Source organism: Rattus rattus, chromosome 7, assembly GCF_011064425.1.
Source record: "Rattus rattus isolate New Zealand chromosome 7, Rrattus_CSIRO_v1, whole genome shotgun sequence".
NCBI lineage: Eukaryota > Metazoa > Chordata > Mammalia > Rodentia > Muridae > Rattus > Rattus rattus.
In genome coordinates this window covers 101019691-101090384 of record NC_046160.1, presented here as the reverse complement: position 1 = coordinate 101090384, position 70694 = coordinate 101019691, and the positions used below count along the sequence as shown (strand labels likewise).

At 47.0% G+C, this 70694-nt stretch overlaps 3 protein-coding genes and 1 pseudogene across 9 annotated transcripts in view; 3 read left to right on the top strand and 1 right to left on the bottom strand.

Annotated features, from left to right (window-relative positions):
- Positions 1 to 10044, top strand: part of Zdhhc22 (zinc finger DHHC-type palmitoyltransferase 22) — a 19414-nt gene extending 9370 nt beyond the window's left edge. The window contains exons 1-3 of one of the 2 annotated variants that reach the window (XM_032908202.1): positions 1818 to 2095; positions 3885 to 4424; positions 8763 to 10044. In XM_032908202.1, the coding sequence (XP_032764093.1) occupies positions 3899 to 4424; positions 8763 to 9028 (792 nt within the window). In that variant the 5' untranslated portion in view covers positions 1818 to 2095; positions 3885 to 3898 and the 3' untranslated portion in view covers positions 9029 to 10044. Of the gene's footprint in view, positions 1 to 1817; positions 2096 to 3884; positions 4425 to 8762 lie in introns of those variants that run through there. The other variant, XM_032908203.1, reaches the window with a different exon arrangement.
- A 28073-nt stretch (positions 10045 to 38117) lies between these two features.
- On the bottom strand, positions 38118 to 55036 carry Cipc (CLOCK interacting pacemaker). 6 transcript variants are annotated; one of them, XM_032908198.1, is made up of 4 exons: positions 54880 to 55036; positions 48059 to 48246; positions 41129 to 41298; positions 38118 to 39666 (listed from the first exon to the last, which is right to left on the bottom strand). In XM_032908198.1, the coding sequence occupies exons 2-4, from the start codon at positions 48234 to 48236 to the stop codon at positions 38779 to 38781; spliced, it is 1236 nt and encodes a 411-aa protein (XP_032764089.1). In that variant the 5' UTR covers positions 48237 to 48246; positions 54880 to 55036; the 3' UTR covers positions 38118 to 38778. The 6 variants fall into 6 exon arrangements, with proteins under 6 accessions (XP_032764089.1, XP_032764087.1, XP_032764091.1 ...); XM_032908196.1 differs by lacking the exon at positions 54880 to 55036 and adding an exon at positions 54786 to 54851; XM_032908200.1 differs by lacking the exon at positions 54880 to 55036 and adding an exon at positions 54827 to 54848.
- A 1528-nt stretch (positions 55037 to 56564) lies between these two features.
- Positions 56565 to 58105, top strand: LOC116906164 (annotated as a pseudogene).
- A 7886-nt stretch (positions 58106 to 65991) lies between these two features.
- Positions 65992 to 66911, top strand: LOC116906163 (26S proteasome complex subunit SEM1-like). Its single transcript, XM_032909142.1, has 2 exons — positions 65992 to 66007; positions 66646 to 66911. The coding sequence occupies exons 1-2, from the start codon at positions 65992 to 65994 to the stop codon at positions 66909 to 66911; spliced, it is 282 nt and encodes a 93-aa protein (XP_032765033.1).
- Positions 66912 to 70694: the final 3783 nt, after the last annotated feature.

Here is a 70694-nt window from a genome sequence, read left to right as displayed (position 1 = left end):
TTCTCTCCCTCTGTTCTTTAAGGGACGGAGGAAGCACTAGGCTTAGACTTCAGCTCTAGTGTCCTTTCCCGTTGGTAAGTTTGGTTTCTAAATAAATAATTACCCTGTCCACTCCTGTCCGATCCTCTCACCTCCTCCCTCCTAGGTGGTTACTCCCTTGCCCCACTGACATCTTCCCACATTTCCTAAGCTTCTTTTTACCCCTCACACACGAATTCAGGCACACACACACACACACACACACACACTCACCTTTCCCCCCCACACCACTATGTAAAGTAAAATTAGAAACACGCCCAAGTCTCAAGGTATTTAAGGAATGGAGATACTTCAGTCAGTATGGCCCAGGCTGAGCCCTTTGAGCCCCCTCCATTCCAGGCCTGTGTGAGAGGCAGGCAGAGCTTCTGTAAGGGGCCAAGCAACTTGTGACGCAAAGCTTCAGTGGAAGGAAAAAAGACCTCTTGTGCTTCCTCGTGTCTGTCCTGGGGCCACCGGATTCTCAGAAGCTGCCTCCCGGTATGCTGTCCTTCCTTTCATGGATAAGATTCTTTTAGAACATGAGAAGGTTTCCTGGCCCCTTTTTTATTTTTATGTATGCTGATAAAATACAGAGAAAACAGTGTCTGATGATTCAAAAATAGAGTCCAAGCCGATCGGCATACGGCCTTCACTTCACAGGATTGCTCGTTTTAACCAACCAGTCGAGACAGCAATAAGCGTTTATTATGTTTGCTCACCCACAAAGGAGTGGAGAAGGCAGTGATGGGAACCATCACAGCTTGGGAAACTGAGGCTGGTAAAGGCATTGATAGTCTCGCAATATTTCGTGGTCTTAGACTTCCCCTACATGGGTGGGTGTGCACGCAAGAGTGAATGATCTCATGCACACACACAGAGAGAGAGAGAGAGAGACAGACAGACAGACAGACAGACAGACAGACGGAGACAGGGAGACAGAGACAGATGTTTGCCGTACACTGATGTCATCACCCTCTTGGTGCCTCACAGCATACACATGAGGAAGCATGAAAAGAAGACAGGGGCAGGAGAAGCTTCCAGTCCCAGCTCTGTGTTTAAACCCTGTAGTCCCCCCCCCTCTCCCAAACCAGCACTCCTACTCGTTCTCAAGTGATGCTGATATGGGCAGAGGCTGATAACAGGAGCATTTACTAGAACCAGGTTCAAATCCAGACCCCCCCATTCACCGGCTGCATGACCTTGGGTATGTGACTTAGTGTCACTTTCTTGCCCCTAGAATGGGGCTCACCTAGCTTCAAGGCTCATACTGGAGGATGGATGCAAGCTGTTGTGTCATGGGTTCAGCGCTGGCCTGTTACTGAGGAAAAGGCCAATCTGTAGTGTCAATGGGACATGAACCGTCCCCATCCCAAGCAAGCTTTATAGCACTAGTCATTCGGTCCTCTGTTCTACAGAACACACTGGAATTCGGCCCAGTAAATGGTAAACGGTGGATACCCACACCCAGGTAGACTGGCTCTCACCCCTCAGCTTACAGCCCTTCTGAGATAATGCTGATCTTCATGGGTGCTATCCTGGTAAACTGAGCTCTTAACATTACTCCCACCCCACACCCCACCTACACACAAGGTTTGGTCCTAGCCGACAGCAGGGAGGGGTCACAAGCAGGAAGAGGGGAGGAAGGGAGGTCAGGATATGGCTGGAGCTTCTGCATCAAGGCTGAATCCCTATCTCCCAGTTGGAACCAGGGTTGCAGTAAGGCAGGGCGCCACAATCCACCCTGGGGCGAGGGGGGGCGAGGAGGGCGGGGGTGTGGGGGGCAAGTCCTCAGCGCTGAGCCAGTGGCCAGAGCACCGCCCCCAGGAGCGGAGGGAGGGGTGGCGGAGCTGGGGGGGGTGCCCAGCTGCCATCCCCGCCGTCTCCTGGCCCCCACTCTCTGGCACCCAAGTAGGAGGGCGGCAGCTGCCCGCTCCCTCCTCCCACACCCCCGCTACCTGCCCAGTCCCCGAAGCGAAGCCTGAGGAGGCTGCGAGCCAGTCGGGCGAGCCCACAACTTTGCAGCCTCGGGGAAGACCAGGGTTGCGTCCGGGGCTCCTCCTGTCGCGACTGGAGCTGGGTGAGTTCGTTCCCCAGCCCTCTGCGGCGCTGCGGCTGCTCCGGGGGGCGGTTGCCCTGGCGTCCAGGAGGCAGTGGCTGAGGGACCGGTGGGTGCCCGCGCTGTTTGGGTCCGCAGGGCTCCGGTGCCGCCCTCGGAGGCCGGTGAGGAGGACTCCGGTGCTGAGCGGACAGCTCCCCACTCTCGCCTCCGCCCGCCACTCTCTGCGGGCCGTTGCAGGACACAGGGCCCGGGCTGCAGCCGCCCACCCGGCGCCCCGCACTCCCCCCAGCCCCTGTCCTTTGCCTTCCCAGAGCCGCGGCGCATCTGGAGGCTGCTCCCGCACACCCCTGGCGACTGGCGCCGGGAAGACACTTGCTTCCCTCGCTGGAGCCCGGTACCTAGGGCTCTGTGGAGTGGGCAGCGCCCCCGTGGCCTCTGGAGAGGCATGGCTACGGGGCGTGGGGGTTAGCCCCAACGATCGCCTCTAGGCTTGCCCTGCGGTGCTCCCCAGTAGTGTAGAGAGGCCGCAGGTCCCCAGATCGGCAGGCACTGTCACCTGCAAAGATTTCAAGGTGACCAGTGGCTCGTCCCGGACAGGACAGTCTGGACCCCAGGCCCTGTGGCATCCATCCATCTTGGGTTCAACCACCTTCCCAGAACTTTTTTCGTGCCTCCTTCTGGCCGATTACTTAGATCACTGGAAAGTTCTTCTCCACGCTCGGAACCTATTTCCCCGTGGTATCCGAAGTTGGGGAGGGGCCCGGGCTTTAGGAGGTGGGGCTGCGTTCGGCTCTGTGTGTGTGTTAGGGGGTGGGGGCGGGCATCCTAGGAGAAGCTGCCAAGCATCCACTAGTCCACCCAGGACGGGCTTCTTGGCATCGAAAGGGTTTCGGCGCCTTGGGGATTGTTTGGGTTTCTCCCGCCAGGAAAGTGAAAGGCGGGTGCGAATGGGGGATTTCAACTTCATCGCCTCAAAGGAAGACACTTTTTGCAAAGATTTTATAGAAACAGGGCAACCAGCGGCTGGAAAATGAACTGACCAGGACCCAGTGGCATAGGCACTCTGGCTACCTCCACCCTACCCAAGCACCTGAACACGAGTGACTGCATCCAGTGTTTTAATTGTTTTTTTTTTTTTTTTAAAGAAAAAGCCAGGTGGCAGGGAGTGGGTGTACACACACACACACACACACACACACACACAGACGCACACAGATAACACGTACAGTCGCACACAAGGAGGCACACATCACGGTCCACAGCACAGCCGCTTCCAGAGAGCCTTGGGTAACCTGTGAGGTCACAGAGTATTGCTCAAGGTAAGAGCAGGGGGAAGGGTGAATCAGGATCTCAAAGAGTTGAACAGTTACCACCACCACCACCACCACCACCACCCCCAACTTCCATTCTTCTCTTTCTCCTAGGGACACCTCAGCCAGAGATCCCCAAAGTAGTTTGTATCCACTACTGTGAAACAGTAGCAGTTTCACCCCTCGGCTCCTAAACCCCTCCCCTCCCTGCCACACAACCACTCCAAACTGCAAACAGGACCTTCCCTCCTTGCACCTCGCCTCCAGACTCCAAGGCAACAAGGACTTAGCCAAATCAGGTCTGGCCAGAGAGCGACTAGCTGTGATCTCGGGGTCTCTAACCTGCTTGGTCCCAAATTAGGGAACCTAGAAAGGCTGATCCAAGGGCAGGGTTTGGGAGATTTGTGTCCAGCCCTGTGGACCTTTGACCAAGGAGAAGAGCTCCACACAGACCCTGGACAACGCTGTAAGGCTGCCTCTCTCCTTGCGCCCCTTAGGAATGTAATCGAGGATGCTGGCCTTGCGGCTGCTCAACGTGGTGGCCCCCGCCTACTTTCTTTGCATTTCCCTGGTGACCTTCGTACTGCAGCTCTTCCTCTTCCTGCCCAGCATGCGTGAGGACCCCGCAGCCACCCCGCTCTTCTCGCCTGCCGTGCTTCACGGGGCGCTCTTCCTGTTCCTCTCAGCCAATGCCCTGGGCAATTACATCCTGGTCATCCAGAACTCCCCAGACGACCTGGGTGCCTGCCAGGGTACCTCGTCCCAGAGACCTCAGTGCCCACCACCCAGCACCCACTTCTGCCGAGTGTGCTCCCGAGTCACGCTGAGGCACGACCATCATTGTTTCTTCACCGGCAACTGCATCGGCAGCAGGAACATGCGCAACTTCATCCTGTTCTGCCTCTACACCTCACTGGCCTGCCTTTACTCCATGGTGGCCGGAGTGGCCTACATCTCAGCTGTCCTTTCCATCTCCTTCGCCCACCCCCTGGCCTTCCTCACGCTCCTGCCCACTTCAATCAGCCAGTTCTTCTCCGGTGAGTGGGCCGTGGCAGGCAGGTTGAGCAAACAAGACCTAACCCCAAGTTTTTTCAAATAAAAGCTCAGGATACTCGGTTCAAACTGTCAGATAAACAGTCTATGGGTATGATTATGCCCCAGTATTCCAGGAGACATACTAAGAGAACAGACTGTAATCTATCAGCAATTAGGATGGACTGGGAATGCATGGGTCAGACACCCCACCCTCCTCGTCTTTCATACTATATATTATTCATAAAATTGTGGTACCCAAGCTATACACTTCTCGGGCCAGGCAAATCCCTTCAGAGCTCATGCTATGTTCTTCATAGATCTGGACCCCAGGCCTACTCACACATTCCTCTAGGAGTTCTTAGCAAACAACCCCACCCAGGCTAAACTTGACTTCAGGCTGGGCTGAGCAGGAGGCTAACCTCCAACCCCCCACCCGCTATGTTAGACTAAACCAGACTCTTGGTGGCTCAGAGCCACCTCGCTGGCTACAAGGTGATGCTCCACAGATCCAGCCTGGTGTGGGTTCTGACCCTCTGGATGGCTCTGACACCTGCATGAGTCCTCACACCAGTGCTCACATGGGCTCCATGTTGACCATTGCATTTAGAATTGTAGGTCTCTAAGAACATTCTGTGGTACCTGACCCTGGGAGATGCCGTTCCTGGTGGCAGTTCTCTCTTACCTTACCCTGTTACTTGTCCCTACTTCCTTGCTTTCCACTCTTTGACCTTGAATTCTGACCAATTTGATCTCTACAATTAGTATGGACACCAAAGTGTGTGTCTTGGGTCCATTTATCAGGTAAACTGAGTCTTAGCTGGGGCTCAATGGCCTGCCTAGTATTGTACTTCCCTAGACTGGCTGTCTCCAGCTTGTAGCCAGGTGTTTAAATCACAATTCTGTGCTCTTCCTCAGGGCCCATATTCCCAAACATATTGACTTGACCTTCCAGGGTCAAAGAAAGGCAGCTACTCCTACAGAGAGCCTGACTGTCCTGGTCTAGCTTGGCCTGACCTGGGTACTTAAAAAAAAATCTGTACCCCAGGGGAACCCTCATTCCAGTTGTATCTTTAGCTCAGCTCTTCACAGACATAGAACTATCGTGCCATTTGGCAGTGGGAATCCAGGAAGGACCAGTCATGAGAAATTCCTGGAGGCATGGTGGCTAAGCTGGGCCCAGAACTTGGAGCTCTGGGGCCTTCTGGATCTTGGTGCTGGCATAGAAGGCTGCCAGGACTGAAATAAGCATGAGGGGGGAGGGTAGGTGGGTGGGCTGGGGGTGGAGTGTGAGAGCAGGCAGGTGGGGCGATGGGAGAGCCAGGGAACCTGACTGCACATCCCTTTCCAAGTAGTCTCTCCAACCATAAAAATGGGTGGTTCCAGAAGGAGGACCTCGAAATGGTTTGATTTAAGTCTGGGCGTGAGGCCTGTCCATATGTGCTAGGTTTGGGAAATGTGTAAGGGAGGGAGTTTTTTGCTTTGATCTGATGGGAGGGAAAAGCCAGCCCATGCCCACCTCAGGGCCCAAGCATCTGTGCCGGCTTTAGAATGAGCCTCACCATCTATCACCGTACCCACAGGCAAAAGGCTTCTCATCACCAGATCCACCTCATCTTTCTCCTTTGCTCACCCCTCACATCCCTCCCTGGCCCTGTCCATACACATGCCTCCTCGTTTAAGACTCTTCTTCCCCAGTTCCCAGTCCAAATGGTCCAGAGCGTACCCTCTCAGCTGCTCAGGAGAATGGGAGGGCAGGGGGCTGCCCAAAAGCAGTTGTTCAACCCAGAAATTATCCCTGCAGTCGGGATCTGACACTAGTACCTGAGAGGTTCTGAACAGGACCTTGAAAACCTCCTACCTTTATTTGGTGTTGTGTGTGGGTTCTTCCAAAATGCTACTGGCCACTGACTCCAGCCAGACCCTCAGATGATGCCATAGAGGGGTCTGTTGAAGAATCTTGAAAAGGTTTCCTTGCTTTTGGCATTGTGTCACCTCTGTCAGCCTCATTCTTATCTAGAGAATGGAAGTGACACCGTTTGGCATGCACCATGGCTTTTGGATTAGTATCGGTTGGGAGATACCATTAGGAGGCCCCAGCAGAGAAAGGGGAGACTAGAATTTATTGAATACCTATTTTGTGCCCCACTAGTCATGTCTCATTGCATCCAACCCTTAGGGCAGATCTAGGAGACAGGTGTTGGGTTATTTTTTTTTAGGCTGGGAGCCAAAGGTTAAGTTGCTTCTGAGCCATCCAGTTTTGGACTCCAGGTTCATTCTTTTCTGCTCTGCCACCCTGTCTAGTCTTGCTTCACGCTGAGTGAGCCTCTTTGGGAGGAGGGGGGACTGCCTATGCCCAGATGTATTACAGAATATGCTGGGGGATGGTTTGGCAGAAGTGTTAGAGATGGTTGTCGGGGAGAGCAAGGAGAGAGAAAATTAGATGATGTAATCTTTCAGATCGTTTAAGAAACTTGTGTGGTATTCTGAAAGAGGAACTAGTATTACCTAGGTTGGAGGCACTGAAACAGCCAGAACAGGTAACTTCAAACGCTCTGAAAGAAAGCAGGTCCCCAGAATAGCCTTTTGTAGCCGCTACATGAGGCCAGCAAAAGGCCAAAAGGTCTTTGCCTCATGCCTTGATTTAGAAACTTGTGGTAAATGGCTTCTGTCTGCCTGGGGCTGAGTTGCAAGACAGGCCTAAGCTTGACAGCTCTGAGTCTCTCACATCCTAGCTTGAGGGATGTGAAGCTTGCACATCAGTATTCCTCAAGCTGGAAAAAGCACCAGGGCCCCAGAATCTCTGTCCTGCACACAGCTGCCCAAGCTAATTTGTACTGACAAGGAAAAAGTGGGTCAGGGGATGGCCCAGCTCTTCTTAAGTTTGTCTCTCTGCTGCCCCCAACAATAATGGAGGGGCTTCTCTAAATGCCTGCTGGAACAAGAGTTCTGTCCTCTGGGCAGCTGGACCTATTTGTCTCTAACTTTGCAAAGAAAAGCATGCTACCCAACCCTGGGGTTGAGGGAAATGCTTCCAGTGAGCAAGCCAGCAGATCGATTCGTCTTGGCTGCTGAACCCATCGTGAATGAGACTGACAGGTGTTAAAGTCTACTTCTCAGGAGTCTGGAAACTGGAGCTTGGGAAGAGGTGGGCTGGGGCAAGTAGGTGCCGGGGGCTGGGGGAAAAATGATAGTTTTTGTAGGTAGCTTGTATATTGAAATCCCTGCACAGGCACCCAAGCCTCTCCAGAGAAGGTGGTGGTGCCCAAGGAGATAAGAAAGGCCCCCAGGTTCTATTCTCAACTCACAGCTCTGGCTCCTAGACATGCCAAGGTAGATGTGCTTACTATAGCTACTAAAGCTACAGCCCAGACAAGGCTCCAGGCCCTGGGAAGGTGGGGGAAGGCCCGAGGGTCTTGGGATTTAATCCCAAAAATCCATAAAGCGTTATAGCCACGGTGCTGATGAGCAACTCAGAGAGGTTAAGGGACCTGTGCAAGTCCACATTCAAACCCAGCATGGACCAATCCCACCTTAAACTCTGAAGACAGGCGAGGTCTCTTTACAAAGTGGACCTTGAAAACAGTCACAGGAAGCGCTCGGTTGAGCGTGTAGAACGGGTGCTGTCCAGCATCAGGGTGCTGAAGTGATGCCCTGAAGGCTTTCTTTGAACCTTAGCCGCTGACTTGACTGGCCGGACTGCTTTGGCTGAGTGTTCCAGTGTCTCCTTCTCTTATTAACATTAATGAGTGAATTGTTCTCTAAGTCGGCTCCGTGTGCTGCCCTTGAGGCTGAGCTCGTGACTTGTTCCCATGACTAGGTTCTGTTCTCCATCATGCTGTCACTTTCCCAGATCCTCCCAGACAGTGCTCCCAGCCTCACAGGGAGAACTGGCTGCAGTCTAGACAGCTGCCCGGGTGCCAGCTCCCTCTTTAGGTTCTTAAACTCGCTCCTCTTTCCTCCTGTGACCTACCCCCACCTCGCTCCCAGTCCAGAAAGCGGAAATGAGGGGCACTGTGCAGGCAACTGTGCACAGTCTAGGCTGTGAGGAAATGCTGAGGGCTCTTTTCACTGAGCTCTTTTAGCTTGTTCTCCATCTCCCCAGGCACCCCGTTCTCCCCCCACCCCCTCTCTCCTCAGGAGCCATCAGCACTAAGGAAAACTTGGGCCAAGGAGCTCAGTCACAATCTTCCCAGACTGCAGAGCTGAGATTGCTACAAATCACAACTTTCAACTCGTGAGCCTCTCTGCCTGCCTCAGCAGCGGAAAGCGCCAGAGCGCGGAGTGCGCCTGGGTACGTGGCCTGGGTGTAAAGCGGTCTGGTGTTTCCCCCTCCCCCGCAGGAGCTGTCCTCGGTTCTGACATGTTCGTCATCCTCATGCTCTACCTCTGGTTTGCTGTCGGCCTGGCCTGCGCCGGTTTCTGCTGCCACCAACTGCTGTTGATCCTCCGGGGGCAAACCCGCTACCAGGTTCGAAAGGGGGTGGCTGTGAGAGCCCGGCCTTGGCGCAAGAACTTACAGGAGGTCTTCGGAAAGAGGTGGCTGCTTGGCTTGCTGGTTCCCATGTTCAATGTCGGCACTGAGAGCTCGAAGCAGCAGGACAAATAGCTGGCAAGCACTCCAGCCATTTCTGTGTCTCAGTTTCTCCTGAACGTAAGCCCACAGCACCCTTGTCTCCACCTGTGACACACCACACCCTCGCCTAGGAAGGGCCTCATATCCGCCCCAGGTCTTAGTCCTCAGAGGATATATTAACAGGTGCATCCAGATACGGAAGGGAAATGACTACCTGGGCACCACTAGGCTGCTCAAGGGCCAGCCAGGAAGGGAGCTGCTAAACTGTTAAGGTGTTTCTACTTCAAGTTTTTTCTTTTCTGGGAAGCCCTTCCCTGCCTTCTGCCTGGCCCATCCACTCTTATGTCTCAGGTCATTGATGCTTTTGCTAAAGCCCTTCTCCTTGTGTTGATAGTGGAGACTACGTTCTTGTAGCTGGCAGGAGATTCCACAGAACCTAAAGGCTGGTAAAAGGTAGTTGCCATGCATGAGAGACAGTCGAGTAAGCTTTGCCAACTGCTGGTGAGAATAGGAAGAGGTGGGGATCCACCCTCATCCCTGTGAGGGGTAGTCAGTAGTATTTGCGTTGGAGAGGAGAGGAGCATAGGCACTTGCTGCTCAGCCCAAATGCAAGGCCCTTTCCCCAGAGACAGCAATCAATGGCCTGGTGTTCTTAAATGCTGTTCTTTGCTCAACCTGAGCCCATCTAACCTGGCCAGCCCAGCCCAGGAGTTAGCTGGATAGTTCTTTTCTCTGGAATTCCTCTGGCCTTTCCCTTTTATCTCTAGTCTCAAGATTTTTTGCTAGATATTAGGAAGGGAAGAAGGGAGAGAGAAGAGGGAATTACTTACCCATAAGTAATAAGAGGAGTGTGTTTCTTATATAGCCTTATATAATTGTGTGTGTGTGTGTGTGTGTGTGTGTGTGTGTGTGTGTGTGTAAGAGGGGGTGGAGGTGAGGAGTGTTGTTATGATCATGGACAGAGAGTGAGTATTGGAGGGGAAGGCGGGAGGGGCAAATGGGTTAACTCTTTTGTAACCAAAGCCAGCCAGTGTTTAAATGTTACCTGGAGTGAGTGCTGGCCACTGGAGGTATTTTGACAGGATTTATCCACTTATCTACCAGAAGAGATTTTTTTTGGTAGTAGTTTGTTCTAGATGAATTTAGAGATCCTTTCCCACTCCTTGCTTCCAATGTCTTCTTTGAGCCCAGGGACAAGATCTTTAGAAACAAGATCTTGGGCTGGAGAGATGGCTCAGTGGTTAAGAGCACTGACTGCTCTTCTAGAGGTCCTGATTTCAATCCTCAATAACCACATGGTGGCTCACAACCATCTGCAATGGGGTCTGGTGCCCTCTTCTGGTGTGTCTGAAGAGAGTAAAGTGTATCCACATACATAAAATAAATAAACCTTTAGAAGAAAAAGAAAGGAACAAGATCTTTAGAGAAAAGATCTTTTACCTGCTGTCATGGGGCAGGAGGTATGGTAACCATGGAAAGGGTCTAAAAATCATAAGACTGGCTTTCTGCACACAACCCAGCCATCCGGGAGACTTCCTCATGTTAGCAGTAGCTGAGAGGGGCCCGCAGTGGAGGACAGGGAGGTATAACTCTGTTAGAACCAGGTTGGTGCAGTTAGCTGTAGGGAGAGAAAAGCCTGGAGGTCACACTGACTCTGAAGAGGTTGTGGGAGTGACAGAATATTAGGTGCAATCGCCAGTCCATTCCTGCCAGTCTGGCTAGCTCTAGATAGGGATGCTGCCTTGTATCCAGAGACCCAGAGGACCAGACAGACCCCTGGGCCATATGAAGGAGTGGGAGCCACATAAAAACCTTCTCCTGACTTGGTCCCAGGTCCAATACAACATCCACACAGGCACTGAGGCTGAAGCCTATGATCCAGTGGGTGGCCACAGTGACCCCAGCCTCTGCCCAAGAAGATCATGAATTGTTGAACGGAACAGGTTGGAGGGTGGGGATATTACTCGGGCCTGACTTTGACGCCCTCCAGAGGGCGCCATTGGGCTTTTCTGCTCACACTTCTCCCTTGAGCAGTTATTGTGTTGGGCCTTCTTTTGTTCGTGCTCTATCTGCTCATCCTAGCTGTGTGTACCAAGCACCAACCGTGGGCTGCATCCCGGTCACTGGCAATCCAGATGCCCACCATCGGAGGCAGATGACTCCTGCCATGGCGCTCTGCTTCCTTGGCAGTCACTGTGGCTGACCCCTTGGAGAAGAATGATGTGGCAGGGGGCTGAAGGGGATCCCCCTTCAGTGGAAGAGTCATCTGAGGTATCTCCCCTCACAGTTCTGGGCACCCTTTGGCAGCACAAAGAAACAATGGAGGGGCAATGTCTGGATGGTTCAGGCCCTGGAGCTCTCTTGACCCTAGGGTTCAAACTTGAAAACCAGTCCTACATTGTCCAGGCTCAGTACCACGGAGCCTGACATTCCGGAGGGAAAGGGGAGTACTTCTGGTGGCCAGCTCTTTAAACGTTGGGCAGGGACGAGTGGCTGTGGGGAGATTGCCAGATGTGGTACTTGAGTAGCATTTGAACACATGGCCCTCTGTTCTTAATGAAGAATAACAATAAAACATGTGGTTTTCAAACTGTATTTGGTGTGTCTGTGTGGTGGGTATCACGGCATGCACCGATACAGATTTACAGTGATTAGGAATACTTCTGTTCCAGTAAGTAAGTAACTACAGCGGGCTTCCCTGAGCAATGCCCTTCTGGTACCCCTGCTCCTCCCTACGACCTCAGGTTTACTGAACAATGTGGCACCAATCCAGGACTCTGCTCCAAACTCCTCTCACTGTCCACACACCCATGCTCCCTGTGTCTGATCAAGGCCATGCTGTGTGGTGTGGTAGTGCGACTCTTAGCCCTTGAGGGTAGTAATTCTATGGCACCACAAAGACTAGGAATAAAAGACCTCATCTGAGAATTTTCCTCCCCATCCTCCTCTTCCTCCTCCTCCTCCTCCTTGACACAGAGGGGGAGGTAGGGAAGAGGATGGGAGGCCATCAGCTTCCTCATCTCAGTTAGCAGATTGACTTGAGAACAGGTCAGGGGCCTCCTGAGCTCTCAGGCTCACTGCCTTTGGGGCAGCCAGGAGGCTACCAGGATCTTGGGGGTACAGCATCTGAAACACCCTGAAGAGACGCAGCCTGGACAAAGGGGACACAAAAGGCAGACGTTGGTTTTGTGTGACCTATCAGAGCTCCAGCCGACACACAGCCAGCGAGCCGACTCCTGATAGACCAGGCAGCCCACTGTCAGCTGCTCTAGAGAACACGGCCTGTCCGCCCACAGGCCAGCACCACAGCTGCCCTTGTCAGCCCTGCATCCTTATGCTTAGCTGTGGTGAGGTATCTGGTCACTGCTCAATAATTACGACTGAGGGCTTGTTTCCCCTTGCATATTGCAGGCTCAGTAACGTCCGAGGCTGTGGAGAGGCTCCCAGAAGTACTGAGAGAGGCAGAGAGTGCATATCCAGGTGTCAGGAAGGGGTAGGGTTTTCATCTGCGGAGGTCTGGGAGGATGAATGAGATTTTAGCAGCTTGAGACAGAGAAGGAGTTTCTGGGTTAAGGTACATGCTGGGAGCCTGGAAGGCAGAGGCCATCACGGGGTTGGGGAGGGAAAGCCGAGAGCTGCTATATGAGCACGAAAGGCATTGAACGCCAAGCCAAGATGTCTGTGATGAGTTTGAAGGACGACAGGGAACCACAGACATTTCGGCATGGTAGGATTATACTAGACTGCAAAGAAAAAGAAAAATGAGAGTCTCGGAGGATAGGGGACGAGGGGGAGATGAGGTGGAATTATGACCGTATCATCTGGGTGAGGTGGCGTTGTGGGCTGGGAAAGAGGAATGGTGGGTGAGAGGCGCTTCTCAGACACACATGACTGGAGGGGCCACAGAGAGAGGATCCAAGGTGGCCCGCAGGTTGAAACAGAGTAAATCGGGTGACTTCGAAGGACAGGTTGAGTGGGACACGGGGGTGGGAGGGCAGAGTGCTGAGGCTCTGGGCCCCAGGAGCGTTTGCCTACAGTTACCTAGCCACTCTGCCACTCGGTGGAGGAAGGAATTTGGGGGAGGGCATCTACGAGTACACTTCGTATCACAACTCTCGGCCCCCAAAGCAGGGTAAAGGCCATGTGCCTATTTCAGAAAGAAGCCATAGGTCCTCTGACTTCACATTCAGTAATGGAGGAGGGGCCTGCCTCTTTGCCCCAGTGCCTAGGTATCCCCTCAGACATGTGCGTACTCTGTCCTGACTCATGTCCTAGAGCTGGTCAAGCGAGGTATAAGCAGCCTCACTCTTAGGTCCAGGAACACACAAAACTCTGGGAAAGGGACAAACCTAAGGAACTTTACGTGTGGCCCCTTTGCTGCAACAAGCTGGCCCTTAGCTCCCAGGAAATTACCTCCATCCTTAGGACCTCCATGGTCTTCCCATTGCCTGTGTGTTTGCCTGCTCCTCAAGAGCCCTGGATCCTCTGTGTGCCCTACCTCGAGTTACAGTCACAGGGACACTTGCGATATGCCCACCATATGGAGAAGGAGGAGGAAGAGGGGCTGAGGAGATGGCTCAACGATTAAGAACACATACCGCTCTTCCAGAGGGTCTGAGTTCAAGTCCCAGCTCCCACATCAGGTGGTTCTCACAGTCACCTGTGACTCCTGCTCCACGGGGCTCCGCTACCTCTTCAGGAATCTGCACTCATGTGCACAGATACAGAGACTATACATTTATAGACACACTCGCACAATTAAAAATAATTTTAAAATAACTTTAAAGAAAGGATGTGCAGGAACTGAGAATCCGACTGCTTGGGTGAGGAGGCAGAGCCTAGATCTCTTCTGTAGCCCTGAGAGCCTGCTGTGTGGGGCAGGCGATGCCTGGAAACAGCTCCTCTCCTCCTACCTTCCCTGTATACAGTGCAGGCCCAGCTACTCCACTCATTCCTCAAACATTCACCGAGGCTGACTCTGTGCCAGGCGCAGTGCCAAGAACCAGAAAAGCAAAGATGAATGAGACTTCAGGGAGCTTACGGGGAGGAAGACAAATTGCAGACCGCTGTGATTCAGCAGTCGGTGCAGGCTGAAGGGAAGACAAGGTGCTACGGAAACCCGGAGGACAGTGCAGCACCCCCTCAAACGGGGGTGGGCTGGAAGGCTTCCCAGAGGAGGCAGCATGTAGATGAGGCAGGATGCATAGAAGCACGCCAGGCATGGAGAGAGGAAGGCCGTGCGTGCGTAGACAGAGGGCCCTGTGATTTCTGGGAATTACAAGTCAGGGCTTGGAAGTGATCGTGCTACATCCTGAAGCCACAGTTAGGGATCCTGCCCTTAGGCCACACTCTCTAAGGACCCTGACTCAACTGTAGTAATTTCTTATGAAGCCATGACTCACCTCAACTCACGGGAGAAGAAGGGGCCAACTGATGTGTGAAAGGCCTCCGTAGTGGAGACCATTTCTGAAGGGTCTGTCCAAAGCGGCTGAGGAATTCAGGTGTCTTCCTCATAGTCTCCGCAAACAGGGTAAAGGGAACCCTTCCTACCGCAATGACTCACAGAAAGATCAGAACCCTGAAGTGTGGGGGCTGACCCTTCCTTGTGTCCATCACCCTTATCCTACCTGCCAAGGTGTTCCCTTGTGGCTATGTCTGGTGACCTAGTGCCTTCTTATAGTTCTTCCTCTTGCCCAATTATCTTTAGCCAACATGGCTCCAGCCTGTCCACATCTCATTCCTCTACAGGGCTTCGCCTTACCTGAACCAGACTAGTCTGGAACCATCTGCCTACATTCCCATGGTTCTCTGTTGGTGTTATTACCTCCTCCTGGGGGTTTGTCTCCTGCCTGCACTGCACACCTCACAGACCAGGAATGGAGAGGGGGTGGTTTTGCGCTAACTCCGTGATGACATATATATATATTTTTTTTTAAGATTTAATTATTTATTACGTATACAATGTTCTCCCTGCATGTATGCCTGAACGCCAGAAGAGGGCGCCAGATCTCATTATAGATGAGATGGTTGCTGGGAATTGAACTCAGGACCTCTGGAAATCAGGCTCCTCTCTGGCCTGCGTGTGATGCCTTCACTCCTGAGCTTTCATCCTCTCCAGCCCTCCATGCTGACATCTTTCTATTAATAGGATTAATAAAGACTAGCATTAGCGGGCTTTCCCCCATTGCCTGGGCCGTGTCATTCATAAACTTCACCTGTATTAAGTCATTTATCCCCTGTAGCAAGCTTGTGAGGTCAGCTCTGCTATAACCCTATTTCCCAAGATTAAAAAGGAAAAAGACCGGGGGAGGGGCACGGAGAAGTTATTCGCCCAAGGCTCCCAGTTAGTAAGTGGCAGAGCCTAGCTTCTCAGCCATGTGGCCTGATCCAGAGTGTAGCCTCTGCCTCCAAGCACCCTCTGCACAGCGAATTGTTGTAAACACTCAACGAGTTCTCTGCTGAAAAGAACACGGAATCAAATTTTCCCTCGGTAATTCTTGGGTTCATTCCTACAGTGTATGAGAGGAACAGCTAGAATGTCACAGGAAGTAGCGGTTCGGAAGAGCCGGGCTCCTCCTCTGCCTGGAGACTCATGACGAGTCCGTCTGCTGGTGGTGTGGCAGGCTTCCCCAGACTGGGGAGAGTGACCACTTTGCACTGGGGAAAATGCAGCTTTCTAGATTCTAGGATGACACCTCTCTAAGGAAAGGCCCAGGTTCCTCCTGGCTACACCCCTATAGGGACTAAACGTGGTCAAAAGGTCAACATAACCCCAGCTTCTGGAGAGTCAGGGAGAGGAAGCATTGGAGTGTGGGGGTCGGGTATCCGGCAGTAGGCTCCCGAGCCTCTACACAAGCTCTTCTACTACGCTGGGAAAGAGAGCTCCGGCAGAACCGTGGCTGGTGCTGTGTGGCTCACAAGCTAAGTCCTCTAGACTGAGGGAAGCAAAGGAGCAAAGATCTGCAGTGGGGCCTGGCACTTCCTCACACCGGAACCTCCGAGGGGGTCTCACCACTGAGAGGTAGGCCTTCAGGGTAAAAAGCAGTCCCGAATGCAAACTCTCTCCCTGTGCCTGAATGCCCCACCTCTGGCCTGCTTGTAATGCCTTTACGAACCTACCCCGCAAAGTATTTTCAAGTTCCTGGCGGCATTTGCCACTATTGATCATGAAACGAGATGCGTCCTCAGGTAGGGAGCTAGAGGAGAGGTGAGTCAGAGTCTAGGGAAGGGAGAACTGGGAGGGGAGAGTGTGCTGGCAGGGGTGCACGGGGAAGGAGCCCTGGGACGGTGCTCAGTACTGGGATGCAGTACTGGAAGAGCGGGCGAGACACCTGGGCAGGGGACAGTGAATGAATAGAGCAGTGGCCTCACAGGTCCTCAGGCAGTCAGTGCCCTCTGCCTTACCCCATAGGATCACTACACTGAGTACTGCAGGCCTGGTGATTCTGAGTTCTTGGCCCAAGCGTCAGGAAAGCTGAGTCCTACTCCTGTTTGTGCGGCGGATGTGCTGCGTGACCTGGTCCACTCTGCCCTGTAGCAAACCTTCCACTTAGTGTGTTGTGCTGTGGACGCTGTGTAAGACAGCAGGAATCGAACCTCAGAGGAGAAGCAGTAGGGTGTATATAGTTTGAGAGCTGGAAAGACAGGAGATAAAAATCACATAAACTTGATTTTGATGGATACAAGCTGCAGAGGTCGCACGAACAAGAGAACACTGTTCTTGCGTTTAGTCCAAGATTGTAGAGATTGCTCACAGGGCCCAGGCATGGCGATGGAAGAGGGAGGCCCGCCCTAGGCTGCGAGGCCCATCCACGGAGCCCGCCGAGGCTAAGAAATCCCTCACCAGCACAGCGTAATTAATCCACAACAGCAGGGGAGAGAGTGTGGCGGCTCTCAGAGAAAGGAGTTAATTAGCAACGCTTTCGGGAGAGACAATTAAATTACAGGAGACAACAGAACGGTTGGAGGACCCTGGAGCCCCCTACGCGGAGCACTTAGACCACGCGTAGGGGTGGTGTTTCCACCTAGCCACCAGCCCCGCAGGGAAGATGCAGTACTCGCATCGGCCAGCAGGGGGCGCGCCTGTGTCACAGCCTGCGGGGACCATCCGCGCGAGACCCACCCCAAGGCCAGAGAGCTTGCCGGGTGTTTGCCTCCCGAGCCACAAAGGGTTTTAGCCAGGAAAGAGTGCATTCTGAGGCTCAGATCCCTGGTACCAAAAATAGGCTGACCCGAGAGCCATCTCTGCATTGGTCAGGGAACAGACAGCCTGCCTAGAGGGGCGGGGACCCAGCAGCCTGGTCCACAGCACCCAGGCTGTGCTTCTGCGGGTTCCCAATAGAGCACGTTCCTGGGCTGAGCCCTCCTCGCTCTTCAGCCTCTAGTCTCCTCCCTCACTGCCACCCTGTGGCTTTGTTATAATCGTGTCCTTACTTGCTTTAGCCTAGTCCCAGAGTTGGTGAGTACTTGACTTAGAGAAGTTCCCCCAATCATGGCAGTGCGATTATTAATAGCCTTGTTCTGAAGAAGAAACCCGGGCTCAAAGAGACTGAGGAAGTTGCCCAGAAACACACGGTCGGTGAGTGAAGAGGTTGATATCTACATTCCATTAGCCTCGAGACCTTCCCCAGCCTCCGCCTAGCCTGATTTTAGCCCAAGCTCTAGCACAGAGCCTCTCATAGGTGCTAATTAAATAAGAACTCCCGGATGAATAAGGTTTGTTTCCTTGTTTGTTTGAGAGGGATGTGAGAATTGCATGAGATGGTGTCGTGTGTGCCGCGTGTGTGTGTGTGTGTGTGTGTGTGTGTGTCTGTGTGTGTCTGTATGTGTCTGTGTGTGTAAAATCCCCGGCAGTGCACTTGGACCAGCAAGGGTGTCCCTGCCCCTTGACAGTTCAGGAAATCCCTGGAGATCTTATTAAAACGCAGCAGGGCTCTGAATTTCTCACAAGCTGCTTCTGCTCACACTACCCTGTGGAGCCGGGAACGCTGGTCCCCACCTCCCACTTGGTCTGCACATTGGCAGTCATCCAAGGAGTTTCAGAAATTACTGATGGGTGTGGAACAGGGTGCCCTCCCTCCCAGAGAGGCTGATAAAACTGGTCTGGGTACGACCTGGCACGGATCTTTTTTTTTTTTTTAAAAAAAAAAGAGGTCCCAAGGATATTGCTCTGAAGCCCAGCCTACAGCTCAGTGGGTGTATCTGAAGGTCTAGGTGCGAGCAGAAGGGGTTATCACAGGTGTGAAGGACAGACTGCACTGCAGACTTGAAGGTTGAGTCATCAGAGGTGGGGCCTAGCTAAGGTGGGGCTGACAACCTTGGTCCTGTTCCTTAGCTCCCACCCAGCCTGGATGGTTATAAAGAGGGGTGAGGCCTGGGGCAGGCAGGGAAGCACAGAGCCATTTGGCAGGTGTACTCTAGGATCTACCCCAGGAAGGGCTGCATTTTGGGTGTCTGGGCCTAGTGCCAGAGGCAGGCAGGGAGCTGGTGGATTTGCTGACTAACTTGACTGTAAGTACAAAGCAGAAAGCTGGCCTTGGACTAAGGCCAGCGCAGCCCGCCCAGCCCTCAGTTCCTTACCCGGCACAGTTCACCTGCAGGGATCACTGGAACTGAACATGCACCACACAGGGTCACACTGAACTCCTTCACATCAAGGCCCATCAATCCATTAGTGCTGATAGAAGCAACCCAACACACAAGCAGCTAGCTAGGCTCTGAGAGGCAGGGTGGAGGCCTGGCCCCACATTCTCTCCCATTCATGCTTCCTTTCCTGCTCTTCCCGTGACTAAAACACGATTCCAGCCAGTCAAGTCTTCAGTGCCGTCTGTCCTGAAAACAACTCTTCAGAGGTTGAGGCAGGAGGACTGGTGAGAACTAGAGGCCAGCATCATGGCCTACAGAGAGAAACCTTGTCTCAAAGAGAAGAAAAAAAAAATTAAGGTTGGGGTCGCTGAGTTGCTCTTCTGGTAAAGACACAGACACCCAGTGAAATGAGCCAAGTTTGATTTCCCAGACCTACCTGGTAGAAGAAGAAAAGCAACTCCTAAAAGTTGTCCCCTGAGCCTCCACACAGACAGACACACAGACAGACACACAGACACACACACACAAAATCAAAATTAAGGTGGGCATGGAATCATATGCCTTTCCCAGCATTTGAAGACTTATTTATTTATTGTATATAAGTACACTGTAGCTGTCTTCAGATACACCGGAAAAGGGCATCAGATCTCATTACAGATGGTTGTGAGCCACCATGTGGTTGCTGGGATTTGAACTCAGGACCTCAGGAAGAGCTGTCAGTGCTCTTAACCACTGAGCCATCTCTCCAGCCCCTAAAGTTTTTTTAAATTAAGATTTATTTATTTATTTGTTTGTTTGTTTGTTTATTTATTATGTCTTCAGACACACCAGAAGAAGGCATCAGATCCCATTACAGATGGTTATGAACCGCCATGTGGTTGCTGGGATTTGAACTCAGGACCACTGAGCCATCTCTCCAGCCCTCTTTCCCAGCATTTGAAAGGCAGAGGAAGGCAGATCTCTGAGTTCAAGGCCAGTCTGCTGTACAGAGAGAGTTTGATGACAACCAGGGTGAAAGAGAGAAAGGAAGGAAGGAAGGAAGGAAGGAAGGAAGGAAAGAAAGAAGGAAGGAAGGAAAGGAAGGAAGGAAAGGAAGGAAGGAAGGAAGGAAGGAAGGAAGAAGGGAGGAAGGAAGGAAGGAAGGAAGGAAGGAAGGAAGGAAGAAAGAGAGAGAAAGAAAGGAAGGGAGGGAGGGAGGGAGGGGCTGGAGAGATGACTGAGTGGTTAAGAGCACTGACAGATACATATACAGCCACCAAACTAGATAAGATGGATGAAGCAAAGAAGTGCAGGCCGACAGGAACCGGATGTAGATCTCTCCTGAGAGACACAGCCAGAATACAGCAAATACATAGGCAAATGCCAGCAGCAAACCACTGAACTGAGAATAGGACCCCCGTTGAAGGAATTAGAGAAAGAACTGGAAGAGCTTGAAGGGGCTCGAGACCCCATATGTACAACAATGCCAACCAACCAGGGCTTCCAGGGACTAAGCCACTACCTAAAGACTATACATGGACTGACCCTGGGCTCCAACCTCATAGGTAGCAATGAATATCCTAGTAAGAGCACCAGTGGAAAGGGAAGCCCTGGGTCCTGCTAAGACTGAACCCCCAGTGAACTAGACTGTTGGGGGGAGGGCGGCAATGGGGGGAGGGGTGGGAGAGGAACACCCATAAAGAAGGGAGGGGATGTTGGTCGGAAACCGGAAAGGAATAACAATCGAAATGTCAATAAGAAATACCGTTAATAAAAGATGAAAAAAAAAAAAAAAATTATTAAAAGGGGGGGAAAAAGAGCACTGACAGTGCTTCCAGAGGTCTGAGTTCAAATCCCAGCAACATGGTGGCTCACAACCATCCGTAATGGGATCTGATGACCTCTTCTGGTGTGTCTGAAAACAGTGACAGTGTATTCATATACATTAAATAAATAAATAAATAAATAAATAAATAAATAAATACTTTTAAAAAAAGAAAACAAAAACAAAACAACAAAATTAAAATAAAACCGAATCCTACTCCCTAGTATCTATTTGTCAGAGCTTTACCCTATGCCTGAGCTTAAACCTCACTTGCCTGAGTTCCCTCTCTCCAGGCTTTGCAGAACTGCAGCTCTAGAATGAACTGCCCTGAACAACAGGCACTACCTCACGTCACTACCTCACGTCACTGTCTTCCCCACAGGCTCCTGGCTCGGGTGTCAGGGCTCCCAGGGCGGGTCGACAGTGCCTCCCGAGTGTTTGGTGCTGCTGGATGCGAGCCGGGATGTGTGGGTGTCCTTGCTGGCAGCTGCTGAGGCCAGACAGGGCTGTGGTTTAGGGGAAAGCAGGAGACTAGAGAGTCACCCAGCAGGATCGTCTACCTGAGAACTCTCCCAGTGTAGGGCGTGAGGGTGAGTTAATCAGCCAACCTCAGCTTGTGCCTGTTGTTGTTGTCGTAAATAAATAAAAAATAAAAGTAAAAAAGTAAAAATGTATAAACGAAAACCGGGGTGGAATGTTTTCCCTCAGGGTGTTTTTTCCCTGCTAGGGTTCCACACCTCGCTTCCCCAGATATCTTCTGGATATCTTGGCAGAAACACAACCCAGCCACACACTTTCTTATACTGAGACTCTTACACAAAGAGCATACAACTGGTGTTTTTACCTGCTAGGGTTCCACCTCAGTGCCCCAGATATCTGCTGGATATCTTGGCATAAACTCAGCCCAGCCACACTTACTTAAATTGAGACTCTTTCTTACAAAAAAACACACTCATTTAGCATTAAAGCAATCCAGCGTCTAGATTTGGCAGATTCACATTACACTGTCCTAATCCCAGTTCCCAAATTACTCATCCCTGCACCTTTTATTTACCAAGTCTCCAGCTTCTTCTCCCCCCTGGTACCTCTAACTCCTCTCAGTTCCCCATCGTCTCTCCACCTCCCCCTCTTCTTCCTCCTGGCTTCCTTCTCTAACCCCTCCTCCCTCAACTGTCAATCCTCACCCCCCCCTCCTCAGGTTCCACTCGCTCAACTGTCTCCAACTGTCAACTGTCAACCTAACCTCTGAATCTAATCCCCCTCTCACTCCCAACTCCTACCTCTGCCCAAATCTCACGCTCTTGCCTTTATTTAACAAATTCAGAGAAAACCCCAAGGCAAACCACAACATTTCCCCCTTTTTGTCCAGTTAAAAAACATTTTCCCTATACATAGGTGAACTAAGCATCATTATTACCATTCTGCAATTTACAAAACCAACAATATGCTGATCACCCAGTCCACCAACTCTGTTCACCAACCATGTTATCCACACCACATCTTGGCAAGGCAAACCACAACATTTCCCCCTTTTTGTCCAGTTAAAAAACTTTTTCCTATACATAGGTGAACTAAGCATCATTATTACCATTCTGCAATTTATAAAACCAACAATACGCTGATCACCCAGTCCATCAATTTTTTTCATTAACCATGTCATCTATACTAAAAACTATACTTGACTATATCCTGGTTCTAGATCCCTATGCCACCCTAAAACTACTCTAAACAGATTTATCATCTTTCTCAATACTAAACCATTCGGGTTGTCTGAGACTACTAGTCTCCAACCACATCAGAAATCCAAGAATGATTAATATTACCTGAAAAAACATAGGAAGCACAAAACATGGCTTCCAAGCTTAGTTAATTTTATAAAGACTGCTGATCACCTGGACAGTCCCTATTCCTTAATATGCTGGAGCATCAGTCTTCAGCCTTCTGGCCCAGGATCATCTGACAGACCTTATCAATGCAGATTTTGAAGGGTTGATCACCCTCGCAGAGATTATCAGTCGACTATTCTGCATAATTTGTCCCTTTCTGGACAGTGTCTTGTCTGTAGATGAATTGAAGCAATTTGCTCAGTGGCTGCGTTACCACGATTTGAGCAACTCCATTGATGCTCAAGTTCTTCTTCGAGTCTAAGGGGGCCCTGTCAGGGCAGACAAGTCTCTAGTAAAATGATCTAGATGAAGAAATGTCCATAAACAGGTTATTCTTTGGACTTCTGATGCCCTTGAAGATTTCCTATCTACATAGGCGTTTCTGAACTGTTAAGCATAGAGTACCGTTGGCCCTCTCTAATCGAAGTATTTACAAAACCCATCTAAACTGACTTAGAACCATAACCTTGCCATCTGACCCTTAGCTGGTACTGGTTAATCAACTAAAAATAATCTATAACAGCAGTTATAGGACCGGGTCTAAGACTTGTATTCTTAGATGCATAGTGGAGCACAATGCCCATGTTAAAGTAGCAATATTAATCTCAATTATAAATCAACAAGAAAGTATACCATTGAAAACCTCGATTTGTGTAAAATGCATTCTATACCAATGAAAAGATTACAGCTTCAACTTTGTATCAATTACAAACATTTCTATCAATGTAAAATATAGCTGTAAAATTTTGTTTAAAGTAAGTTTGCCAATCTATCTGTTTGTCTATTTCTCTAATTTCTATGTATTACTATATCTAAGAAGGATACAAAAGGAAAGGAAAAGTAGCAATCCCTGAGTTTACATTCTCTAGTTTCCCTGCCCAAAGCTACATTTGTATTGTATCCTTAAAAGAAAAACTTATCCACAGTTCTTAAAATAAACAGAACCATCCACCCCAACATAAGGAAATGGGGACGACGATCTTCCTTGTCTGCTTCCAGCTGGATTGGGCGAAGAATTCCCTTCTGGGGCCCAAGGGGTATTAGGAAAAGTTGACTTTGTCGAAAGTAGAGCTAGCCGGGGATTTGCCTGCCAGTCTTCTGTGCTGAGAAAGTTCATAGCTTAGCTGACATCTTGACTATGACAGTCTGAAGGGCTGGATAAGTAAGATGTCCATTCTGGGAAAGTTAAAGCAGGCCTTTAAATCAAGCATCTTCAGTGTAATTAAGGGAGAATCAAACACGAAGTTGGACTGGAAAGTCCGGAATCTCAGCATCCCAGAGTGTGTATCATTTTCAGAGGCACACAAAACTTTACAAGCATTATATAGTTCTATAAGCATTTTCAAATGGGATAAGCAGGGTGCACAGTTTAGTAAATAAAAATCAAAAAAAAAAATGACTACCTTTTTTCAGGTTAGGTTAATCATATAATCAAACCGTAACATAATTTTGTAATACATACGTATTACAAGTTATGAGGAATTTGCACTCAAAATATCACTGGCTGTTTATAGACATTTCAGTCTCAGCCAGTTCATACACGGAGACCTAAACAACCTCATATATACATCACCTATTTGTTGATCGTCTTAGTCTCCTTTTTCTTCTGTGTTGCCAAGGACTTCAGGAGGTCTCCCCTGTCATTTCTGATTTTTTATCAGCTTGGAAGGAACCCACAGCTTTTTCTTCTCCTGTAAAACATAGGCATAACCCCTTCCCCAGCGTAACACATTTCCCATTTTCCATTCTGACGTCAGAATATCTTAATATAAACAGGCTGGTTTAGTTCAGTAGTCTTTTCCACAATCCAATGTCTTTCAGCAGCTGTGCTGTTTTTGTTTCATCAGCATTTAAAAATTTAAGGTTAATAAAAGCACTATGTATCCTATCTCTGGGAGTTTTTGTTGACCCCTTTTGCCTGTTAAGCATCTCTTTAGACTTAGATTAGATCTCTCCACAATCGCTTGTCCTGTAGGATTGTGTGGTATACCTGTAACATGTTTTATATTATAATAGTCAAAAAAGCGCTTAATCTTGTTAGAGATATATGCTGGACCATTGTCCGTTTTAATTTGTATGGGTATTCCATTATAGCCATAACTTCTAACAAATGTGTAATTACAGAATCGGCCTTTTTCTGACATTAAGGCAGTTGCCCATTGAAATCCTGAATATGTATCTATAGTATGATGTATGTATTTCAGCTTACAAACTCTGTAAAATGGAGAACATCCATTTGCCAAATTTCATTTTCTTTAAATTTTAGGGTTAGTTCCTGTAGGCAATGGAGTTTGATTATATAATGAGCAAGTAGGACATTGCCTCACAATCTCTTTGGCTTGTTGCCAAGTGATAGAAAATTCTTTTTTAAGCCTTTGCTGTTTGGTGTTTTTTATGAAATTCTGAAGCATCTAGTACACTTCCTATCAGTAGCTGGTCAATTTCATTATTACCTTGGTAATCAGAGGGCCTGGCAGACCTGTATGGGATCTTATGTGTTATATATAATTGGTAACTCCTATTTCTGATTTTTTTGTTGTAGCTGAATAAATAGTGATGTCAATTGAATCATCCTGAATAAGTTCAGCAGTCTCTATAAAAAAACAACCCCTTTCTGCATATTGAGAGGTTACTATATTAAGAGGCTCAAAATCTGACAACACCATGAGTATTGCATAGTTCAGATTTTGAACTGACTTATAGGGACTCTCAATCACCTTGTTTTACATTTTCCGATTTATATCCTGCCTTCCCTGACTTACTGGCATCAGTGTAAAATGTAGGGCTCCAGATGTTGGAGTTCCTTTACTATCTGAGGGAGGATCCAGTTAGTTCGTTTATGAACTGAAGTCTTTTTGCTTTTAGGGTATTTGTTGTTAATGTCTCCTAAGTTACTGCATGCTCTTTGCCAATGTTCATTTTGTACCCACAAAGAGTTAATTTCTGCATTAGTAAAAGGTACCACAATTTCAGCCGGATCCATTCCAACTAACGAAGTCTCAATTTTCCTTTTAAGTATCAATTCAGAGACCTTCTCAATGTAGGTTTTCAGTTTCTTACTCTGTTTATGTGCTAAAATATCCATTCTAAGATATAATCTTCCCTTTGCATGAGAATTCCTGGGGAGGAAATGAGTAGAGGGCAAGATGACAATACAGGCCATCTTTGGATCAATCGATCAGATAAATCCTGCAGTTTCCTTTCTACCAAAGCTAGCTCTTTCTCAGCCTCAGCTGATAGTTTCCTTGGGCTATTTAATTCTTTATCGCCTTGTAGTGTTTGAAATAAATTTTCAACTCTTGAGTGGTCAAGCCAATCAGCCCTCAACCAGTTAATGTCTCCAAGTAGTTTTCTGAAAATCATTAAGTGTCCTTAAAACCCTTTTTGTGGCCTAATTCTTTGTACACTTATTTTATACCCTAGATAATTAATAGAATCCCTCTTTGAAAAAAGAATCCCCAACATGGTAATGTTTTTTTTTACTTCATCAAACATTTTCCAGGATATTTATATCTGAATCAGACAATAAAATGTCATCCATGTAATGATAAATAATAGATTGGGGAAATTTTTGAATTATATCTAATGGCTGCTGTACAAAATATTGACACAAGGTTGGCTATTTAACATTCCTTGTGGAAGGACTTTCCATTGATATCTTTTATGGAATGCACCTCTATTAAGGGTAGGCAACCGAAAAGGCAAACCTTTCATATCGCCTTCATGTAGAGGAATAGTGAAAAGCAATCTTTTAAGTCAATCACTATAATAGGCCCTCCTAGGCAACAAAGGCAGTGGGATCCCAGGCTGCATGGAACCCATCGGCTGAATAATCTTATTAATTGCTCTGAGATCTGTCAATACCCTCCATTTGCCAGACTGTTTTTTAATGACAAATACTGGAGAATTCCAAGGGCTGGTGGACTCCTCTATATGCTGAGCCTCCAGCTGCTCCTGGATTCAGCTGCTCTCTAATGCCTGTAGTTTTTCTTTTGTCATGGACCACTGATCAATCCAGATGGGTTGGTCAGTCAGCCACCTTTGGCAAGCTGTTGTTATTTTAACAGCAAAACACTAAATTGTCAGCCTCTGCTGTATCTTGCTTATGGACAGCTTGGACAGTCTCTAACTGTCCTTGATAACATTCTGACTAATTTAAAGTTTTTATTAGGAGTCTGATGAATTTTAGGGCCAGAACCTGAAACTGAGGGGATATTAATTTGAGGTTTCCACTGCTGTAGTAGATCTCTTCCCCATAAAATAATGGCTATATCAACCACGTATGGCCTTAATTTTCCTACCTGACCTTCTGGTCCTATACATTTAAGCCCCCTGAAGCTTTTTTTTATTTGGGATAAAGTGCCAACACCTTGAAACTGCATATCCACTCCTTGAAGTGGCCAACTAATGGGCCAAGATTTTGGAGAGATGATGGTAACATCTGCTCCAGTGTCAACCATTCCTTCAATTTCGATATTATCTACCAGTATTTTTAGTTTTGGCCTTTGGTCCTCTATAGACGTTAGCCAAAATATTCGTTTTGAAGTCTTGTTGTTTAATCGTTCTGAGGAGAACTCTCCCTGCCTGGTATTGGAGCCTGCATAGAGGCCCCTTGGGAGTTTTTTTGTCAGGATGCGGTCCCATCTGTCTGTTGTTGCTGTACCTTCCTAGTCAAATGTCCATATCTGCCACATCTTTGACACATTCTAGGAGGCACAGTCCCTTTTTTGTATCACTTTGGTTTTATTACAGTAATATCTGAGATGGCCCTGCTCACCACAATTAAAACATTTGAAATCTTGGGTCATCTCTAGCTGTCCAGTGGCAGCTTCTCCTATCAAAAGTAGTATCAGGAGAACAAGATCCAACATCAGCTGTATATCTAATCCACTCCTCTATCGGTGCATACCTTGCCTTCAGTGGTATGATTCCTTCCCTGCATTTGGTATTTGCATTTTCCAAGGCTAAAGACTCAATTATCGCCTTGCTTGCCGCTGAATCTCATACACTCCTTTCCACAGCTGAGGTAAGCCTTTGTAAAAAGTCAGGGAAGGTTTCTTTAGGACCTTGTATGACTTGAGTGAATGTTTCAAAGTCTTTTCCTGATTCTGCGACTTTGTCCCCCAGGCCTTTAAGGCTGACAATCGACACCATGACAGAGTTTCTTCGTCATATATAGCCTGCACCTCTACTTCAACAAAGCGGCCTTCACCAACAGTTGATCTGTGGAAATCTCTCTGCCCCTAGCTCTATTTTGTCTTGCTATCTCCTCACTTCTTCTCCACCATGAAATCCATTGCAAATTTTCAGCAGGCTCTAGAATTGCTCTTACCATATCTTTCCAGTCTTGGGGATTACTCTATTTTAATAGCCCAAGAAATTAAGATTTGTTTTACAAATGGCGAATGCATTCAAAATTAGTTACACTTTCCTTAAATTTCCTTAATTCTAATACATCCATGGGTTGCCATTCAAATTCTTCATAACCCTGTGGATGATCATCGTTTGGAGGCCTTTGTTGCACACTAACTGGATAGACTAAGTTTGTTTCCTAAAAACCTTAGGTTGGCTTTCCTTAATTTTATCTTTCTGTCTCTACCTGAGTTTTTTCTTTAGTTGTAATTTTAAATTCCTCTCTTAAAGTCTGTATCCGTGCTTCATATTTCTCTTTCTGTCTTTCCCCCTGTTCTTTGAGTTCCTGAATTCTCTGTTCAAGGTTTTGCTTCCACTTTGAATTTTTCTTTATATTGTACTTCTAATAATTTGTTATCCATTATCTTTTGATTGATTAATTTTAAAAAGTTATTCTCTAAGTCTTGCTTCCAAACCTCATTACTTTCTCTCTGCTGTTCAGTATGATCTGTGAGCTGTTGTATGTTCTGTTCTAACATCCTTTCTAGTTTCTGTCTATCACTTTCATTTTCATCTTTCTGTCTCTTATTCTGATCTATAATTTTCTGTGTCTTCAATTCTAGTGTTCCTTCTAGGCTACATTGCCAAGATTTAATTTTCTTTTCTGTTGTTCATGTTGTTCCATAATTACCTGTATCTTCTGTTCTAAGGCTAGAAATTTGCTATTTAGGGCTGTGCTGTTGTATGTTCTGTTCTAACATCCTTCCTAGTTTCTGTCTATCCTTTCATTTTCATCTTTCTGTCTCTTATTCTGATCTATAATTTTCTGTGTCTTCAATTCTAGTGTTCCTTCTAGGCTATATTGCCAATATTTAATTTTCTCTTTCTGTCGTTCATGTTGTTCCATAATTACCTGTATCTTCTGTTCTAAAGCTAGAAATTTGTTATTTAGGGCCCTGTCTTTTGAGAAGATATAGTAAATCAGAAGAATGAATATTGCAATACTGGTAAATGATAAAGTGTCTTTTTCCTCAAAATTCTCAACTGTCAGACCATTCAAAATATCATTCCATAAGGCCCAAAAGATATTCATTATGTTTCTCATCTTTAAGTATTATAAAGTTATATATCTCTCTTACATCAAAGTAGTATCTGATCTGAAGCCCCTTGTACCTTTTTCTCCCTCTGCTTCAGAATACGTGCAGTCCTCTCGATTCTTCGTAGACCCTCCAGACCCAGTCAATTCCCAATCCACTAGTACTCCTGCCTATTCTGGGGTTGAGAGGGAAGTAAACTTTTATCTCAGGTTAGTTGAGTTCTAATGGTTTAGTTGGGCGCCATATGTTGTCGTAAATAAATAAAAATAAAGTAAAAGTAAAAATGTATAAACGAAAACCGGGGGTGGAATGTTTTCCCTCACTGTGTTTTCCCCTCCTAGTGTTCCACTCCTCGCTTCCCCAGATATCTTCTGGATATCTTGGCAGAAACACAACCCAGCCACACACTTTCTTATACTGAGACTCTTACACAAAAGAGCATACAACTGGTGTTTTTACCCTGCTAGGGTTCCACACCTCAGTGCCCCCAGATATCTGGCTGGATATCTTGGCATAAACTCAGCCCAACCACACTTACTTAAATTGAGACTCTTTCTTAAAAAAAACACACACTCATTTAGCATTAAAAGCAATCAGCGTCTAGATTTGGCAGATCCACATTACACTGTCCCTAATCCCAGTTCCCAAATTACTCATCCCTGCACCTTTTATTTACCAAGTCTCCAGCTTCTTCTCCCCCCTGGTACCTCTCCCTCCCCTCCGTCCCCCATCGTCTCTCCAACTCCTCTCTTCTTCCTCCTGGCTTCCTTCTCTAACCCCTCCTCCCTCAACTGTCAATACTCACCCCCCCCTGCTCAGGTTCCACTCGATCAACTGTCTCCAACTGTCAACTGTCAACCTAACCTCTGAATCTAATCCCCCTCTCACTCCCAACTCCTAACTCTGCCCAAATCTCACGCTCTTTGCCTTTATTTAACAAATTCAGAGAAAACCCCAGGCAAACCACAACATTTCCCCCGTTTTGTCCAGTTAAAACACTTTTTCCTATCCATAGGTGAACTAAGCATCATTATTACCATTCTGCAATTTACAAAACCAACAATATGCTGATCACCCAGTCCACCAACTCTGTTCACCAACCATGTTATCCACACCACATCTTGGCAAGGCAAACCACAACATGTTGTAGCACCTGCCTTCTGGTCTCAGCTTAGGAGTTTGAGCCGAGGATTCTGGCCCTCATCATGGGGTGTTGTTACCCCAAGGTTATCAAAGCCAGGTCTTTGAAATAAAAGAGGCAAGTAGAAGGCATCACCAACCAAAGGCACACTGTTAGTTTTTATTGTAAACTTGGCATAACACGTTGTTACCTGGGAAGAGGAAACCTCAATTGCAGAACTGTCTCCATCAGATTGGCTTGGTCACGTGTGTAAGAGACTGATGGAGGGCACAGCCCACTGTGGGCGGCGCCATCCCTAGGCAGGTGTGTCTGGGCTGTATAAGAAAGATGGCGGGGCAGGCAACATTCCTCTACGGTTTCCACTTCAGTTCTGAGTTTCTGAGACTAACTGGAAGTGTAAACAAGTAAACCTGTTCCTCTTCTGAGTTGCTTTTGGTCGTGATGGTTATCACAGCTACAGAAAGCTAAATAGTCATCCTTTATACCACACAGCTAGGCCGGCACCGGAAACACAAACCACACTGACAACTTAGGGACTCTATTGTCCTGAAATAACAATGTCATTGCTTTGGTCATGTGAGGTTGAGAGACCATGAAAACTTTCAGAAGTGAAAATGATCAAGATTTGAGAACACGCACACACATTATGTTGTTTTATTTTGGGGTCTATGTGGGGGATCTTGAGACGGGGTCGAATGTAACCCAGGTTGGCCTAGAACTCCTGGCTCTCTTATCCCCACCTCTAAGTACCAAGATTAGGTCTTGTAGCCCCACTCTTGGTACTAAGCTCAGTGTGACTTACTCCAGCCAAGCTTCCCAAGGGCCAGACAACAGAACGCCTTGTTTTCAGTTCCTGAAGCTCAGACCCAGAGCCTTGCAGCCCTAGAGAATACAAGTCTTTGGGGGCAGGGATGGGGCAATACGAAACTTTTGGGAGGGGAGGGGATGGACCTCTGAAGGACAGGGACCACATTTGAGGCTATTTAAGGTTCCGCAGCGTGGACTCTATCTGGGACTGACATGTCCTGCTGGGGCCTGCTCGCCTGAGTCAATGGCCTTTTCCTTTCTCCTTTGAATCAAAATAATAGCAACCTTAAAAGCAGTGCCTGAGTCACGTCCCACTCATCCTAATTCTCCTGTAGTTGGAGGTCAAGGAGCCCCATCCTGGTTATAAGTAAAAATGGCACCCTCACTGTGACCTGACCTGACGAGGCTAATCGGCAGTGTTAGTAATGTGGGCTTCCCTGTAAACTGCCTTGTGAAAGAATCACGAACCAGTGCAAGGTTGAAACGCTTTTACCAACCAACACCTTGTCTGGATGAACTTCTGCTGGGAAAGCCTTGAAGGAAGGAAGCTTCTGCCTTGGGTCACGGTGACCTAGTGTGGAGGTCAGGGGACAATTGCTTGGGCCAGGTCTCCTGCTGTGTCGTCAGGCTGAGCATGTGGCTGTTGATTGGCTGTGGTGTCTGCAGCCCTTCCAGTTTGTTTAGGTTGTGAGCATTCCCTCAAGAAAGAGAGGCACAGAGGCTTGCTTAAAACCAGAGGTTTAACAAGACACTCACAAGAGGACCCCAGGCTTTGCTTCTCTGAATGTGAAAAATGGCGGCTCTCTGAGACTGCTGTGTGTCTCTGTGTGTCTCCTTCCTCACGTTGAAATCAACAAGCCCAGGGAATTTTACCGAAATATGGGTGGGTCAGAGAGCTTGCTCTACACACATGAGTACCCAGGTTTGAATCCTAAGCTCTCAGGTAAAAGTCAAGATGGCCGAGGCCTGGGATCCCAGCCCTGGGGGAGCAGAGACAGGTAGATCCTGTCTATGAGCTTGTTCACCAGTGAGCCTCACCAACCATCAAGGTTCTTGTCCTGTGAGAGACCCCGTACTAAGGCCGTAAGGTCAATAGAGGAAGATTTCAGTATTCTGCACAAGCCTCCTCACTCGCACATCTGTATGCAAGCAGTACTGACTAAATTAAAGGCTCTCAGCTAACAGCAGGCACTAGAAGAGACTTTATTCCATTATTCCATTCTGTTGAAAGCCCAGACTTGTTAGAGGTCCCTCCTGGAAAGGGAGGCTGGGGAATGTCACCTTTTGATAGAAGCTACATTCTTCTTCTTCTTTTTTTAATTTTTTTTAATGATTTATTATATATAAGTACACTGTCACTGTCTTCAGACACACCAGTAGAGGGCATCAGATCTCATTTACAGATGGTTGGGAGCCACCATGTGGTTGCTGGGAATTGAACTCAGGACCTCTGAAAGAGCAGTCAGTGCTCTTAACCGCTGAGCCATCTCTCCAGCCCTACATTCTTCTTAAATATCATTACTCCTCGACTTGCCTGCATCTTCCCTCTCCCTGCTACTCTGTACGAAAGCGCAGAGACACCCGTGCCTAGCTAGGTTACCCACTGAGCCACTGCTCTTCGGAGATTCCCCAATAATAAACTGAATGGCCTTTCTCCTCATGGGCTGCTCTCAGCTCATTCCAGAGAATCTTGAGGGAAGCACTCCTGTGGCTCCAGGGACCATTTATTCACTTTAGGAGAAGTGAGTGGAGATGCTCCCTTTAATACAGTTCTCTGTGATGATATGGTTTGCCATCCGTAGGTCAGGGGGGTCCCGGTTTTTGGGGGCTTCTGATTTTTCGCTATTACCCCCATATAAAGGGTGTCAGGAGCTCCCTGTGCTTCCCTAGTGGGCAAGGCTTCTGCACTGTTTGCAGAGGCAGAGGCTGCAGCTCAGCTGTTACAGGGCCTCTATCAGGATGAAGGGCCCCTTCCAGGACCACTACAGATCCTGAGATTAAAAACTCTAGGAAAATTAAAAGCATCTATTTTTATTCTGAGGCCCTCAAGCCACTCCTGAAAGCCATGCAGAGAACACAGGCCCCCAGAAGAGCAGGTCTCAGATCCAACTTTCATTTTTTATTTAATTCCCTCCCCGATTCTCCTACCAGTTTCCACCCACTTGCTGTGTTCACTTGGTAAGCCATGGGCTTTTCTCACATTCTTGCTCATCTCCAGCTGCTGAAATGTGCGGCAGGAATCGTGCAGGCTTTTTTCAAGCAATTCTCTAATGTCTTGCATAACCAGCCCTCAGAAATACAGGGAAGCCACGTGTTCTGAAAAAGAGGGGGGATTCTGAGAAAAGCCCAAGTAGTCACGTGTGGGCCCACAGAACACATCCTTCCAGGAGGCCAGGCAGAATAACCATCCTGAGTTGCCATTCTCTCTCTCTCTTGGGGTTAACTATACATTTTGGCTGTAGAATCTTAATTACCCCCAAGCAAGTGACAGCCTTTCCGAGGCTAAATTCCATCACAGGATTTATGGACGAAGGCAGCCTTGCTCTGCAGTTTTAAAACCTAAGATGACATTCTTCACTCTGCGATCTCAGCCCTGTTCTCAACTAAAAGTACCAGAGATGAAAGCCGCCAGGGCAGGACACTCGGTGCTTCTTTCTCAACCGTTCTGCCTGTGCCAGGCCACAGAAGCTCTTCTCATCTCCCTTCTCTTTCCAAGCAGACAAAAGGCGACACCTGAAGGCAGGGACCAGAATAAAGGACCTCACGAAGCGCAGTAGCATCTGTGTAGCCCTGACTATTGGCAGGGAAAATGTTCCCTCGGTCCGCAGCTCCTGACAATGCATGGAGAAGCATCATCCCTGATTGTGGGAAGAGAAGTCTAAAAGGAAATAAAAGCCAGCTGACACACTCTAAAAAGATTTAAAAGAAAAACCCTAAAACTCACTCTCTTTCATCTCAGATGAAAGGCCCGTTTGCAGATAACTGACCAGCAATGGACACGATGTGAGTTAATCCCCAAATGCCCTTACTTTCAGCTAATAAGAATTTGAGCCGGCAGTGGCGGTGCACACCTTTGATCCTAGCACTCAGGAGACAGAGGCAGGCGGAGCTCGGAGTTTGAGGCCAGCCTTTTTTATGGAGTGAGTTCCAGGGCAGCCCTGTCTTGGAAAAGGGGAAAGAGAGCATCTGAGGCTGCAGAAGTGACTCCGTGGGTAAGAGTGCTTCTGCACAAGCACGAGGACCTGAGTTCAGACCCCAGCATCCACGTTAGAAGCTATGTGTGGCCATGAGCACCTGCGACCCCAGCACCAGAGGGTGGTAGAGGCAGAACTACTGAGACTTGCTGGCCACCAGTCCAGCCAAAACCATGGGGCTCCAGGCTCACTGAGTGACCCTGTGTTAAGGGAATAATGCAGACATCTACATACATGTATACATACAATATATAGACCACATATACACAAATAATTCCTTGTTTGAAGGCCTAGGCATGTAGCTCAATGCGGCAAAGCCCTAATATGCAAGGCCCTAGGCTTAATTGTTCAGTGATAGATGGATGGATGGATGGATGGATGGATGGATAGATAGATAGATAGATAGATAGATAGATAGATAGATAGATAAATAGATAGATAGATAGACAGACAGATAGATAGATGTCTCACTTAGGAAGCAGAGGCAAGGGGGTCATAAGTTCAAGACCGGTCTGGGCTATATATAGCAAGACATTGCCCCAAAACAAGAAAGAAAAAAATCTGAATGCCCTGTTTTGTTGCTGTTCAGACAGCTGTGTAGCCCTGGCTGTCCTGAATTCTGTTTTCCAGGCTGGTCTCAAATTCACAAAGACCTACTTGTTTCTGCTTTCCTGAGTGCCGGGATTAAAGGCCTGGACAACCACATCTGGATGAAGGCAGTTTTATATGGGAATATGGGGATATGCAAGTTGCAATCAGATATTTAGGAGAAAAGCAAAAGTAGCAACACGCGTGTCTAGAGTCACCTATGAGAAGACCAGACACTAATGTATATAAAGTCGCCTCTCTAGAACACAGCTGACCCATTTCCTAAGGTCCTCGCATTAGTTCTTGTGAGTCTGTTGGTTTTATTTACGCCATCTAATACGGCTACAGATCTTTTCTAAAAGCAAAACCTTTTAAAATTACATTTCATTTACTTGTGTGTTTGGGCCAGGGGAGTGTGTGCCATGGTGCACTTTCAGGGGCCAGTTCTCTCCTTCCATCACCTGAGGCTCGGTGGGCACCTCGGGTCAACAGGCTTGGCAGTAAATACCTGTACTCACGGAGCTGTCCTGCTGACCCCCTGCTACCGATCTCACACGAGGTAATGCTGGGAAGGGCCCTAGAGGGGATTAGTTCTTTATTACTCCGCTCACAGACTAAGGCAGTTAGCAGGTATGGAGGGGGCTTACCCAGCACCGTGCCAGAGGCTCCAGGTTCATTTTCAGCAGCATGGAAAAACAAAATGAAATAGAAACAGCACACAAATACCAGGCTCTCGTCTCCTTTGCACCAGGCCTTGAACTGTGGGAGCTTCCAAGGTCTGTGCCACAGGCATGTTCCCAAGCAGGCAGCACTAGAAGCTGGGCTGCATCCTCACGTGGTGGGTGGGTGGGTGGGTGGATACACATCAAGGACAGAGCTGTCCCAAGCCCCTCGGGGTCACCGTTCCTGCTCTCTTTTCTGAACACCACTTCTGGAGGATGGTGTGTCTTTCAGACGGCCCTTCTTGAATCATCTTTATCCATTTTAAATTCATTCTAGTGGCCTTGCAACCATATTGTAAAGTCACTGAGACCACTGTGTGGGCCAGAAATACTTCTCCGGGATTTCACACTGCCAACCCTGCAAGTCTTTTAATGAGAGCAAGCTTGTTACACTCCCAGTGTCAAACATGCCAGGAAGCAGTTCTCGGATGGATAGGGAAGCAGGGAAAACATCTCCCTGAAGGAAGCAGAGGAAGGCTGAGACATTCTTCCTAAGGATCCCTCTGTTGTAGAAAGAACTTCAGTTAATGTGGACTTATTCATCCCAGTATGCAACCATAGCCATTTTGCCATGTCAGAGTTCTCTCTGTGACATGTCAGATGGAGGAAGCCACCGGAGGGCCTTCTTGCTCCTCCACCTCCCATTAAAAACCTGCAAGCTTGGCCAGCTATTCAGGCCACTCTACACAGCACTCAAAGTCTGCGTGGTCCCCAATAGTCAGCATCCACCTCCATATCCCAGACAACACAAGACGATGTTTGAAACCTGGCGGGTTTTGGAGGAAGTGGGAGTGAGGGCATTGGTTCTATAGCGCCGAGGGCCTCACACACCCTAGGCAAGCACTCTACTCATGGCTACATGCCCACGCCTTAGAATGTTTAAGCAGTTACAGAGGAAATAGACCAAATAGCTTTCAAGTACATGACTTTTATTTATTTATTTATTTATTTTGACATTTCACAGTCAATTTCTACATGACTTCACACTTTCTTAGAAGAACTCACATTTGGTAGTCTCTACCCTAAGGAGTCGCTTCAGTATATGGGCAGGAGCAACATGTCTGCTGAAGGAGTCATACCAGAAAAGAAAAGGGCTGGGGATTTAGCTCAGTGGTAGAGCGACAGTACCATGTCCGGGTCCCCAGCTCGAAAAAAAAAAAAAAAAAAAAACCAAAAAAAAAAAAAAAAAAAAAAAAGACAGTACCATAATCAAAAAAACAGTGTAGTACATTACAAATGACAGTGCATTCTATAACCAATTTCAGTCGGGAACCTTTCTACTGTGTCCGATATTGCCAATACAACTGACAAGGGTTCTCCTGTGGGGTGGTCTGAGTTAAAATTGACTCCTCACCTTGAGAAAACAACGGCCCTACATAATGCTTCAGAAGAGCTCATAGCATGCACTAAGGCCATTGCTACTCACAGCCTTGGACAACCAATGAAGATTCTTCTGGTCCACTCCGGACTTCCTCTAAGTGCTGGTCTGCTCTCGGGCCTCAAAGGATTCTCTACTGGAGTCTGTCTGCTTCCAGCTGCTCCAGGAACAGAGCACTATGCTAGCAGCCTAGAGATGTGCAGCTGTGCCTCTAGGATCACAGAGGAGCAGTGACAGGGCCAACCCTCCCACTACTCAGCAGTGAGGATCCACGGTGGCTCTCATCATCTCTTATGGGGATAGGACAGGAAATGAAACCCGAATGTGGGAAGAGAGCCCCATGACTTACAGCACCACAGAGGGCTTTTCCAGTGCAGTGGAACACTTGGCCCCCAGCAAGTGCCCCCAGCCTTCTGACACACGGGAAGGCACGGCTGTGCAGGCTGCTCTGAATGCTCCTGTCTCTGCAGCCTTCCTGCCAAACATTCTGCCAGGAAGGATGCTTCCCAGTGGAGTGCAGAACGGCCACAATACCACGGAATCAGGGGAAGCATATCACGAGGAGCTGAGTCTACCCAGAAACACTGACTCTGATTTTGGAAACTTTCAGAAAGCAAACAGCAAGTAATAATTCTAGGTTGACCAAAGAACAGAGATTTTACCAAGTTGATCATTTTTAAACCAGTCGCATCTAAATCATATATCTTTATGAGCACAGTGGAGCCAACCTGAGTCTTATACTTCTTAAACTATGTTAGAATTACAACCAGCTATGTAATAAATATGAACCTTAACTGGACCTAGTAAAGCCCCAAGAGCACTCTCTGCAGAAAAAGATGAGGCTGGTCATAAAACCCAAGTTAATTTGTAAAGAACAAAGATTTCCAGGAGGATGAAAATTTTAACAGGCAGGATACAAGCCTTGGGATCGTTACCATTTAGACACAGGGAAGCTGAAGACAATGGGAACTCCTTACACTCTCCACCCTAAGACCAGCCTCAGAGAGGGACATCACACTTCAGCCCTGCTGCCCACATCAAACAAAGGTGCAAGACTGTTCCACGGTGTCCCCATCATGACAGGGTATGAGTGAGAACCCAGATGTGAAAATGGATGTTTTCTGATTGCTGTGGCCTTGGGGTTTACTTAACTTAAATTTATAAGCATGATCATTTTTCCCTCAGACACAGCTGGGTGAGGTACAGACAAGAGACAGCCGAGGGTGGACTTACACTAGACCCTGAGGACCCACTGAAGCCATCTCAAGCTTGTGATTGTTTTACCTTGTTTTGACGTTGACTTCTATTTTTAATTTTATATCCATTTATCATGGTGTGTGTGCATGTACAGTAGTAGGTTCCCTCGTTCTATCATGGGGTTCAGGGGTCAGACTCAGGTCATTGGCAGTAAGCACCTTTACTCACGGAGCCATCCTACAGGCCCATCTCAAGCCTCTGATGGGTTGTTCTATTTCCAGCATAAATTACTAAAACCTTCCAGCTAGTGACCAAAATGCTGCCTTCTTTGACCCTTAAATCAAAAAAGCAATTCATCAAATACAATTCCAGACAGTATTAAATCCATTCTATATTTTAAAAATCTGAAGTATTTGCCTACTGGTATAAGTGAGATCAGGTGTGTGATCGGTGTGAGTCAGATGGCTTTGCCCTTTCTCCCTTACCTTTCAAGTGTAAGGAACAAAGCCTCATGTGGTAAATGCTTGCCCCCAGGCACCTGGCCCAAAGCATTCTGGGTTTCACTCAACAGACCACACCTGGTAAAATGAAAACACATCCTCTTCTTTTTCTCCATGACTAACACACTTGAAGGAGGACAGTGAAGGGATCCTTAGGTCACCTACTCCTTGGCTGTTGGACAAGTGTCACTGTGTGCACTCATCCATGTCACTGCACCATGGTCCTGGACAGTGAGGAGGAGGATGGGAAGTAACAGCTAGAAGAGACACAGCCATCTCTCCTTTGTCCCAAGATCCAGCTAAGTGCTTGCAGGCTAAGGAAAAGGGACTCACAGATACTTCCAGCTGGAGGTGCTCAGACCAACTTAACGCACTTAACCTGTGCATGGACCACAGATTAAGACAGCAGCCAGGGACTGGCACGTGGCTTTGTGGGTGACTTTAGAAAGAAAAGCTCTTAAATAGGCTGTGGAGAACAAGTGTAGTTGTGAACGCAAAGGAGTTAACTCAAACAACTGGAAATGCTTCTGTGCTATATGTCTGGGGGGTCAGACAATGTGTCTAGGTCACTGCCTGAATGACTGGACCCAGATGTGAGTGATGCCTGCAACTTGGCCCACGCCTGAGGAGCCCTGCTCTTGGTGGCCTCTATAAACATCTGGGTTTGCTCCTTCAGCTGGTCCAGTTCCACCTGAGTTGCTTGGTTCTGACGAATCAACTCCTTGGCTTTCAGAGTGATTCCCAGCAAACCAGACTTCCGGAGGACGGCTAGGGTATTCTGAAAGCGCCTATGCTTGTTCTGCCTCTGCTCAGGGAAGATGTCTGGGCTGCGGCAGAGGTGCTCCGCAGCCCACAGAGGTGAACTGTAACTGGCTGACAGTGGGGAGAGAGGGGAGCTGCTCTCTAAGCCATGCAGAGTGCTGTCTGACGCACATACAGGACTGGCGGGCGAAGCAAAGGTCAGACTGGGGGCTTTGGCTACATGACTGCTGGACACAGGCTGAAGAGTCTGTGGGCTTCCGCCGGCCCCAAGGGAGGGCACTCCTTGCAGAGCCGAGTCCTCGGTGAGCTTGGAGCTGGGTAGGGCTGGAGTGGAAGGACTGGATAGCACACGGCCAGGCTTGGCTGGCTCACTGGAAGACAGGCTTGGCCCCAGTCTCTCTACGCAGATTTTCTTCGGTGCCCCACTTGCTCCTCTTTCTTCGGAGCTGAGGCCCCTTTTGCCTGGGTGCGGGGCTATTTTGGTATAAGAATTTAGAATGGGCAAGTAGTTTCTGGACTCTGACTTTTTCTCACCAGTGTGGCATGGGCTGACAGGAGATGGCACAGGTGGATGAAGGACAAAGAGCTGTGGCTGCGCTGAGATCACTTCAAAGGACGGCTGGACAGTCCAGGACTGGAGCTGGGATGAGCTGCTGCCCTGTGAACAAAGGGAGAGAGCGGCTGCATCCACAATAGACGAGTGAGGCAGAGGAGGAGGACGCTGAGCTGTGCTTATGTCTCCCTCATAGACGGGGAGCCCTTGCTGAGAACGGGGGGAAGGGGTGTGTGTGTGTGGACTGAAATCCACTTAGATCTGCATCATACTTTAAAACAAAAGAAAGCAAAAGCAAACACAAAGCTTTTTCCTGAGGGAAAACTTGAGGTACTATCTGGGGAGTTTCTCTTTAACCCCACTCTGTGCGTGTGATGAACCTGAGAACAGGCACGTGCACGAGCTCAGGCGCCCATGTCAGATCCCCTGGAGACGGAGTTATTGGTGGTTGTGAGCAGTCAACATGGGTGCTGGGACACAACTTGGGTCCCCTGGAAGAACAAGTGCTCCTGACCACTGAGCCTATCCTCAGCCTGAAATACCTGTTTTTAATCGAGAGCTATCAACTCAGAAAAAGAAACAGGAGGCAGGTGAAATAGTGGCACAGGTAAGGTCCGACTGAGGCAGTAAGACCAGAGAGATTTCCCGGCAAGGTTACAAGGTGCTAAGTTCAGGCTGGGCTGGGACTCGTCTGGTGGACTCCTGGCCTGGCGTGCTTGGAGTTCTTTACAGACCCAGCCCCACACGATCCTAGCACAGCGGCAGATGCCTATCATCTTGGCACCCAGGAAATAGAAGGAGGGACATCAAGAGCTCAAATTCGGGGTTGGGGATTTAGCTCAGTGGTAGAGCGCTTGCCTACCAAGCGCAAGGCCCTGGGTTCGGTCCCCAGCTCCAAAAAGAAAAAAAAAAGAAAAAAAAAAAAAAAGAGCTCAAATTCATGCTCAGCTACACAAGGATTTCAAGATCAGCCTGGGCTACTGGAGACCCTGTCTCAAAACAAAAAGTAAGAAACTCCAAAACTAAATGAAACCAGCAGTGACTCCATGAGGGTAGCTTGTCACTGAGTCTCCTATCTCCTGACCAGCCTAGCAGTCTGACCAGCTATCCTTATGTCCCTCTGCTGGAGAGGCTACCTCACTCCTCCTGAGTGTGGCTTCATGTTTTCCGTTCTCTCTCTTCTCTCCCCGCCACCCCCCCCCCATGTGTGCATGTGTGCATATGCACATGTGCGTGTTGTATATAAGAGAATGTATGGATTTCAGTATAAGTGTGTGTACATGTGAGCTCAGGTGCCCTCAGGTCAGAGGAAGGCATGGTACATCACTTCCATAACACACACACACTTAAAAAAAATTAGCTCAAAGAAAAATTTTAAGTCAGAAAACAAGACCAAACACCACCAGTAGTGGAAAGGCAACACCGTCTCTCCCTGGACAGAAGGCCACATCACTGGCTCTAGCACGTTCTGAAATCCCTCCCTCACAGAGGGCATGTTTGCGCGTGAGCACATGGGAAGCTCAGAAGCTTTCACCTGCAAAGGCTTTGGATGCACGTGTCTCCTCACCTGCTTGACCAGCACGTTCTTCATGACAACCATAGGGGACAGTGTGGGGAAGGCGTGGTTTGCCGCTCTGGCGTTCTGCCTCGGCTTGTCCTCTCTGCTCCAGCCCAGGGCGCTCAGCGCGTCCTCTGACTCCATCTGCTCGGCAGAGCTCAGACATTCTGAGCTCCCATCTGATGGGCAGAAAAACGGTCAGTTCACTGGGGCTACTGGCTCATACCCCAGCTCCTGAGGAGCCACGGACTCCTTGACACAGAAAGGGACATCTTTCACAGGGTTCCCGTGAATGCTCTAAGGCTGGAAATTCACTGGTGTTCAGTAACTGTCTTTCTGCTCCACAGGGTTAACTACTCTGCTTGACTTTCTTCAAAACTCTTAGAAAGCCCTGTGTCAATCACAGTTTGTATGAAAGCAATCATAACCAGATCACAAGAGCAATTAGTCGAGGACTGCAAAGTTAAATTGTTACTTTTAATTTCTTATTTTAACAACCTTTTGGTTACATTCTGTATGGATGGATGGGGTGGGGTGCACATGTAGGGACAGAGGACAGCCTGTGGGAGTCAATGCTCTGCTACTAGGTTGTCAGCCCTGGTGATAGGCGGTTACCAGCTGAGCCATTTCACCAGAGCCAGGCCAGTACTTTAAAACTGCTTTTGAGAAGTGGGGAGAAAGCCTAACATTCTCAAGATCCTCAGAAACTCTGGAACCATAAGGTACAAAATATAAAAAGCAATAACAATTTTACCCATGTTAAAATGAAAATGCTGTGCCCTGAACGTGAATGATGTGTCTGTGTCTGGTGTGAATGGCCAGTGATAACTGTTAGTGCTCTAGGATCACCTAGGAGACAGCTCCAGGCACACCTGTAAAGGATTAGCTAGATCAAGCTTAGCCTCCGAGACTGTCTGTGAGGGATTCTCAGTTAGGTTAGTTGATGTGGGAAGGCCTGACTATAGGCAGGAGCACGCCCAGGGCAGGGACTCTGTGGTGACTGCACACACAGAAGGAAGTGAGCAGAGCACCTGCATTCACTGCTCCCTGCTCCTGGCTGCGGGTGTGCGTGAGAAACTGTGTCCAGCTCCTGCTGCTTTGACTTCCCTGCCATGAGGAACTACAGCTTTGACCCGTGAATAAACCTTTTTTCCCTTAAGATGCTTTTGTCAGCGTATTTTATCACAGTGGCAGGGAAAGAGACTTACGTCAGTTGTCAAAGTTGAGGCTAAACTGTTCCTCTCTGTTGTCCCAGCCACCTTGTTAAGTCCCTATTTTGCTGAAGTCCTGAACACATGAGAGCTTACTGGACTCCTGTACAACAGGGCATAACAGGGTGCTGCTATGGTTTGCATGTGAAGTGTCTCCCTCAGGCCCATATGGAATGCTTGACCCCCAGCGTGCGGCTCTAGTGTGAAGGCACAGAGGTTTCAGGAGCGGGACTTGGCTGGTAGATGGCTGGGAGCAGCCTCTGCTGTTACACCAGGCTCTGGCTCTGGCCTGCTTCCTCTGCTCCTGGCCCACTGCTGCACACCTCTACCTCCACAGACAGAGCCGCTCCACTGTTGCTTCCACCTCAAAGGATTGCATCATCTGAAACTACGAGCGACATAAACCTTTCTGTCAGATGTCATGGTTATAGTGATGGCAGACAGTACAGATATTCTCCCCAGGTAAATTCCATAGAAAAGGAATGCAACCAAGTTCCTGCTAAAACAAACCCAGAGACCGTGTACCTCCTACAGAAGTATCAGGAACCACTCTAAATGCTCTTCCACATGTAGCTCTGTTGACAGAGAGCTTTCCTGGCAAGTATGCAGCCCTGGGTTCCGTCTTAAGCACCACGTAAGCTAGGTCTGATGCTTACTTATAATGTCAGCACTCAAAAGGTAGAGGCAGGAGGATCAGGAGTCCAAGATCATCTTTGACTACATAGTGAGTTTGAGACCAGGCATACATGAGGCAACTGTAAATGTATTTTGTGCAGCTTGGCAAAGACCATGATCAGAAAGGTATTTATCAATAGATATGTAATTCAGAATGTTTAGTGACACTTGTCAAAAATCATGGCTGTTGGAGTCCTCCCCTTGATCAGCCAGTTAATGCAAATGTAAACTTCTGATTAAGAACTACTAGACTACAAACAAGCGTGATTCCTGGACTTTGAAGTTGAAATGCATTCTACACATAATGAAACTAGGTTTCGAGATGGCTCAGCAGTAAAGAGCACTGACTGCTCCTCCAGAGGTCTGAGTTCAATTCCCAGCAACCACATGGTGGCTCACAACCATCTGTAATGGGATCAGATCTCTTCTGGTCTCTCTGAAGACAACTGCACAGTACTCATACTCATAAAATAAGTAAATCCTAAAAAAGAAAAGAAACCAGGTGTCGTGGAGAAGGAGTTACTGCAGGTCTTTTGCTAAAAAGGCCTAAGATGAACCTAGACAGCTCATTCCTTTCACTCAAACACTGAGGGAGAAGGTGTCCCATGAGACAATGTACATAACAGAAAATGGTGCTGATGGACAGACTGACAAATAATTACTGAAGAATTCCATAAATCCATGATGATATCAAAAGTGAAACAGAAGAAGGAAACTATTTTCTCACAAAGGTGTTCAGTTGGCAAAATGACAGCATTAAAAGATTACAACCTTAAAGTCACTGGGGTGGTAACAAGTTCAAGCAAAGACACCAACAGACAGAGGATAAACACTGGCCAGGCAGGCTTGCTAGAAGGCGGTATAATGATGCTTGCCTATGACCCTAGCACTCAGGAGGTCAGGCATGTCATGACCAAGTAATTCACTGCTTCAACCTCCCCAGAACCTAGGATTCTAGACATGTGCCACCAGGCTTGACTGAAAGGTTATCTTTACACTAAAGAAATCTGGTACAAGGTACTGTTTAACCAAGTGACCAGAGTATCATCAAAAATGAAAATGGGAGCTGGAAATGGCTCAGCAGTTAAGAGCACTTACAGAAGACCCAGGCTCAGTTCCCAGTCCCCACATCAGGTGACTCAAAACCTCTGGTAACTGCAGTTCCAGGGGATACCGGCCCCTACAGGCACCTGCACGAGCTCATAAAGAGACACATGCATACAAATAGATAAATCTAAAAACAAACAAACAAAAATGGAATAAGACTAACTTAACACTTTCCCTGTGTTTTGCAATAGGAAGGACACAACATCAACAATGTAGTTCTCTAACAATTCTAAACATGAGGAAGCCATCAGAAAATCCAGAATGTGGGACATTCTATCAAACTACAGTCCTGCTAGTTCAAAGATATCAGTGTCACAAAGAAAAGGAGGGAAAAGATGGACAGCTACTCTGGATTAAATAAGATTACAAAGAGGGCTATCTTCATACAATGCACACTCAACTGGATGCGGGATCCAAAAGCCAGAGACAGTGACAAACGCTACAGGGACCTCATTAGGATAACAGGGAAATTTAGACGCACTGTGGTTAGAGTGTTCTACACGGGTTGATGTCTTGGGTGTGATGATGGCATTATAATTCTATAGAAAAATGTCTTTGCTTCTGAGATTTAGACTAAAGATTTAGCAATGAAATGCTAATTGTTTGAAGTTTACTTTTCAAACAGTAAAGCAATGTACACAGGGGAGGGATGTAAACTAGGCAAAAATAATAATTCCCAGTGGATCTGAAGAAAGTATCTTTCTGGTGTGGGGACTCAATCATTTTTCTTTAGATTTGAAATTTCTCGAAATAAATTTGGGGAAATAATTAAAATAGAAAACACACTCCATCTTGGTTTTGCGATTGTTTTTTAAATTTAGTTTTATTTTACGTGCACTGGTATGAAGGGGTCAGATCTGTTGGAACTGGAATTACCGACAGTTGTGAGCTGCCATGTGGGTGCTGGGGATTGAACCTGGGTCCTTTGGAAGAGCAGACAGTGCCCTTTAACCACTGAGCCATCTTTCTAGCCTTGTTCTGCACATCTTACTGAAGTGCCTCTCAGTCTTTTGGCTATGATCAGTACACCTATCCAAGGTGACTGGACTAACTCAGGTAGTGACCAACTCCCTGGAGCCTGCCCCAAGAACAACCAGTAGCTTTCACTGGAGCCACTTCTGAAACTGGAGTGGGGTGTCTGTGTCTGAACAGCACAGTACTTACTAAAACAAAGGAGGAACTGAATGTCAACAGTCCTTGGAATTACAAACAAAAGGACTGTGGGTAAAGTTTGTTTTCTTCTTTGACTCGCCCATGCATTACCTGTTTGATCTAGAAACAGAGCAAAAGCAAGTGTGATACTGAAAGAGAAAAAAGCCCTTAGTGTTTCCGACTTTCGATCTTGTTTCATAGACCCCACTTTCCAGGCCCTTCCTCGGTTTCAGCACCAGACTCTCTAGGAGGGCCTGGGGATCTAAACCTTCAATAGGTGCTTCAGGTGGGCTCCATGACGGGGCAAGCCTGGTAAGCAACAGCATTCAGGGAAGGGAACCCACCGTGCTGCAGGCTGGCGCACCCTTCCCTGCACTGTCCTGGCCCTGGGGAGGACACTAATTCCTCTGTTCTAATCCCTGGGTCAGTGCTGTCCCTCTCTGAGTAACAGTCTATTTATAACCTAGCCTCTCATTCAGCATGCCTCTGAGACATAGTACACCAACCTAAGAAGGGAGGAGTCCTAGATTTCCTAACAGCAGCATTTCCGACCATAAATTAGTAAATCAGTAACACGGGTGGAACCCGGGTAACACCTGGACACATGTGACGCCCAAGTGTAAATCTTTCTCTACAAAAAGCTCCATTCCCACAATAGTGAGCCTGAATGTCCCCATCGCCTGAGAATGTACTGGGACAATGCTGTTGGCTTTACTTGCACAGTAAGGGTAGTTCAAGCCACTGACTAGCCTCAGACCTAGAACAAAAGAAGATCGATCGTCAGCATAAAATTCAGAGGCTTGCGGAGGGATGCAGGCAGGCAGTCTGGGTAAGGCTCAGGACAGCTAGCAATGAAAGCTGCTCTACTATCAATGTTTTCTTTTTTTTTTTTTTTTAATTTTTTTTCAAAGATTTTTTTTGAGACCACATGAGATGGTACTTCTGCCATCTACCTGTCATGGCGGAGGAAGGAGGATCACTATGAGTTCAAGGCCCAGCTGGTCTACATATTAAGTTCCAGGATAGCCAGGACTACATAGTGAGATGCTGTCTCAATTTTTTTTTTTATTTAAATTTTTTTCAAGAAAGAAAGAAGGGGTGAAGAGATGTCTCAGTGGCTAAGAGCACTAATTGCTCTTCCAGAGGTCCTGAGTTCAATTCCCAGCAACCACACGGCAGCTCACAACCATCTGTAATAGAATCTGATGCCCTCTTCTGGTGTCTGAAGACATCGACAGTTACTCATACTTAAATAAGTCTTAGAAAGAAGGAAAGAAAGGAAGGAAGGAAAGGAAAGGAAAGGAAAGGAAAGGAAAGGAAAGGAAAGGAAAGAGGTAGTAATAATTATGAATTTGTTTTGGGAGGTTTGTTTGGTTAGTTTCTATTTTTTGAGTCATGTAGCCCTGAATGACCTGGAAGTCACTATGTAGACAATGATAGCTTCACACTCAGAGATCCACCTGTCTCTGCATCCCAAGTCCTGGGATTAAAGGAGTGTGCCGGCATACCCAGCTCAAAGATTTGTTTATTTTCTTTTGTGTGTGTGTGTGCATGCCCTTGCTAGTCTGTCTGTATACACACGCACCATGTACATGCAAGAGCCCTCAGAGACTATAGGAGGTGACAGATCTCCTGGAACTAGAGCTACAAGTGGCTGTGAACTCTCTGATGTGTTAGACACCGAACCCATGTCCTCTACAAGAGCAGCAAGGCTCCCACCTGCCGAGCCATCTCTTTAGCCCCCTGTTCTACTTTCTTATCTCTAACATCGTTTACAATTGGGTCAGGTAGCTCACAGTCTAATCACAAAATGCAGTTATTGGGGTTGGGGATTTAGCTCAGTGGTAGGGCGCTTGCCTAGCAAGTGCAAGGCCCTGGGTTCGGTCCCCAACTCCGGAAAAAAAAAAAAAAAAAAAGAAAAAATATGGAAGGAAGGGACTTTTTTTTAATTATAGCAAAATTACTTCCTAAGCCAGTGTTATCTTAACAAATGACAATCACTTATCACATAAAGAAGGTTCAGCCAATGACAGGCCACATATGTGATAATGACTATACCATATAGCTTGTAACAGACTTTATCAGTCTAGGTTCAGGAAAGCACACCCTAGAGTTCACACAAGGATCAGCTTCTTAACATAATACACGACTGCATTACTTTTAACTGACCTTCACACTGTTATGTGGCAATGAGATGCAGTAGTATTTTTCTTTTTTCCTGTCATATAAAAGAAATTAAACTAACAGAATTCTGAGTATTTTAAAAACACTTGTCTTTGAGACAGGATCTCCTATAAGTCAAACAGACCTTGAACTTGTATGTAGCTAAGGATGACATCAAACTTCTGGTCCTCCTGTTCCCACCTTCTAGTAATGGGATTACAGGCACAGCGAGCTAGCACACTCAGTTTTATAAAGTGCGGGGATCCAACCCAGGGCTTCCTGAATACTAGGCAAGCACTCCACAACTGAACTCTATTCCCCGTCCACGTTTATTTTTTTTCTAGTAGCTACAGTTTGAAATGTAGGGTTAAAAGTTGAAAGTCTAATTGAAAAAGGAAATCAAATTATTTTTTCAGAATTAACTCCATGGTGCTGAGATAGACAGATCATAAGATACCACAGAACTGCCTCCACGACCAGCCCCGTCCTCGGAATTACTATCTGTGAGAGCTCAGATGTTAGCTATCCTGTGTTTGAAAGCTTCTTGTTTTTCTTACACTAATGAGTTTCAGGGAGGGAGTTTTTCATGCAAATCATTCAGTCAAAGGCACAAGTGTAAGATATGGCTAACCTGAAAAGCCAGAGTCCTTGTCTGAGTCAGCAGCCACCACACCAAGTGGTCGGGCTAGTTTTTTCATCTCCGTGCCTCGGCCTGGCTTGGCAGAGAGTCTTCTGGGGCTCTCTCTGGATGGGACTTTCCTCTCCATGTCTAAGAGGGCTGGAAGCTGGATCACAGGTAGTCTTTGCATATGGATTACTCTATGAAAAACAATAATTACGTAAGAAGTCATTACCTGGAGCGTGAACGGGGTGAGCCAAATGGTGAGGAAAGTAAGGGCAAAGAACGCTAGCCTCACCCACTTCACCACAACTTCTCTGTGGGCTCAGCTGACCAAGCTTCAAGTTTACTAAACAGAACGGTTTCCACTCAAAAGGAGGTTCACTATCCCCTCGCTGCCCTCTAATTCCATTGTGAATTCAAAGCACGAATTCAAGGCACGCAACCACATTCAGTGGAAGCTTTGTGAACTGCTAACAAAGGGACATTTGATTAGGCTTTTGAAATGGGTAACCAAATAAACTCACCCTCCTCCCTGAGGAGAGGAGAGGTAACATCAACCAGCAAGGCGTGCTTTCCCAGTAGACGTATGTGGCTTGTGACCTAGTGCCACCGCTCAACCGTACAGGATTTCTCAAATAAACCTGTCAGTTCTTAGAATAAAGTACTGAGCAGAGTACAACCAAATACCACACATACATAATGCACACAGATACATATACCCCCCACATACACACAGATACATACAACACACACACACAGATACATACAACACACACAGATACATACACACACATACATAACACACACACAGAGATACATACAACACACACAGAGATACATACAACACACACAGATACATACAACACACACACACAGATACATACACACACATGCAACACACACACACACAGATACATACACACACATACATAACACACAGATACATATATACACACACACACATACACACACACAGATACACACACACATACACACACGCATACACATAGGCATACACACACATACATACACACACACACACACACACACACTACTTCATAAGCTTTTACATGTATTTTATTGATTTTTGTATACACGTATACATTTGTGTGAACACAGATGTGCCGTGATTCATGTGTAGAGGTCAGAGGACATCTGAGGACACCTGATAGAAGTTGGTCGTATCCTTCCACCTCATGAGTCCTGTCAGGTGGCAAGCTCCTTTACCTGCTGAACTATCTCACTGGCCCCACTGCCACTTTTTTTAATGGTTTATTTTTATTTTATGTGCATTGATGTTTCCCCTATATGGATGTCTGAGGATCCCAGGTCCTCTGGAAGAGCAGCCACTACTCTTAACACCTGAGCCATCTCTCTATCCCTCTATATACTACTTCTTGACTTAAGTTTAAAAAAAAAAAAAAAACACAAAACTTTTTAGGTCTCAAGTTTAGCTCAGTGGTAGAGCACTTACTTGGTATGCTTAAAGCCTAAGTTTGATCCCCAGTATCACCACATAAAAGCAAGGACTTTTATGTGCACACAACGTATTTTAAAAATGTTTACTCAGGAAGAACTGTGAGAGGTGAGTGGGAGGGGCAGTAAGCAGGCTGTAAAGTGAAAAATTAAAATAATAAAAAAAATTGTAATGTTAAAAAGTGCTTGTGGTTGGGGATTTAGCTCAGTGGTAGAGCGCTTGCCTAGCAAGCGCAAGGCCCTGGGTTCGGTCCCCAGCTCCGAAAATAAAAGAAAAAAAAAAAAAATAGTGCTTGCAAGGGGTAGGCTAGAAAGATGGCTCAAGAGTTAGGAGCACTTGCCAATCTTCCAGAAGACTCAGGGTGAGTCCTAGCATACACATGGTGGCTCACAATAACAACTAGAGCCCTAGAGGATACGATGCCCTCTCCGGCCTCTGTGTGCACAAGGCACACAAGTGATATACAGACATACATGCAAACAAAGCACCCCCACCCATAAAATACATAAAAAATAAGGTGTAAGTGCTTACATTACACCTAGGTAACATTTTCTGCTTTAATGTTACTCTTGAGCTTTACAATACTCTCCTCGGCTGTGATCCTATTTTGCAATGGAGGAGGTAAGACTCAGATACATTATATCTAATCATTTAGAAACATGTATTTAAAAATGCATCAAGTGCTCCCTATAAATTGGCCACTGTGCTAGACTGAAGATTCAGAGAATAGAGTAACTTGTGTTTGTATGCTTGTTGGAGCTTGTGGTCTAGAGAGAAAACAACAGATACAAACCAAGTAGTCATACAACTCATAACTGCTTTGGCAGGCACTATGAAGGTGTGAGGCTAATTGTCTGGAGCAGCAGAAAGGGCTGGGCTGGAATCTGGAGGATGGAGAGTTAGCACACCTCAGTGAGGTCAAAGGCCATAGGCAGACTGTACAGCGTGTTCCAAGCCAATGTAAGGGCTGAAGAGAGAAAGAACTCGATATACTCAGAAGTAAGATGGCCAGGGAGGTCAGAGCAGAATGCTGTGCACTGACAGTGGGGGTGGGGAAGAGACGGGAGAGTAGATGCACAGGACAGACGGGCAGTGCCTTGGAATCATGCACTCTGGAAAAGACTGGATATTAACTAAGGAGCAATGGGAGTGGCGAACTCGTCCAGCACTCAGGAGCAGATCACTGAGTTTGAGGTTAACCTGGTCTATATAGTGAGTTTTATGCCAGCCAGGGCTACCTTGTGAGATCATGTCTTTAAAAAGGGGGGGGGGGCACTTCAGGGGTAAAGAAAGGAGGGTACCACCGAGGCAAACAATGATGAGACTGGGTAGGAGTACAAACAGCCCAGAAACTACTGAATCCACAATCCACTCCTGACCCCATGCAGCTGTCCTGAATAAAAACACGCACCTCAGCCAAGAGGCACTGTCCCTGGAATACCTTCAAGTGCCACACATGAGGTGTTCTGCTAGTTCAGGACCTCTGAGAAACACTAGAGCAAAGACTCATGGTACCATGAGCAGGAGACAAGTGAGTCCATCACTCGTGAGCAACCTCCTGCTGACAGGCTTATAGACACTTGCAGTAGACTAACAGGACACAAATGGTCTGAATGGAAGGAAATTCTAAATACTCCAAGTAAAGGTCATTTGGCCCCATATCTAACTCATCCAGTTCGTATCATGTGGCTTTCCCACCAGTCACATGCTTACCCCTCCACAGGCAAGGGTAAACAATAGCAATGTCAAATCTTCACAGAGCACCATGCAAAGCACCGTCCGTGGTTGACAGTATGGTGTTTGATAGCCTGGACAAACCCATTTAAAAAGCAGATGGAAATATGACGCTGTATCTCTAATTACAGTAGGATCCTTTTGTATGAAACTTAACGAATGTGCACTGGGTAATTTTCCTAAAAGAATACTGTTTGAAAGTGAATGGAGCCTTCTTTAAAATGAAACTAGAAGTGGCTTCTGTATGGTATTCAGACTAAGGAGGGTCTGACCAGCGTTGATCCAGATTAGAAGGGCAGGTCAAAGCAGTTAGTTGCGACTAAGAATCTGAGAAAAACACCACAATCTCTTACTAAACAGAATATTTTACAGGCATTTTGGAGGAAGCATTCCAATTTGGTCCCTATGATCCTGTCACAAGACTATGAAGAGTTATTAAGATGTTAGCTATTAAAATGCAGCCAGTGGAGCTACCAAAAATCATTTAGGAATTTACTCTGCTTCACAGGGAGTTTATAGAATATTGACTGCAGAGTCAAAATGCTAAAACTTTGACAAATCTATTAAATTCTAAAACTTTATATCATAAGGAATTGGTGGCATTTTAGAAGAAAAACAAAATCCACACAACTGACTTTAAAATGGTAAAGTGTCTACTTTAGATGCAAAAAGGTTAAAAAATATGAGTTTCTGTTTTTGATAAAGCTCTGCTCAAGCAGACAAAAAGCTTTAGTGTTCCAGTCAAGGAGGCTCAGGTGAGAACAGAAAACTACACCTCTCTTCTTTTGGAGGAAGTGAGCTCACATGCAGCACACCAGAGGAAGCCTGGGCAGAAAAACAGAGGTAGTATTTCCCACCAGCACCCCTTAAGGCAGTGCGTAGTAAGACTCTGTGGAAAATTAGTCAGCGCTCAAATAGACTGGTAGACGATGACATTCTCAGAAGTGTGCTTCATGGCACTTGATGCTCACTTCCGTTTTTCACTTCTTACATTAGAGCCAATATTTGTCTATAGAGCAGTGTGGTTCTCAATCTGTGAGTCCCAAACCCTTTGTGGGACAAAAGCCCTTTTCATAGGAGTCACATAAGAGAAAACACAGATATTTACAATTCATAACGGTAGCAAAATTACAGTTATAAAAGTAGCAACAAAAAATAATTTTGTGGTTGGGGGTCACCACAACATGAGGAACTGTATTAAAAGGGTCACAGTGTTAGGAAGATTGAAGACCACCACTCTAGAACCTCAGAGTCCATGGTTCCATCTCTATTTTGTTAAGAAGGATGAGGGCCACTGCTCTAGAACCTCAGGGTCCTTGGTTCCATCTCTATTTTGTTAGGAAGGATGAGGGCCACTGCTCTAGAACCTCAGAATCTTTGGTTCCATCTCTGTTTTGTTAGGAAGGATGAGGGCCACCGCTCTAGAACCTCAGAATCCTTGGTCCCATCTCTGTTTTGTTAGGAAGGTTAAGAACCACCGCTCTAGAACCTCAGGGTCCTTGGTTCCATCTCTATTTTGTTAAGAAGGATGAGGGCCACTGCTCTAGAACCTCAGGGTCCTTGGTTCCATCTCTATTTTGTTAGGAAGGATGCGGGCCACTGCTCTAGAACCTCAGAATCTTTGGTTCCATCTGTTTTGTTAGGAAAGTTAAGAACCACTGCTCTAGAACCTCAGGGTCCTTGGTCCCATCTCTGTTTTGTTAGGAAAGAACCACTGCTCTGGAACCTCAGGGTCCTTGGTTCCATCTCTGTTTGTTAGGAAGGTTAAGAACCACTGTTCTAGAACCTCAGGGTCCTTGGTTCCATCTCTATTTTGTTAGGAAGGATGAGGGCCACTGCTCTAGATCCTCAGGGTCCTTGGTTCCATCTGTTTTGTTAGGTTGAGGGCCACTGCTCTAGAACCTCAGAGTCCTTGGTTCCATCTCCTTTTTTTTTTCCAACTCTGTAACAGACTTGTGAGGTATTCTAGAAAATAATAAATTTTAACAAACCTCAGTCCAGCAGAGTCTCTGGCAACCCAAGCAGTGTAGAATTCACCAAAATACCTGAAGAACTCGAAGGTCAAGACTACATTTTCAAACACTGTGATCACCTCAAGGTCTAATTATCAGGTGTAGTCTAATATAGTCCTTATTCCAAGATGAAACCATAGGGACAAGTATACCCACCAAGCTAAAAGCTGATGTGACCCACAATCTCGGGAGTTTTGAGTTTGGGATGAAAGGCAATCAAAGGGTTAAGAGGAAAAGCTCTGACACGCAGCTTTTAGCACTCTCCTTTTATAGCTACTTGGCATCCTTCCCGAGAGCTCACATTCCCTTTAAGTGTGTCACGTGTATGACATGCGTGCAGAGAGGTGTGAGGTGAAAACCCAAGCAAAGGCTTACATATAATAAAGTGATAAGGCCACAGAAAAGTGAATTTATCAGCCATAAACCCATGAGGAACCCCACTTAGAACCACAAATGTATTACTAGGTTTCCTCTGAGGTCGTTTTTTTCTTTTGATCTGCATTTTCAGAAATGCCATTCTGGGAGAATGTGTATTTTAGTGGTGGGAAGTCGCACCTACCTACGTGTCCATTATTCATATACTCCTTCACACTCCTTCCCATTCTCAAAACTGGCTGAAAAAGTCATGTCAAAGACCCTGCTTCGTTCCCTACAGTTTCCCAGGGCTCTCTCCATCCTCACCTTTCGAAGGGGGCCATGTGATTAGAGAACGTTCTCAGATCGCTTCAGAAAGGGGGCTCGCAGTAACAGTGCCCACCTATTCATTCTCACCAGCCCACAGGACATCTGTGCCAGGCAGCATGCGCACCCTCTTGCCAACTCAGCAGGGCAGAACTGGGCAGACCCCAGGACTATGCTGCGACTGGCATACCACCAGTATCCAGAGCAAATGCCCAGGCGATGCCGAACGCCAGAACTTGGGCAATACCCAGAGAGATGGGCTCTGGCTCTGGGTCCAGATCAAAACTGTCCTGCCTACCCACTAACCACTGACTTCTTTCTTGGCACAAGCCACCTTCTTCCTCACGTCCCTATCCTTGGCACAATGCCTGGCGAGTCGACCACCCAGGAGAAATAACCAGGAAAAGTAGGAGACCGCAGGCCTCTGAAATAGACAGTGCACCTGTGTCTGAGGCATAGCTCCTAGACGAAGGTCCTGGACACTCGCTCGGTAAGCAGCCCTCATGCCCACCCACTAGCCCATTCATAGACCCCTCAGGCCTTCAGGTTCGCCCCTAGCGAGAGCAATGGTATCCAGGACCAGGCCAAGGCACACATGCTCTATGGGACTCACACCACTTGCCCCTCACGCAAACCCTGTCCCTACACACCGTCTGTGCCTCACCCCAGATTCCCTTTCCCACGCCGGGTCTGACCCTCATCGCAAACCAACTAAAAGGAAGCCAGGAATGGTGCGTCCCTCTGCTCCCAATTTTTGGCGCCCCCGTCCCCAAAAATCCCTGGTTCCCCCTCGGGCCCACTTCGCTCTCCTTCCTCTTCCACCTGCTCCCACCTGCTTTCTCGGTGCTCCCAGTCCCAACCTCTCAGTCTCACCCCCATCGCAGCTCTCCCTGTGCCCGGAGCCTAGCGAACCCTGCCTTTCTCACCTAGGGCCAGGGTCGCCGCTCCATGACCAGCCCGGCGGGTTAGCTGGCGCATGCGCGAGATGGGCCCCATGACTCCATGACAACCTGGTATTCGCCGGGTCTCTAGCTATCTCCAAGGCCTCCCGCCCATTTCTCCTCCCTCCGCCTCCACGACAGCTTTCGCCAGTCACGTGATTCGGTTCCGAGGCCCCAGCACCATGGAGACTGCGCGCTGTACTCCTAGAAGGGCACTCCTCCGCCCCACCTCCCCGCTCTAGCCCGAAGGCCCATGGAGCAACGAGGAGAGCGACGCTCTCTCCACAGCCGTGGCCTCTCTATGGTTGGCACTTAAGGCTTCGCCGCCATTTTGTCCGGTTCCTTGAGTTATTGTGTTGAGGGCAAGATCTTACGATTGGGTTTTGAAGGCATGGGTAGTGGCTTGTAGACGCATGGCAGGAGTTGGGATTCGTTTGGGGACACTGAGGGGAAGCCGCTCTCGGGGTGTGTCCCCTTGACGCTGTTGTGGGTGGGGACCGGAACTAGACCTGCCGGGCTGCTGCGCCCAGCGTGGGAGGACTCGCGCGGGCTGGCAGCCGGGCTGGGTGTCCCGGCGCCTCACTCACATTTTTTGCCACGCTTGTCGCCTGGTTTGATTTCCCACCAATCCCCCAGACCGTGCACGAGGACTAGAAGCGATGAATATTTTAGTGAGATGATTTCATGCATTTTGACGTTTGGCTCGCTTTGCCCAGTGCAGCGGCAGTGTCAGGTTTTATAGACGATGTCCCATGTCTGGCCCTGGAAAATTGCCTCTCCAACACACTGAAGGGAAAGGGAGTGACAAACTGCGCGTAATCTCTAAGGGAAGTGTTTCGTAACTAAAAACGAGTGAGTTTAGGTTGCTGACAGTTTACAGCTGTTTCAGGAGCTGCGCTTGTCTCTCGAACCCGGTACTCCATGAAGAGCTGTTAAGGTTAAATAAAATGGGAGATAATACGTTTCCAGCCGTATTGGCGGCCTTACAAGAACTCTGTGGCCACGTGCAGCTAATGACTACTTTATTGAACCGCGAAGATTATCGCACGTTCTTAGCACTGCAGAAAGTTAAATTGCACCTTGCAGATCTAGATGGCGAGTGGCCCTGCATTGGTAATCCAAGCAGCTTAGAGGTCATAGCTTATTACATTATTCATCCGAACACAGTGCTAATATACTAGTGAGGATGAATGTACCTGTTAGCGTAAGCCCACCCAACAAGCAGTAGGTGAATGCCTACACATTGTAAGCTGTTGTTTGGGAGATGGAGGAAACGAAAAGTGGCTAACCATTGTCAAATGGTGAAGAGCCTGTAGTTTTACATGCGTTCTCTCAGGAGATCTCAACAATTGTATGACAGAGGTGCTGTTTCCCTTCGTTTATAAACGAGGGAACTGAAGTTTGTGTGAACAGGACGCGGCTAAATCTGAACTCTTAACAGAAAGACTACACCTAATTAAAATGAGCTTTGCTCTCAAACACCTTAAAAATCAAACACATGAAATAAAATGGACTAATAACCAACATGAAAGAATGCAAGGACCAGAAAAAGTGAACAAATCAATAAAAGCAAAGGAGAAAAAACATTATTCAGCTTGAGTTATTGTTGGAAGAAGAAGAAGGAAACCAGGTAAAGTTTTAAGCACAGAATAGAAGTCAAATTTACAGTCATGGAGGTGAGATAATATAGGCAGAAAAGAACATGAAATATGCAGAACCATGAAGAATGGCCTATCTTGAACTTTAAAAGGGAAAATAAATGCGATTTCACTTGCAGATGGCCATTCTGTATCAACTACTTTGAATTTCTAAATAAATCAGTGGCGTTTATGGATAGGCATAATTTTATGATTATTTTACTATAATTCTATACGAAGAAGTCTATGAAAGTAGGTATTGTTAGATAGCCAAATCCAAATCTTGTTTTTCTTCCTTTTTAAAACTGGTGCTTCAGGGTCATAAAGTGGCCCCTGTATGGATAGACTCCTGTAGCATGAGGCCTGTAGTCACTGCTCAAGGATTCCTGTTTGGGCTAAGGTCCCTTCTGGCTCTCAGGTCTTAACAATTTGAATCCTGCCCAGAACTGCTGGAGACTAAAGACCTATTTTGCCAACACCACTTCCAGCAGGGGGAGACATGCTACCTTAAATGTTGCATTAGGATTTGGGACGAGATTTTCCCACCCACTGTAAGCAGAGCAACTCCTTCCAGTCTACTTCAATAAACTATCACCTAGCCATATCAGGATTTGACTTTTTAGTCCCATGTAAGGGAGCATGAATAGTTAGCCAGGTATGTATGCAGTATGTATGTGCATATATTTTTAAATTAGTTTTTACTTTTTTAAAATGTATTTATAGATAGGGCCTCTCTATATAGTCCTGGCTAGTCTGTTACTCACTTTGTAATCCAGGGTGACCTCGTCTCAAACTTTCAGTGATTCTCTGCCTCTGCCTCTGCCTCCTGAATGCTGGAATTACAGGCAGGAGCTACTAGAAGTGATATATCTTCAAATATTTATAAATAACAAAAATTTTGTCCAAGCTTGGTGGTGCATTTCTATAATCCTAGCTACTTGAAAGGCTGAGACAAAGGACGATTTGAGCAGAGGAGTTCACAGCTACCACAGAGGTGGGGGGCTGGGGACTCCGTGGTAGAGACCTTGCCTAGGGTGTACCAGGCCTGGGTTAGATCTCAGTGCAGAGAGAGAGAGAGAGAGAGAGAGAGAGAGAGAGAGAGAGAGAGAGAGAGAGAGAAGAAAGAGAGGAGGAGGAGGGGGGAAGGAAGGAAGGAAGGAAGGAAGGAAGGAAGGAAGGAAGGAAGGAAGGAGATAAAAGAAATTGATAAATAGGAAGGAGCAGGGAGGACGACCCCCAGACAGACCAAACCCACGCACCGCTGTATACTCGTATTCAGCGCCAAAGTCCCCTGCTGCCACCACGCCCAAAAGAAAGGCTGAAAAGGAAGCTAAATGAGACCAAGCCAAGGTGAAGGACAAGCCACAGAGAAGATCTGCTAGGCTGTCTGCCAAACCTGCTCCTCCAAAGCCAGAACCCAGGCCTAAAACGGCCGCTGCAAAGAAGGGAGAGAAGGTTCCCAAGGGAAGAAGGGGGAAGCCAATGCCGGTAAAGATTCGAGTAAACCTGCAGAAAATGGAGATGCCAAAACAAACCAGGCACAGAAAGCTGAAGATGCTGGAGAAGCCAAGTGACATTTTTGATAACTGTCTACTTCTGGTGACTGTACAGTTTGAAATACTATTTTTGTCAAGTTTTATAAAAACGCAGAATTTTGTTTTACTTTTTTTTTTTTTAACTCTATTGTTAGCACACAGAACACTTCATTGTTGAGGGGGGAAAGGATCATGTGTCACTAACAAAATATCACCCAAGCTAGATTGAGGACAGAAAACCTTTTTCCTTGATAATTTTGAAAGACTCCTGTTGGCTTCCAGGAGAGACATCCTGGCCTTGCATAGGTGGCCATCAAGGCACAAAATGCCTCAGAAAACTCTAAATTCATTTTTATATCCTCTTCCCACTTTACTATCAACACAGACTTAATTCCCTTAAAACCAGAGACCTGTTGGAACCTGACCCCCAGAAGTGGTTTTCTAGTCTATTGGATGATTGTTCGATATTCCTCGAGTGTTCTCAGAAGATCACTGGTTCCTTTTATAAAAGATTGTGGATCTTCAGATTGATAATTCTGCCATGTTCATATCCTGAAAGTCAGGGTTGGCGTGTGAAAAGTCATTAAACAACTTCCTTAAAGTGAAACCCTCACTCTGAGCTACTTCCCCCTTTCAAAGCACTGAATGAAGATTTCATTGGGTTTTTACAGTGGCTTTCTGACTTTGGTAGTCTATACAAGAAGAGAATTTAGAAGTTCTTGTATACTGTTGATTGTCTGCTCATGTCCTGCCTGAAATATCATGATTGTTTATGAAAAGTATCTTTAATAAAGCTGATTACAGTTTTTTAAAAAGGAAATTGATAAATAAACTTGAATCCTTTTTTTTGTTTGTTTGTTTTGTTTTGTTTTGTTTCTGTTTTTCCAAACAGGGTTTCTCTGTATAGCCCTGGATGTCCTGGAAGTAGCTTGGTAGACCAGGTTGGCCTTGAACTCAAATCCTCCAGCCTCTGCCTTCCTAGTGCTGGGATCAAAGGTGTGTGCCACCATGACCAACTTGAAATTATGCACTTTTTAATTGTAGGAATATATCTTATCTTATGTAAATGTAAACTTTTCCCATTCTCTTTTTTCCAGTTTTACCAAGGACCATTAAAAACCATAAAACTGGACCAGTTCTTGGACCAGCATTTGGAAGCCAGTGATTTCAATTTTCTGAACTTCCCTTGGCCATCTGTCACACTCTCTAGTCTGATTCAGTACCCAGCATTACTAACACTGGCCAGCTCATAGTCTTCAAAGAGGATTTGATGGTGTGGTGGATACATATGTGTGCTGGAGTGCCAGGATCACACTGGGCAGGCAAGGGAGACCCTGAATCTCACACAGACAGAGACATGAACAGGTCAGAAGGAGAAGGATTCATGGCCTCTTTCCCCTCACCAGCCAAGTTTTTCCTTGACTGGTGTTCATAGGTAAGAATCTAAAAGAGCAGGATCGTGAAAAAGGCCATGTTTATATACAGGAGGGTGTTAGCATTCAGGCACAGCCCTGACTACACAGACATAGGAAACTCCTCCAAGCAGCTAGCATGCCTTCTTTCTCCTGGCTGGTACTTTCCACTCCTTTCACACTCAAATACTCAACCTCTAGTACCTAGAACATTCAGAGACAACCTGAGTTATATGAGACCCTGCAGAGAGAGAGGCAGAGACAAAGGGAGATGGGAGTGAAGGACAGAGACACAGAAGCCCCGCTATTCTCACTATTCTCGTCGGAGTCATTTATAGGCTCTTTGTCTGTTGTTTTTGTTTTTGTTTGACACCCTGATCATTTATTCAAGAACGTCCTTAAAGAGCTGGAGAGGCGGCTCAGAGGTTTAACATGCTGGCTACTCTTCCAGAGAACCCTTGTTCAGGTCCTAGCACCCACATACCAAACAGCTCTAACTCCAGTCCCAGGGGATCTGATGTCCTCTGCTGGCCTCCACAGACATTGCCCACCCATGGTGCTCAGACATACATGCAGGCAAAACACTCAGACAATTAAAAAAAAAAAAAAAAAAAAACAACTGCTGGGCTGGAGAGACGGCTCAGTGATTAAGAGCATTGACTTCTTCCAGAGATCCTGAGTTCAATTCCCAGCAGCCACATGGTGGCTCACAACCATCTATAATAAGATCCAACGCCCTCTTTTAGTGTATCTGAAGACAAGGACAGTGTACCCATATACATAAAATAAATAAATCTTTAAAAAAATAAAAAACTAGGGGTTGGGGAGTTAGCTCAGTGGTAGAGTGCTTGCCTAGCAAGCGCAAGGCCCCTGGGTTCGGTCCCCAGCTCCAAAAAAAAAAAAAAAAAAAAAAAAAAATTAAAAAAAATTAAAAACTGACATTCTAAAAAAAAAAAAAATGCCTCCTTAAATCTGATTTAGCTCAAGGCTGACGGTATTTGGAATCTCTGAAGAATGTCAAAAGAGAGGACATGTGTAGTGTCTGGGTCCTGGCCAGCTAGGCTTGTTTAAGGTAGTGTCATTATTGGGACACTTAGACTCATCAAACCTGCTTCGTCGTCTCCCCTGTATCTTCAAAGACTAAGAGACTGGAGGGCTGAGTGGGTAGCTCAGTCAGGAAAGTGCTTGACATGAAAGCACACTGCCTGAGTTCACTCTCTAGCACCTAAGTAAAAAGCCAGGCACGTAATGCCCCGAAATCTCAGCACCACCGAGGTCTTAGTCACTGATATGTTGCTGTGAAGACACCATGGCCAAGGGACCCAAAAGAACAAAGCATTTAGCATTTAAACGGGGGCTTGTTCACAGTTTCAGAGGACTAGTCTGTGATCATCATGAGATGTGTGGCAGCAGGTAGGCAGGCAGGCATGGCGCTAGAGCAGAAGCTGAGAGTTTACAGCCTGATCTGCAGGCAGACAGAGATAGTGAGAATAGTGAGACGGGGCCTGGTGTGAGCTTCTGAAACTTCAAGTCAACCCCGAGTAGCACAGCTCTACCAATGAGGCCACACCTCCAAATCCTTCCTAAGCAGGTCCACCAACTGGGAATCAAATCTATGAGCCTACGGGGGCCATTCTCAGTCAAACTATCACAGGAGAGGTAGAAATGAGAGGAACCCTAGAGCTTCTGGCCAGCTAGCCTAGCATTAATCTGTAGACCCAGCTTCTAGTGAGAGACTTTGTCAAGAAGTTGAGGTAGATGGCTCCTGAGGATTAATACTCAAAGTTGTCCTCTGGCTTTCAAAAGTCCTTTTTTTGTTTGTGTAGGTATATTTGTGTGTGTGTGTGTGTGTGTGTGTGTGTGTGTGTGTGTGTGTAAATTAATAAAGGAAATTAAGTTTATTTTCAGTTTGCCTGAACCAGGAAAAGAAAGACCCCTAGTTTCTCCCCACCTCCTCTGCAGGAAAAAAACTAAATAAACTGGAAAATACACATGCAAAGCTCTCAGAGCCACTTGAAAGGTCGCCCTGGGAAACAAGTTCCCCCAGTGGCGGGTGTCAGAATTTCAGCCTTTCCCTTCCCTCAACAGGGGATTCCTAGAGTTCATGGTTTCAACAACTTGATATGGAGAGGAAGAGGCACAACGTTCTCTCTTTTGACTATCTCCTGCCACTGCCACTGAAGCAGGCTGGGTTAGTGGGTGCCCAGTGTTAGGGTGGAGTCCGCCCAGTTGTTCATCAAGACTGGATGCTTGATCTCAGTCCAAAATTTGCTTTTCTATGACTGATTGCCTAATCTCGGAGCCCAAGATCTCAAATGGAAGGGTGAAAAGCCCCCAAATCAGTCTCCAAAGACTCAAGCATGATAGGCTGGCTGACTTTTTCTTTTTAATTTGGGAGGGGGCAACCTTTTGAAAATTTGAATGAATAAGCCACTCCTCTTAATTTAAATTCAAATTCACTATTCCTTAATATCAAAGAAGACTTGAGATGTGATAACGCGTTCATCCTCCAGTGCTTTACCGCGCTTTCAACCTATTTTGGAGACAGTTGATGGTGTCAAGACCCGTGATGGAATGGATTCTTTACAAGGCCGAACATTTGTCTATGAAATCGTACTTCTTGGAAATCATACGCAAACAAAAGAATTATTAAGAGGTCTTTTCTACGGGTGTAAGAAGTATAGTCTGCTCACCCAGAACTTGGGTCTCTTTGTGGATTCCAGGGTTCCTTTTAAGACTTAAAAAGCTGCTTTTATCTAGTGAAGCCTCATCCCAGCCAGAGCCAGGGGACAGGATCCAGAGCCCTCATTGAAGTGACAGCCATGCACATGCAGAATTGCAATGCCTTTGGTCTTAGGCTTTGTGGTCAGGGATAACAGGATCACCCACAGGATCTGCCCACAGGGTGAATTCGGGAAAACTCACTGCAATGTCATGCACTGAGCGTTTAATGAAATTCTCCCTGCAGCAACTTGTGACAGGGCGTGGGGATCTTCTCCGGGGTCGGCACACTTCGGCAGGAGTGACTGTGTCATCCGGGGGCAGGTGTTCCCAGCCGTCCTTTACCTGTTGTCCCCTCGTGTCAGATTCAGCCAGGAAAGCACGTGACTGGCTCATCCCCCCCCCATTACACTGGGAATTACCAAGTGGTTGCCTAGCAACTCCCACAGAGCAATCAACGCGGTCTCTGTGGAGTGTAGAGTGGTTGGCTCTCCTCTCAAGAACATTTGCATTTTTCTCTTGGGTCTCTGGGAGAAAAAAATAGGTATGTTTCCCCAGCCCTGAAGCTATTCAAATGACGGTCTTTTGTCTTTCCTTTCCCCAGCATTTATTCTACACTTCATTATCACAATAAATGACAATTATTTGCTCTGGTTATTATTATGGCAAATGCGTCAATCCAATTCAGTAAATACTCTTACTGAACTGATAGCACTCTGCACACTGTAAGGAATTATAAGGGTGAACCACTGTGGTTCCGCTTCTCAGCCAACTTGAAATTTGGTACGGAACAGTGGGGAGCCCAGCTCAGTGGTAGAACACTTAACCTAGCGCATAGGACAAAATCCAGGGTGTGGTTGCAAGCCCGGGGGAAAATGAATATAATTGCTTATATCTTTGATACGTGTAGAAATTGCTTGCTTACGTGTGGAACAACTGTGTGTATGTGAAATGACGGTATTTTTATTTAGGATAATTTCTTTGTGTTTGATCGAAGAATTTTTTTCTTTTTTCTTTTTTTCTTTTACAGATTCCTGTCTGTCTGGTTAAAGATGCAATCAGTTCGGAAAACTGTAATCAGTTCAAAATCACTTTTAAGCCCCAGCTCCTGTTGGAATCTAAATAATTAGCAGCCTTTAAAAGGCTCTTGTAGGAACGTGTCACTGCCAGCGTTGATAGGATGGCACAGCCCAGCCTGAGCCTGTGCCGCAGTCTCTCTGCGTGATTGCTGCATGGAGTTCAGAGTCTACACCTCTACTTCACACATTCCGGTTTAAAGGATCCTCTTCCTTATCTCTCGTTGTCTGCTTTGGAGCAACATGACTGCCTCTCTCCAGCTAAGGAAGGTCTTCGGTCCTTTCTGACTCAGACCAGCAGAGAAGGCTGGAGGGAGGGCTGTTGTGTCTGTGCACCCCCACACACACATTCACATAGTCCCGGAAATCTGCTATGAATCACATGGGGACCCTAAGTGTGTACATTAATACCACACCCAAAGGACTGCCTGAGCCAAGGGAGTAAGGAATGGCCTGTATTGTATCCATGGGCTTTTCTAGAAAACTGAGACTGGAGAGATGGCTGAGAGGTTAAGAGCACTCACTGATCTTGCAGAGGACCTGGATTGATGTTGACTTCCTAGTATCTCTCTCTCTCTCTCTCTCTCTCCCTCTCTCTCTCTCTCTCTCTCTCTCTTTCTCCTGCTCCCTCCTTCCCTCCCTTCCTCCCTCTCTCCCTGGCTCTCTCCCTCCCTCCTTTTCCCGCCCCCCACTCTCAAAATCAAACAAAACCAGTGGAAATGACTCCTGCTGCCTAGAGTCTAGACTAGCAACCTAAGTTCCTTCCCCGGAACTGATCCCTGGAACACACATCAGAAAGCAGAAAATCAAATCCCCAAACTTGTCCTGACCTCCACACATAGGCTATGGCGTGTTCTCACCCATCCCACCCCCAACACAAATAAATGAAATTAAAAAAAAAATTTTTTTTTTTTTGTTTAAATGGACCTGAGTCCGATCCAGTGCCTTTTGATGCGGGCACATCCTTGACTGCTTTAATCTATACAGCATGTGCCACAGTTTGTCAGTGTGTCTTCTCCTTCAGACTTCAGGTAAAATAGCAAAAAAATTCCCCTCAGAAGCCTGTATCCAGTCTGGATATCTGGATCATTGTCCCTAACACAGAACAAAAACCTATTTCCTCACCATTCAGAAACCCTGCAGCTAGACTTCTCTAGGGCCGCTGTGGGGACCATTCCTGAGAGATTCCTCCCTTTGAACTAAGAGACCCTTCAAGTAGCTGGGGGTTGGGCAACCCGCAAGTGGGTAGAAGGCTGTCCTGGATAATCCACTTGGAAGGAGACTGCTTGTAAGTTTATTTGTTTACTTTAAATTTTATTTTACATGTATGGATGTCTTGCCTACTTGTATGCCTATGTACTCTGTGTGTGTGGTGCCCGGAGAGGTCAGAAGAGGGCTTAGGACCCCCTGGATCTAGAGTTACAGGTGGTTGTGAGTGGCCCTGTGGGTACTGGGAACCAAACCCAGGTCCTCTGGAAGAGAAGCTTGCGCTGTTAACTATTTATTTATTATATATTTATTTTTTGAAATATACTTTTTATTTGCTTGGTTTTTTTTTGAGACAGGATTTCTTTGTGTAGCCCTGGCTGTCCTAGAGCTTCCTATGTAGACCAGGCTGGCCTCAAACTCAGAGATTCTCCTGCCTCTGCCTCTGAGTGCTGGGATAAAAGGAAGGAAACACTACTCCCAGCAAATGTTTCCCTTCTTAACTGTCTGGACTTAATGACACAGACCTTTAATCCCAGCACTCAAAAGGCAGGCAGGTGGAGCTCTGTGAGTTCCAGGCCAGCAAGGGATACATAGTGAGACACTGTTGGGGAAAAAAAAATTGCTTTTAATTGCTCCAAATCTTACCTAACTACCTCTCCCTCTCCCCCTCTCTCCCTCACTCTCCTTCTCCTCCCCCTCTCCTTCCCTTCTTCCTTCCTCTCTGTTTCTGATTGCTCTTCCAGAGAACTTGAATTGGGTTCCCAGTACCCATATGGTGGCTCACAACTTTCTATAACTTCAGTCCTAGGGGATCCAATGCCCTCTTCCGGTCTTCAAGGGCACCGCCTGTACAAGGTGCACAGGCATACACACAAGCAAAGCACCCATATTCTGAAAATAAAAATAAAGGTTAAAATTTTTTAACTTAAAAGATAATGTCGAGTGTCAAGCAAGAGATGACATCCCAGAACTCGAAAGGGGAAGTTCAAGGCCCGGGGCTGGAGATGGCTCAGCGGTTAAGAGCACTGATTGCTCTTCCAGAGGTCCTGAGTTCAATTCCCAGCAACCACATGGTGGCTCACAACCATCTGTAATGAGATCTGATGCCCTCTTCTGGTGTGTCTGAAGACAGCTACAGCATACTCATATAAATAAAATAAATAAATCTTAAAAAAGAAGAAGAAGTTCAAGACCAACCTTGGCTATGTGAGACATTGTTTAAGTACAATAACCTGAATGAGGTACACACCCCTCTCTTTAAAGGCTCCTCTCAGAAGCTGGCTTCGTGAAACCTTGCTGGTCGAGTACTTGCCTGGCATGCACTAAGCTCTTGGTTTGATCTTCAGCACCAGCATAACACTGGGTGTGATGGTTCATTCCCGTAGTCCTAACACTCAAGAGGCAGAGACCAGAGGATCAGAAGTCAAAAATTATCCTCAACTACGGACTTCAAGGCTAGTCTAGAATACATGAAACCCTAAAGTAGTGGTGAAATTTTAAAACAAAGATGTCATCTAACAGATGTTAGTGTAGGAAAGGGCCCCTTCGTGCAAGCCTGTGAGATGCTTTCGGATGAGAGCAGCAATGGCTGTGCTCCAAGCTTAACGCTGCCTTGTACTCCTGTGCTATGAGAATTCTCTCCATAGAAATACCCACTCCCACACCCAGAAAGGAAGCCAACACAAAACAAACTATTTCTATCCAGAAAACACAAAAGACAAAGATAGAAAATGTGGTTGCCCTGAAAGCAGATGTCAGTGTGTGACAGACCAAGGAAGCCAGCGCGATAGATAGAACTCAGGGTGTGGCACTAAACACGTCCAGTGTCAGTAGAAGGCGGGCCCTGCTACCTCCGGCTGGGTTCCTTCTGTGATAGTTCTCCACCACTGTGGCAAGACACCTAACATGAAAGAGAAAAGGTGCGCTGGGATACAGTTTTAGTTCTTATACAACGAGGAAACAAACAAAGGCAGATGTCAGGACACCCACTTTCAATCCCAGCTCTCAGGAGGCAGAGGAAAAAACAAGGTTCAGAAAGCCCGGAGTGGATTCCTCCTGGCTCCTGAGGAGTGGAGTGGCTCCTGGATGCCCTGTAGCTCTTCCCCTCTAGTCTCTATGGTTGCGCCGGCGTTGACAGTATCGGCGCCTCACGAGTACTGAGGCTTCCAACTTTGTGGTCGATCTCTGAACGTTGCTGGGGCTTGGCGCTGCGCTGTGTCCGAGAAGAAGCAGCCTGTCGACTTGGGTCTCCTGGAAAAGGACGACGAGTTCGAGGAGTTTCCCGCGGAAGACTGGGCCGGCTTAGATGAAGATGAAGATGCCCATGTCTGGGAGGATAATTGGGATGATGACAATGTAGAAGACGACTTCTCCAATCAGTTACGCGCTGAGCTGGAGAAGCATGGTTACAAGATGGAGACTTCATAGCCCCAGGAATGTTCCAGGAACTTAAACATGGACTCTACCACATTCTCGGACAGAGAAACCAGCATGGGATACTTTAAAGAATATGTTTATTTCATTATCTCTGGGATTTATTTTTGTTTGTATAATAAAAACATAAGTAAATAAATGTTTCGATCTAAAAAAAAAAAAAAAAAGAAAGCCCGGAGTGCTCAGCACAGGTTCAAGAGCAAGAAGCAAAAGAGGTCCTGCTTCAGTGAGGTTGAAGGCAAGATCTACCTCCTCAAAGTTTCCCTCTGACATCCACGGATGTCACATGCACACACAAATACACACACACACATGTGCACACACATACACACACACATGCACACACATGAACACACACACACACACACACACACACACACACACAAACACAGATGGCTCGGCAGTCAAGAGAGCCTGCTGCTTTTGCAAAGGATCCAGTTTCGGTTCAACCCCACACAGCCCCACTCTCCCACGCTACTTTTCATCTTGGAATCGTTGTTGAGGATCCTCTAATGACATCATACTTCCTACCAGGAACTTAGGTGATATAACATTTTTTTAAAAAAATATTCCACTCACAGACTAAGGGTCTTCCCCTCAACCTTCAGGCATTCTTCCAGTGTTGTTCTGGTACCTTTTTGGTCTTACCAGAAGGATCCAACATGTTCAGGAATTGACTGGCACCGATTGAACCCATTCGAGCCCATATAGAGAGAGCTCCCCTCTGTGACTGAAGCCCATCCACTACTGGCACAAATGTTAACTATGGAAACCAAAGAGCTCAGCCTATGGTATCAAATTGTCATGATGCTGGCATTTAGCCCTAGGCAAGATCATTCCCTACCGTGGGTAACAGTTAACAGTGGTAGGTGGATTGATGCTTTCCTCCCTCTGAGGACAGATTTTGAGGATACAATGTCTGGCCCCATCATTTGCCATGTCCCTTGCAGAACTGTGTCCCTTTGCTATTGCAAAGGTCCTATGTATCACTAAGCACCCAAGGATGGCCCTTAATGCTTCATCCTCCTGTCTCTACCTCCCAAGTGCTGGACCATAATAAACAGTTTTTGTTTTGTTTTGTACCATGGATCGAACCCAGGGTCTCACGCATGTCACGTGTGCACTCTTCCAGCTGAGCTGTGAAGCCCCGGTCTCCCTTTGGTTTCTCTGTATATACTTTGTCCCTGACCATCTGTCAGCCCTTTGCTCCCCCATCTGCATGTTCTCTGCTGACTTTGTGGTTTTCCTGGCTGGGTGGGGGAAAGCAGTATAATCTCCCGTGTGTGCCCAGGCTGGCCACGTGGGCTCGAACGCTCTCACGCCACACCCCTCCACTCCGGGCCCCTCTCATCTTCTCTACACCCCATACTTGACACATGAGTAAGCTTCCGCTTGCAAAGCACTGATTCCAGAACCAGGAATGCTCAGGACCCAGCCAATAAAGTGTGTGATTGTCGAGGACTTCTCACAGAATATCTGTGGCCCCAGATGAAGGGCACGCCTCTGAACTGACTAGAACACAGGGTTCTTTAGCAACGAACATGAACCAGACCTTGGCTGAGCTGTCTGGAAAACAAGTCAACAACTCCCTCTCCAACCAGAGAAAGAAACGAGAAAATGGCTTAGTTTAAAACCAACAGGCTTTGGTACCAAGGCTGCTTGTTTAAATGTCTCTCTTTCAGTGTTACGTTTGGCCAAAGAAAGTCTCTGGGACGAGGAACACATAGACTCTGTATGAAAAGAAGGCAAAATACCGCTTTCATGGGAAATGCAGTGACCAGGATGTACACGTAGCCTTGGCGACCAACAAATAATGTTAGGAAACACAGTTGCGGAAGGGCAGAAATAGGACATTGGCGAGGTGCTCCAAAAAAAGAACAATATCACATGAAACAGTATTCAGCTAATGAGGGGGATGTGTTGCCATTGTATTAACCGTGGGAGTTATGAAGTGATCAAGAGATGGTTTCTGGGTTGAAACAGAAAAAAGAAGTGTGCCTGGCCACTGGAATAAATGTGTTCACAGTTCTTCTCTACCCGTATTCTAAGTCTTCACTGATAAACTGCTGTTCCTCACAGGCATCTGAGCATTTTATAAATTGGTTCTAAATTAATTTATTTATACAAACAAGAGGGTTTTCCCCCCACCTATCCTGGGACTTGGCGTCCCTTAAGAGTGGCCTCTGATGACCACTGTCTGACCAGTGGTGCTGCACCCTCAAGGACAGTAGAGTTGGGGGAAAGTCTTGTTTTTAGAATGGATAAAGCGCAGTAATTTAGTGGTTTCGAAAAGCCTTTCTCACTCGACGTACTCATTCCAAGTTGGCAGGAGCCTCTGTTCCATGTGGTCATTCAGAAAACCAGGTTTTGTTTTGTTTTGTTTTTACATCTTCTAGGATATATTTCGCTTGCAGGCTCAAAGCTGAATCTCAGGCAGATCCTTGCTCTGACTCAAAGAGCTGAAAAGCAGTCCGGATTAGACGAACCGCTGACTTAAGACGCAGGAATTCCCATGTCTTCTGCTCATAGAGTGTGATGCAGTTCCATCACATCTCTGGCACGGAGGCCAGAGATCGTTAGCCCCAGATGGACAACTACCGACCCCATTATAACTATGCACCTGTGGGGACTGGAGAGATCATTCAGAAGTTGAGAGCACTGGCTGCCCTTCCAGAGAACCTGGGTTCAATTCCCCGCACCCACAAGGCAGGTTGCAACCATCTGTAACTGTAGTCCCTTGTGGTGTGCTCTTCTCTTGGCCCTTCTGCAGGTACCAGAGAGGCACGTGATACACAGACAAAACAGCCATACACATTTTTTAAAAATTTTAAATGCACCTGTGGAAAAGGAAAGAGAAGTCATTGGTAGAGTCTGCTCTGGATGAAGGCCCTTCGTTGCTAATTTATTCCAGAGACACCTCAGAGAGAATTTATGCAACATCTGAGGGCAGCTATGGTCTGCTTCTGGCACAGGCCTTCCACAGCTACACAGTGAGGTCTTCCATACATTGTGAGCTCTCGCCTTGACCCACTTCAGAGGAAACCGTTTGTTACGAAGACAGTAGTTGTCACCTCTCATCTCTGTCATCTCAAATTCTTCACCCGACTGCTAGAAGTTGGACTTGATTTTCCTCTTAGAACATCCTTGATGCCCTATGGGCAGAGCTAATTCTACTCTTAGGTCCGGAGGAGGCCATATAACTAGTTAGGCCAATTAGACCATCACTTTCTCTGACCAGGGTGTTTTATTTGGGTTAGTTCTATGGTCAAATTAGCCAGTCATATGCCATGAAAACTTCCCTGGGCAACAAATGAAGAAAAAACACACTTCTTTTTTTTTTCTTTTTTTTTTTTTTTTCCTTTTCTTTTTTCCGGAGCTGGGGACCGAACCCAGGGCCTTGTGCTTACTAGGCAAGCGCTCTACCACTGACCTAAATCCCCAACCCGAAAAAACACTTCTTATGTTCTTAAGTTTATTGGTTCCTTCCTTCCTTCCTTCCTTTCTTCCTTCCTTCCATCCTTCCTTCCTTCCTTCTTTTCTCTCTTTCTTTCTTTCTTTCTTTCTTTCTTTCTTTCTTTCTTTCTTTCTTTCTTTCTTTCTTCAAGACAAGGTTTCACTGTTTAACCCTGGCTGTCCTAGAACTCACTCTGTAGACCAGGCTGGCGTCTGCCTCCAAGCACTGGGACTAAAGGTATGTGCCACCACTGCCCCGACTTTCAAATGGGGTGGTTAGGCCTGGTTCGCTCACAATCACCCATCCCTTCAGGGAGACAGATG

Bases quoted from the DNA above. Each gene is read 5' to 3' on its own strand.
- Cipc (XM_032908196.1), bottom strand. From the start codon at position 54,832: ATGGGGGTGAGACTGAGAGGTTGGGACTGGGAGCACCGAGAAAGCAG. The intron at 48,247-54,785 runs GTGGGAGCAGGT...TGTTTTTCATAG, and splicing joins TGGGAGCACCGAGAAAGCAG to AGTAATCCATATGCAAAGAC. The intron at 39,667-41,128 runs GTGAGGAGACAC...CTTTGTTCACAG, and splicing joins AGAACGTGCTGGTCAAGCAG to GGCAGCAGCTCATCCCAGCT.